Source organism: Scyliorhinus canicula, chromosome 1 (genome assembly GCF_902713615.1).
Source record: "Scyliorhinus canicula chromosome 1, sScyCan1.1, whole genome shotgun sequence".
Lineage (NCBI taxonomy): Eukaryota > Metazoa > Chordata > Chondrichthyes > Carcharhiniformes > Scyliorhinidae > Scyliorhinus > Scyliorhinus canicula.
This window is the reverse complement of record NC_052146.1, coordinates 224,038,606-224,110,201: the sequence shown is the minus strand read 5'-3', so window position 1 is coordinate 224,110,201 and position 71,596 is coordinate 224,038,606. Positions and strand designations below refer to the sequence as shown.

The window sequence follows — 71,596 nt, the reverse complement described above, 5'->3', positions numbered from 1 at the left end:
TTCTCGCGCCGGTCGGGGGCCGTTGGCAGTGGCCCATACCGGCGATCCTCTGCTCCGCGATGGGCCGAGTGGCCGCCTGTTTTCGGCCAGTCCCGCCGGCGTAAATCAAACAAGGCCCTTACCGGCGGGACCTGGCTCTGCGGGCAGCCTGCAGAGTCCTCGGGGGGGGGGGGGGGGGGGGGGGGGGGGGGGGGGGGGGGGGGGAGGGCCGGGGCCACGGTGGCCTTGCCCACGATCTGCGGGCAGGCTTGTGCCATGGGGGCACTCTTTCCCTCCACGCCGGCTGCTGTAATGGTCCGCTATGGCCAGTGCAGAGAAGAACCCCCCGCGCATGCACTGGGATCACGGCAGAACACGCTGGCACTCCCGCGCATGCGCCAACTCGTGCCGGCTGGCGGAGGCCCTTCAGCACCGGTTGGCACGGCGCCAACCCCACCGGCGCTCGAGGATTCCGCACCTTCCGGGCGGCCCGACACCGGAGTGGTTCACGCCACCTCTCGCCATCGATACGGCCTGCCCCGCCAGATAGCGGAGAATCCCGCCCGCAGTATAATATGGATAAATCTGAGGTTATACACTTTGGATGCAAAAACAGGAAGGCAGATTATTTATCTGAATGGCGAAAGATTGAGAGAGGAGAATGTGCAATGAGACTTGGGTGTCCTCGTACACCAGTCGCTGAAGGTAAGCATGAAGGTGCAGCAGGCGGTAAAGAAGGCAAATGGTATGTTGGCCTTCATTGCGAGAGGATTCGAGTACAGGAGCAGAGGTGACTTGCTGCAATTATGCAGGGTCTTGGTGAGGCTACACCTAGAATATTGGGTGCAGTTTTGGTCTCCTTATCTGAGGAAGGATGTTCTTGTTACAGAGTGAGTGCAGCAAAGGTTTAACAGACTGATTCCTGGGATGGTGGGACTGATTTATGTGGGGAGATTGAGTCGTCTAGGATTATATTTGCTGGAGTTTAGAAGAGTGAGGGGGGAATCTCATAGAAACCTCTAAAATTCTAACCGGACTAGACAGGGCAGATGCAGGAAGGATGTTCCTGATGGCGGGGAAGTCCAGAACCAGGGGTCACAGTCTAAGGATATGGGGTAAACCATTTAGGACGAGGAGAAATTCTTTCACCCAGAGAATAGTAATCCTGTGGAATTTGCTACCACAGAAAGCAGTAGAGGCTAAAGTATTATGGGGATCTCTGTGGGGGGATTCCTTCAGCCAGGGATCTCTGTGGAGGGTTTCTTAAATGAGGGGGTCTCTGTAGGGATAAAATGGATAAGGGCTACAGAATTGCTTCCCAATGTGCACTCCCAGAGGAATCGTAAATCAGTTGCAATTCTCCTCCGGCAGGAAAACATTGGACAGGATTCTCTGTTAGCAAATGGCGACCTCAGGAAATGGGATTTGGTGGAGAATAGCTTCAGACGGCAAAATCGTGGCAGGCAGAGATTTGAATCGCGATTCTCCGTTACCTCAAAAATGGCATTAAGGCATTTCACTCCGCACGTACAGGAAGCACTGTTTGCATATCATTAGCGGTCCCAACCCGGTACTCTCCGGAGCCTCCGTGATTCTCTGCCTCCGATGGGCCGAGTTCCTGACGGTGCAGTTCACTTGTGCTTTTAAAATCCAAACCACAAGACTCTCTTTTGCTCTGTAACCTAAGCTTTTCTCTAGCCAGTTCATGCTGTCTGATTTATTTCGCACATTGAAACTCTCTTCAGCTCTTTCCTCCCTTGCTAACCTCTCTCTCCATAGTTTAAGTCCAAGCTTTTGCCTTTCTTTCACTCTTTCCTCTTTTTCTAATTTAAGCTTCTTCATTTCCATTTCATTTTCAATTTCAAGCTGCTTCATTTGCAACTGAATTCTAGTTAATTCAACTGAATTGCTATCTGCAATAATTTTATCTTCCTCCAGTCCCAGATGCTGTGCTATTACCTCAAATTATTTCTGCTTTCAACTCTAGCTCACACTGTTCTGTGAATGCGACTAACCCGGCCTTGGTTAATTGTTGCAAATCAATCAGGGATAACTTTTCCCTTTCCAGAAAAGTCTTAGCAATTGAAAAAGCCATTCTGCATTCCAATCAGTATCGTAAAATTCACTCTGGGAATCTTATAAACTGTAACCTTAGCAAGTATCTTCCATTGCCCATGGACTTGAAATACCCAGGGCGGAATTCTCCGCGCTCACGAAAATCCGGAGAATAGCGGGCGGCGTAAATTTTTACGGACACGCTGGTCTGACGCACTCCCGCTATTCTCCCCCCCCCCCCCCCCCCCCCCCCCCCCACGCCCGCCTCCCGACACGAATCGCTGCCCGCCGTTTTTTTACGGCGAGCAGCTATTCTCCCCTGGCCGTTGGGCCGATTTCCAAGGCCTTTACGGCCGTTTTTATGAACGTAAAACACACCTGGTCTGACCGTTCGTAAAAACGGCCGTAAAGTCTCGATCTGGGGAACCATGGCACCGATTGGCACGGCAGTACCACGGCTGTGCCAAGGGTGCCATGGGCCCGCGATCGGTGCCCACCGATCGCGGGCAGCGGGTACTTACTCCGCGCACTCTTTCTCCCTCCGCCGCCCCGATGGATCCATCCGCGGGGCTCCTGCGGGGCATAACAGACCGCGCATGCGCGGGTTTCACGCACAAGTGCGATGACGTCATCCACGCATACGCGGGTTGGAGTCGTCCAATCTGCGCATGCGCGGCTGACGTCATCTGACGCGTCAGCCGTCGCTAACTTTGGCTAGCGGGCTTAACGAAATTCGTTAAGACCGCGATGCCGGAGTTCACGGCCGCGCGATACTAGCCCCGACCGGGGAGCTGAATCGGTTCCCGGTCCGGGGGGCGGAGGCTGGCGTCAAACGCGCCCGTTTTTGACGCCAGCTTCCCGAGTTTTCGTGACTCGGGAGAATCGCGCCCCATAAGTTGTGATGGTTGGAGGTCAATCATCGCAGCTCCAGGACATCACTGTCGGAGTTCCTCAGGCTAGTGTCCTAGGCCCAACTATCTTCAGCTGCTTCATCATTGACCTCCCTTCCGTCAGAAGTGGGGATATTTGCAGATGACTGCACAATGTTCAGCACCATTCGCAACTCCTCAGACACTGTCCAAATGCAGCAAGACCTGGAGAATATACAGACTTGGGCTGACAAGTGGCAAGTTACATTTACGCCACACAAGTGTCAGGCAATGACCATCATCTACAAGAGAGGATCTAACTGGAAATTAACAAGTAGGCACGGCGAGTACTCTTCAAATCAAACTTTATTGACTTGTGCACAAGGAGAACGCAGCGGGATTCACTATGATGCTCTGACTGAATCCAGTGAAGCAGTACTTCTGATAACATTTTCAACAAGTCTAATCCCTTAATTTGCATGTTAACACACCAATAATTCACAGTTAAACTTTTATTTTAAACCAATGAAAGGTCAGCATATTCTAGCCAATAGAAAACAGTGTATGTGGACCAATAGAGAATGAGTATTTTCATTCCTTCATTTGCATACCTTGGGCGGGATTCTCCCCTACCCGGCGTGATGGGGGGTCCCGGCGTAGGGGAGTGGCGCCAACCACTCCGGGGTCGGGCCTCCCCAAAGGTGGAGAATTCTCCACACCTTTGGGGGCTAGCCCCGCACCGAAGCGGTTGGCACCAGAAGACTGGCGCAAAAAAAAACGGGGCCAGCGGCCTTTCAGGCCCGCCGCCCGGCAGCGGGGCTGGCCGAAAGGCTTCCGCTGGTCGGCGCATGCGCCGGCGGTGACGTCAGCGGACAGCTTCCGTTGACGTCACCACCGGCGTATGCGCGATGTGGGTTTCTCTTCCGCTTCCGCCATGGCGGAGGCCGTGGCGGCGGCGGAGAAAGAGTGCACCCAGGGCACTGGCCTGGAGTCTGAGCGGGGGGCCCCGATCGCGGGCCTGGCCACCGTGGGGGCACCCCCCCGGGGTCCAATCGCCCCGCGCCCCTCCCAGGACCCCGGGGGCCCGCTCGCGTCGCTGATCCCGCCGTTCCAGAGGTGGTTCAAACCTCGGCGGCGGGAGAGGCCTCCCAGCGGCGGGACTTCGGCCCATCTGGGCCGGAGAATCGGCGCAGGTGCCTCGCCGATCGGAGTGGCGTGATTCCCGCCCCCGCCAATTCCCGGCTGGCGGAGAATCTCTGCCACAGCGGGGGCGGGATTTTTGGCGGCCCCAGGCGATTCTCCGACCCTGCTGGGAGTCGGAGAATTTCGCCCCTTATCTCCTCACCTGTCCTTGGGTGATTACTGCACTTTACAGAGAGTACATTTTGTTTTGGCTATATCCATCATTCTGTGTCTGCAGACACACACCCTTCGCTAAGGAATGTTTATTATGGATACCACATTATCACCGCCCCTTGCCAATCAATGGCATTACCATCGCTGCATCCCCCACAATTAACATCCTGGAGGTTGCCACTGATCAGAAACTGAACTGGATTAGCCACATTAATACTGTGGCTACTAGAGCAGGTCAAAGGCTAGGAATCCTACGGCGAGTAACTCACCTCCTGCCCCCCCCCCCTCCCCCCCCCAAGTCTCTCCACCATCTACAAGTCACGAGTGTAATGGATTACTCTCCACTTGCCTGGATGAGTGCAGCTCCAACAACACACAAGAGGCTCGACACTATCCAGGACAAAGCAGCTTAATTGATTGTTCCCCTTCCACAAACATTCAAACCCTCCACCACTGACCTACAGTGGCAGCCGTGTGTACCATCTACAGGAAGCACTGCAGTAACTCACCAAGGTTCCTCAGACAGCACCTTCCAAACCCACAACCACTACCATCTAGAAGGGCAAGAACAGCAGATTCCTGGGAACCCCACCACTTGGAGGTTCACCCCCAAGTCACTCACCACCCTGGCTAGGAAATATACCGCCGTTCCTTCGCTGTCGCTGGGGCAACAACCTGGAACTCCCTCCCTAACAGCACAGCGGGTGTACCTACACCTCAATAACTGTAGCAGTTCAACAAGGCAGCTCACCACCACTTTCAGAAGGACAACGAGGGATGGGCAATAAATGCTGACCCAACTAAGGACAGCCGCATCCTGTGAATTGATAAAAAGATAAGTGCCCCCTCCCCCCAATTTATGTTATGATCTTGATCAGACCTGCGATTGTGGACGAGCCCTGGTTCAGGACCAATAATATTTGTTTAAAGTAGACGAAGTTTGAGATTTAAGATGTTTATTAAGTGAGTAAAGTCACAAAATTCCACGGGTTTTGGACAAACAAAAATAAACTTTATTAGATAAGTTCAAAAACTAAAACAATTTACAATACCTATCTCATTGAATTGACAGGCAAACTGTGGTCAGATAAGCCACACTGCACAATAAATGACCAATGTGAGCAAAACATATTCCATGGATTTCTCAATAACCCATCTAAGTGAGTCAATCAATCTCATCGAAATTCCACCTCTCTCACGAGTTTTCAATCTTTACATTCGAAGATCTCGCTTTGGAATTTTGTCCACCAGTCGCTCTAACTCGGACAACTTTAATGATGGCCCATCTCACAGGGTTTCTATCTCACCTTCTGAGATTTTGTTCCCCTGGATTTTTAAGTACACCCAGACTAATCACAAGCACAATTTTAGCTCTTTGGCTGCACCAAGCAAAACACCACTTCTCCAAAGGGGTACTTCTGCCTCAATGGCCCACGGCATGGAGTCACCAATGTTCTGTTGTCTTCCCGGCTTCTCTTGAGCCCACATCACTGAAAGTCTGCTCCCCACAGCCATCTTGGAGCCAGTTTCTCTTCTCCTTTTAACTTATCTGGGACCTGTCTGAGGCTCAGAGGAAGTTGGGGGCTGCCTGGGGATGGACCGGTGGAGGCGGGAAGCACGGGCTGGAGGCAGGCCTAAAAAAGGGGATGTCTGATCGGTGGAGGGGGGTGCAATGAGCCCCCCAACTAGGCTGATCACCTGGAATGTTCGAGGGTTAAATGGGCCGGTCAAGAGGGCACGTGTGTTCGCGCATCTTAGGGGACTGAAGGAGGACGTGGTAATGTTGCAGGAGATGCACCTTAGAGTAACAGACCAGGTTAGACTGAGGAAAGGCTGGGTCAGCCAGGCCTTTCACTCGGGATTAGACTCAAAGACTAGAGGGGTCGCGATCCTGATCAATAAGCGAGTGGTGTTTGAGGCGGATAGAATAATCTCGTACATGGGAGGTTGGTACATTATGGTCAGTGGGAAGCGAGATGGGGTGCAGGTGGTATTAGTAAATGTGTATGCGCCAAATTGGGTTGATGTGGAGTTTATAAAGAGGATGCTGGGGAAGATACCGGACCTGGAATCTCACAGGTTGGTCATGGGAGGGGACTTCAACACTGTTATGGAGCCTGGCTTGGACCGGTCAAGCTCGGAAGCGGGCAGGGTGCCAGCAATGGCAAAGGAACTAAAAGGGTTCATGGAGCAGACGGGGGGTGGATCCATGGAGATTTGGGCAGCTGAGGGTGAAGGAGTTCCCCTTCTATTCACAAAAATACTCGCATAAATTAAAGTGTACTCCCGGATTGATTTATTTATCTTGAGCAGGGCCTTACTGGTTGGAGTGGCGGACACGGGGTACTCGGTGATCACAATCTCAGACCATGCCCCGCACTGGGTTGACCTGCAGGTCAGTAAAGACAGTAACCAGCGCCCGCTCCGGAGGGTAGATGTGGGACTTTTAGCGGATGAAGGGGTGTGCGAGCGGCTGAGGAAATGTATTCAGAACTACCTGCAGGTCAATGACACGGGGAAATTTCTGCAGCGGTGGTCTGGGAAGCACTGAAGGCAGTGGTCAGAGGGGAGCTGATCTCAATACGGGCCCACAGGGAGAAGGTGGACAGGGCAGAGACGGACCGACTGGCAATGGAGATACTATAGATTGATAGGGGGTATGCAGAGACCCCAGAGGCAGGGCTTTTAAGGAAACGGCAGAGGATACAGGCGGAGTTTAGCTTGTTAACCACAGGGAGGGCGGAGGAGCAGCTGAGAAAGGCGAGGGGGGCGATCTATGAACATGGAGAGAAGGCCAGCAGAATGCTTGCACAGCAGCTTAGGAAGATGGAAGCAGCTAGCGAGATAGGGAAAGGAAAGGACAGAGATGGGAACCTGATTGGTGATTCAGTAGGGGTGAATAAGCCGTTTAGGAATTTCTATAGCAGGCTGTATAGGTTGGAACCCCCTGCGGAGCAGGAGGAGATGAGGAACTTCTTGGAAGGGCTGAATTTCCCAAAGGTGGACGGGGAGCTGGTAGAAGGGCTGGGGGCTCCGATCGGGTTGGAAGAGGGTCTGAAGGCTATGCAGTCGGGTAAAGCCCCAGGGCCGGACGGGTACCCAGTGGAGTTCTATAAAAACCTCTCTGTGATATTGGGGCCGATGTTGATGGGGATGTTCAATGAGGCAAGAGAAAGGGGGGTGCTGTCCCCGACGATGTCACAGGCAATGATTTCGCTGATTCTTAAGCGGGACAAGAACCCGGAGCTGTGTGGGTCCAACAGGCTGATCTCCCTGTTAAATGTGGATGCCAAGTTGCTGGCCAAAATCTTGTCCTCCAGGATTGAGAATTGTGTTCCGGACGTTATTGGGGAGGACCAGACGGGGTGTGTTAAGGGCAGGCAGTTGGTGGCCAATGTAAGAAGGCTGTTAAATGTGATCATGATGCCCCCGGAAGGTAGGGAGGTGGAGGTAGTGGTCGCAATGGATGCAGAAAAGGCTTTTGATCGGGTAGAGTGGGACTATCTGTGGGACGTACTGGGACGGTTCGGATTTGGGTGGGGCTTAAATCGACTGGGTCAGGTTGCTGTATCAGGCTCCTGTGGCAAGTGGACGGACGACTAGGACTACAGCGGACTATTTTAGACTGCACTGGGGGATGAGACAGGGATGCCCCCTCTCCCCACTGTTGTTTGCGCTGGCTATAGAGCCATTGGCAATTGCTCTGAGAGCCTCAAGGGCTGGAGAAGACTGGTTCGGGGGGGTGGGGGGGAGGGAGCGGGTGGAACACAGGGTTTCGCTCTATGCGCATGACCTGCCTCTGTACGTTTTGGACCCAATAGAGGGGATGGAAGAAATCATGAGGGCTTTAGGGGAATTTGGCCGGTTTTCAGGGTCTCAGCTTAATATGGGAGAGAGTGAGATGTTTGTGGTCCAGGCGAGGGGACAGGAGAGGCGATTGGGAGAGCTGCCATTTAGGTTAGTAAAGGGAAGCTTTAGGTACCTAGGCATCCAAGTGGCGTGGGAATGGGATCGGCTGCATAAATTGAATCTGGCCCGGCTGGTGGACCAAATGAAGGACGATTTTCAGAGATGGGATGCGCTTCCGTTGTCTCTGGCTGGGAGGGTGTAAACGGTGAAGATGACGGTCCTCCCAAGATTCCTATTTGTATTTCAATATTTCCCCATCTTTATTCCGCAGTCCTTTTTTAAGCGGGCCAACAGAGTGATCGTGGGCTTCGTCTGGGTGGGCAAGACCCTGCGGGTAAGGAAGCTAATGCTTGAGCGGAGTCGGGGAGAGGACGGGCTGGCGCTACCAAATTTTAGCAACGATTACTGGGCGGCTAATATAGCCATGATCAGGAAGTGGGTGGTTGGGGAGGGGTCGGTATGGGTGCACATGGAGGCGACTTCCTGTAAGGGCACCAGTTTGGGGGCGTTGGTAACTGCGCCTCCGCCACCCCCACCGGCGCGGTACTCCACCAGTCAAATGGTGGTGGCGGCCCTGAGAGTTTGGGGCCAGTGGAGGTGGCATGTGGGAGCGGAGGAGCATCGGTCTGGTCCTCAATCTGTGATAATCACCGGTTTGCCCCGGGGAGTATGGACGGGGGTTCCGGTTATGGCGGAGAGCGGGGATTGAGAGGATGGGGGATGTGTTCATAGAGGGGAGCTTTCAGAGTGTGAGGGCATTGGAGGAAAGGTTTGGGTTGGCGAGGGGAAACAAATTCAGGTATCTGCACGTGTGGGACTTCCTTCGTAAGCAGATGTCAACCTTCCCGCTCCTACCGCTAAGGGGGTTTCAGGACAGGGTAGTTTCCGGAGGCTGGGTAGGAGCAGGGAGCGTCTCGGACATTTACAAGGAACTTATGGGGTCAGAGGAGATGCAGACGAGGAGCTGAAGCGCAAGTGGGAGGAGGAGCTGGGAGGTGAGATAGAGGATGGTCTCTGGGCGGATGCGTTGAGTAGAGTCAACGCGTCCGCAACATGTGCCAGGCTCAGCCTGATACAATTTAAGGTTGTTCACCGGGCTCACATGACGGTGGCCCGGATGAGCAGATTCTTTGGGGTGGAGGACAAGTACGCAAAATGTGGGGGAGGACTAGCGAACATGTCCACATGTTTTGGACATGTCCAAAGCTTCGGGGATTTTGGCAGGGGTTTGCCGATGTCATGTCCACGGTGTTAAAAACAAGGGTGGTGCTGAGTCCAGAGGTGCCGATTTTCGGGGTGTCGGAAGACCCTGGAAGCCAGGAGGAGAAAGAGGCAGACGTTCTGGGCTTTGCTTCCCTGGTAGCCCGGAGACGGATACTATTAGCTTGGAGGGACTCAAAGCCCCCGAAGCCGGAGACCTGGCTATCAGGCATGGCTAGCTTTCTCGGTTTGGAGAAAATTAAGTTCACCTTGAGAGGGTCACTGTTAGGGTTCACCCAGAGGTAGCAACCGTTCGTCAACTTCTTTGCGGGAAATTAATCATCAGCGACGGGGGGGGGGGGGGGGGGGGGGGGAGTGGGAGTAGTTTAGATTAGAGTGAGGGGGTCAATAAGGGTGGGACCGGTACGAGAGGTAAATGGCTTTTGCACTATGTTTATGGTTTCATGTATATTGTTTATTTTGTTGGTTACTATACCGAAAATACCTCAATAAAATGTTTATTAAAAAAAATACTATCACAGCACTCTTTTTAAAAATAAATTTAGAGTACCCAATTCTTTTTTCCAATTAAGGGTCAATTTAGTGTGGTCAATTAACCTACCCTGCACATTTTGTTGGGTTGTAGGTGTGAAACCCACGCAAACACGGGCAGCATGTGCAAACTCCACATAGACAGTGACCCAGGGCCGGGAACAAACCCGGGTCCTCGGTGCCATGAGGCAGCAGTGCTACCCACTGCGTCACTGTGCTGCCCCCATCATAACTCTCTAAGAGGGTCCCACCTTTGTTACTTGGCAGGAACAAAAGTAATCAGCATTGGAGCATCCTGCACCTTAAATGTTACAATCTCCACAGACTGCTTATGTAGTGCACAGCGACATACAAAAATGGATTTCATAACACTGTCTACACTGTCCTGCACCGTTGTTACTGTTAGGGGACCAATAAACTACTCCCACCAATGGCTTCTTCCATTTGATAGTTTCTAAACTGATTCCATAGTTGGGGATTTCGATGAAGGGTTTAATGATGGGTTGCTGGGAGGAAACAGAGCAGCGAGAGTGAAAAAATTAGTTTTGGCGTGAAATGACGGCGGGAACGTGTGCTCCTGCCCATCATGGCATTGTGAGAGTTGAGTGTGAAGCCATTTTGCATCCTGTTAATGGAATGCAGATGAAGGCCCAGCCGGAACTGTTCCCTCTGCATGTGGCACTGTTAGGCTGTGATGGTCTGTGCTGGGGGGAGAATAGATGGGAGGGAAATAAAGAGGCGCAGTGGGTGTGGAAACCTGTGTGGGGTGTGGGAGATTAGGGGTGTTGGAGGAAAAGAGAGGCTGCTGCGGGATTGTGAAATGGATCAGCTGGTATGGAGCGGGGCGGGTGGAAAGTGGAGGGTGGAGAGCAGGGCAGAGGGATGGAGTATGTAGGTGTGAGTGGGCACGGGTTGGTTATGCAGCTGTGACCGGACATGGGAGGTGTAAGAGGGGAAAGGGGTGCAGAGGGAGGGGATCATGGTGTTAATTGATAAGTCTTGGGCAGCATACTGAGGGAATTGTTGACAGGAATGAATGGTGAGCATTAATAGTGCATTGGGGCGGGTTACGGAGTAAGGGATAATTTGTACTGGAAGGTATTGGACTGCACATTGAAGATAACAGGAACCATGGCTGCTCACAATTATCCAGAAGGTTGTTGAGATCTTGAGATGCTGGATGGGAGCTGGATCATTGGGGGTGGGGAAAGATTCAGGTCATCTCAACTGGACAACTGAAGGGGATCCCCAGAATGTCATAGGTATAATACTAGGGCATTGGAACAGATGAGCATAAGAAAAGCAAAGACTCCACGTGCACAGTAGACTTTCACACATTGCACATAACCCGCAAGGGCCCTGCAAATACTCCATGGGGTTAAGGACTTCAAATCACAAACAAACCACATCAAACCTCCTTAAAGTACAAGTGTATTCCCTATTTACAGAAGCATCACAAGATTAACAATTGTAGTGCACCTACGCAACCACATGTGAAATCAAAACTTCTTAATTTTACATTCCCTCTCACTTCTCCTAGGCCATCTCCACCTTCAACGGTGGGTGCACGATAAAGAAGTTGGTGTCTGGGCACTTTTTAAATGTGGCAGCTAACCCCCTGCCCCACTGATCTCCACAGGCCCAGGCGGCAGTAGTGGTGGCGGCTAACCCCCTGCCCACTGATCTCCACAGGCCCAGGCGGCAGTAGTGGTGGTAGCTAACCCCCTGCCCCACTGATCTCCACAGGCCCACGGGGCAGTAATGATGGCGGCTAACCCCCTGCCCCACTGATCTCCACAGGCCCAGGCTGCAGTAGTGGTGGTAGCTAACCCCCTGCCCCACTGATCTCCACAGGCCCAAGGGGCAGTAGTGGTGGTAGCTAACCCCCTGCCCTACTGATCTCGACAGGCCCAAGAGGCAGTAATGGTGGTAACACCCTTCCCCACTGATCTCCACAGGCCCAAGGGGCAGTAATGATGGGGTCTAACCCCCTGCCCCACTGATCTCCACAGGCCCACGGGGCAGTAATGATGGCAACTAACCCCCTGCCCCACTGATCTCCACAGGCCCAAGGGGCAGTAGTGGTGGTAGCTAACCCCCTGCCCCACTGATCTCCACAGGCCCAAGGGGCAGTAATGATGGGGTCTAACCCCCTGCCCCACTGATCTCCACAGGCCCAGGCGGCAGTAATGGTGACGGCTAACCCCCTGCCCACTGATCTCCGTAGGCCCATGGGGCAGTAATGGTGGTGGCTAACCCCCTGCCCCACTGATCTCCACAGGCCCACGGGGCAGTAATGGTGACGGCTAACCCCCTGCCCCACTGATCTCCGTAGGCCCATGGGGCAGTAATGGTGGTGGCTAACCCCCTGCCCCACTGATCTCCGTAGGCCCATGGGGCAGTAATGGTGGTGGCTAACCCCCTCCCACTGAACTCTCGCTGCTTTTATGGCCCCTCTCACTGAACACGCGATGTTCTTATCATCTATAAATTTCAGCAACTTCGTTTCAGGGACTGATATCTGTGTGCATGTAGGAAGCTCTACCTACGAATTATCAAACTAAAATAATAATTTGGATTTAACTAAAGTTGATCAATGCATTAAAATCAAATGAAAACGCCATGTGATTGGATATGCAGTAATATGACATTACTACCGTGTGCTACTGTAATAATTTACCAGAGTTCACCACAAGAACTTTCCCACGCTGTTGTCTACCGTACCACACAACTAACCTCCTGGAAAGAACAAACAGTTGCAGTCGCCGTAAGGGCAGCACGGTGGCACAGTGGTTAGCACTGCTACCTCACAGCGCCAGGGATCCAGGTTCGACTCTGACCTTGGGTGACTGTGTGGAGTTTGCACATTCTTCCCATGTCTGCGTGGGTTTCCTCCGGGTGCTCCAGTTTCCTACAGATGTGCTGGTTAGATAGATTGGCAAAGATAAATTGCCCCTTGTGTCCAGGGCTTTGGTGGGGTTACGGGGACGGGGCGGGGGGAACGGACCTAGGTAGGGTGCTCTTTCAGAGGGTCAGTGCAGACTCGATGGGCCGAATGGCATCCTTCTGCATTGTAGGTATTCTACGTATTCAAAGTTTGCCAGTCTCTTCCATTTCAAACGCATGTTACTTTACCCAAGGCAAATGTAAAGAGTCCCAACTGAAGCATTGTATTGGTATGATGATAAATCAGGCTAGTCGTAAAGCTGATCTTAAATACACTTTTTAATGAAAGTCAATGCTAAAGTAGTTAGCGATGTAGCTTTAGCACCAAACAGAAATATCCAGTTCCTGGACTTCTCAACTTTCACTTAACTCGTATTCGTCAATGTGATTTCTTTATTTAAAAGCTTCTTTTGTCGCAATTCTTCTCTGAAGTTGTAAGTGAGAAGATTTTGGTTTTCATTGCACAGTTGGCTGTATGCATCGCAAAGGGCTCTGAATTGTGGGATAGAAAGTTCACCTGGGCGGAGTGTAGGGTCAACGTCAGCAGTACACAGCATTCGCTCTGTTAGTTGTAATCTCTGGGCTTCAGGAAATAAAATCCTAGAAAGGACAAAAACACTTGTATAAAATGCATCTGTTCACAATATATTATAGCATATTTTGAACTTTTAGACAACAAAAGCATTCGAAACGACAATTGACAAAATAGCTGTGAATCCATAGCAGATTGCAACAGCCAGCTGGCTGTTATGAAGTGGATTGTTATCTTCTGCAGTTCATATTTAGACTTGATGTGGACAATACATAGAACATAGAGTGCAGAAGGAGGCCATTCAGCCCATCGAATCTGCGCCGACCCACTTAAGCCCTCACTTCCATCCTATCCCCGTAATCCAATAACCCCTCCTGGCCTTTTTGGACACGAAGGGCAATTTAGCATGGCCAATCCACCTAACCTGCACGTCTCACTGACAGTGACCCAGTGGGGAATCGAACCTGGGACCCTGGCGCTGTGAAGCCACAGGGCTATCTCCTTGTGCTACCGAACTGTGATGCTGTAAGAAGTCTTACAACATCATATTTAGACTGGAAGAATGTTACGGAAGTGTTTATACAATTCAGGCAAGATACAAACTTGATTCTGTTAAAAATACTACATTCAAAACGCAATAGCGAAATACTGCAGATGTTTGAAATCTAAAATGAAAACAGAAATTGCTGGAAACGTTCAGCAGCATTTATGGAGAAACAGAATTAATATTTTAGGTTAGTGAGTTTTCACCCAAATTGCAATTGAGTTTCTGAGCTTTTTCGAACATTCTTTTTCTTTGTATTTTAAACAAAATATTTTTAAAAATACTTCACCAGAAAATAGATGACAGTGATCGAGTCTCACAGTCTCCCTTTTCTTTGTTCTTTGATGCATCTTCTTTGTTCTTTTTTAAAATAAATTTAGAGTACCCAATTAAGGGGCAATTTAGCGTGGCCAATTCACCTAACCTGCACATCTTTGGGTTGTGGGGGCGAAACCCACGCAGACACGGGGAGAATGTGCAAACTCCACACGGACAGTGACCCAGAGCCGGGATTCGAACCCGGGTCCTCAGCGCCGTAGGCAGCAATGCTAACCACTGTGCCACCGTGCTGCCCCCTTCTTTGTTCTTTGATGCATCTGGACAGATATATGAAAGGGTGGGGAACAGAGAGAAGTAGACCTTGGAAAATAGGCAACAGGTTTAGATAAAGGACCTGGATCGGCGCAGGCTGGGAGGGCCGAAGGGCCTGTTCCTGTGCTGTAATTTTCTTTGTTCTTTGTTCTTTAAGAACTGGGTTCAAATAGTTAGCTTATTTGCCCTGTCTCTCTTGGCAGTGTTAACTTCTTCCAGAGTACACTTGCAAGTGCACATTCTTCATATGTGAACCTTGAGAATGAATGAGGGCAGAGTATTCCAACTGTGAGGTGCATCACTACCCAAGGACATCGCTGCTCTCAGCTGAGGACCATGGTTCAACTTAAAGAGAAGTTGCTCCACTGTGCTTCACACTGGATGTACAATCTACACTTCACTCCCCGTGGATTACCACCTTGATATGATGGGGAGGCTGGTTTGCTCCGATGATCCTCGAGTGATGCCGTCGGGAACTTCTTGCTGCTGGTGGGGCCACGCACACCAGCAAAATCAGGGGAGGTGCCAAACAAAATGTAGTCCAACAAGCCCTCAATGACAAAATCAGGCGAAGGAAAACTGCGTCTCACTGGCCTGCAAAGGCAGAGGAAGGCTGCAATAGGAGGTGGTCCTATTGTCATGGTTCAACACATCACCAAAGTCTGAGCATAACCCTGTTAAGGTACCCATTTTAAACAAAGTCACGCTCAGGTTTATACCAAGGGTCCATTTGCCAGGTCCTATGGTGATGGAGAATTGGCAATAGGGACAGGACAGTGAACCCAGTCAAGAATCTGCACATGCAAAAAATGCATGAAAGTTGTTTGGCACCCCGAGTTGGGACAGAGGTGCCTGTGTTGGGACAGAGGTGCCTTTGGGCAGCAGCATTTGCAGCTGAGCTGTCCTCTTCAAGATATCCTCTGCTCACCCCAAATTAGGAGGAGGCTGGAAAAGATACCCGAAAAATAGGCTGTCCCACTTTCTCATGGATGGGGAATCATCCGACGCATGCAACCCAGGGGGTGGGTAGCTGGTGGTCTCGGTGGCCAGAGCACCGAACCATGATGGCCGGTATGGGTGCCAGCATGTGATGCAGGATGGGCGTTCGGACGCCCTCCGGGTGGGAGGTGGGGGCTCAGGTTACGGGTATGTTGGTCGGGGTTAATGCGAGGGACACAGTGCCTACTCACCCTGGCCGCCCTGAGGAGGTCGTGCAGTTTTTTACAGCACTGCTGGTTGGTCCGGATGGTATTCCGCGTGGCGCTGACTGCCTCTGCCACCTGCACCCAGGCATGGCGAACGGTGGCAGCTGGCAGCCTCCTTTCTGGGTCGTGATACAGGGTGGCCTGCCTCTCCTTCACCGCGACCAGGAGGGTCTCCAGCTCAGCGTCCGTGAAACAGGATGCCGCTCTCCTCGCTGCCATCTTGTTAGCTGGGATGGTGTGTGTGGGGAGTGAAGTGTGTATGGCTGCAGCTTGTCGGCCTCCCGAGTGTAATTCGCAAATCTGGCACCGTTTCTCATTGGAATCGATTGTGTTCCATGTAGTGCCTCAACTGTTGCTGAATTGGTCCAGGTGCAGCGCTAGTTTTGTTGTCGTGGAAGTCCACGAATCCTGCCCGGCGTCAATACTTAGTCTCAGGAATGGAGAATCCAGCCCATGATCTATGTGGGCAGCTTTCCTCCAGGCAGCAGCAAGTGCCATTGTTCACCGCTGACCGTAAAATCCACGTTTACAATTAACTGCGGCATGTTAAAGACTATTGATTCCTTTTTGGTTCCCCAAGTACATTAAAATACAAGTGGTATGCAGGTAACATAAACTGTGACTTTCCTTAATGTTACAGAAATTGAAAATTGACGGAGACAGGACTAAAACTTACTCAGCTCCTCTTCTGCAGTACTTTCTCCGAAAGCTGAACATGCATCTCACCACTTTTTCCACCAGTTTAAAGGGTTGGTTAATCTGTGGTCCCACCAAAGGCGTGAAGTGCACAACACCTACATCCACCTAGACAACAACAATTAGATTATTAATGTCATATCCAACTCGCAGGAAAAATATACACTTGGAATTTAATGTTTTAAAATTTACCTGTTGGAGAATAAAATTGATTTAATCTAGTAAATATTGCACAGATTCAACTATTCTATGTAACTAAACATGACTAAATATGTCCTTAACTCTTTGCCACGTAGCTGAACAATTTAAAACTGCTTTCCAACGGAGGAAAGCAAATGAAGGAACTAACAAAAACTTGTATTTATCTAGTGCCTCTGGCTTAATAAAATGCCTCAGGCCCCTCACAGGAAAGTTGGAAAATAATACGTGACAAATACCAAGCCGCATGAGGAAATACAAGGTAAAGTGGCCAAAGCTTAGTCAAAGAGGTAGGTTTTAAGATGCTTCTTCAAAGCGAGGTAGAGAGGCGGAGAGGTATAGAAGGAAAATGCCGGAAGTTAGGACCTAAGCAGCTGAAAGGTTGGCCACAATGATGGACCAATTGAAATCAGAAATTGTCATGAGGTTGGAATTAGAAGAGTGCAGATATATTGGAAGTCTGTGGGACTGGAGATGATAGAAAATGGGAGGCGATATGTTTGACCAGTGTAGGTCAGCAAGCACAGGAATGATGGGTAAATAGAACTTGATGCATTCGAGTTTTGGATGACCTCAAGTTTACAATTGATAGCAGCTTCTGGTGACGTGTTGTGCCAAGTAGTCACACATCAGGTTGCTCTCCTCCATAAGACAACAAAATAGGTACTTCTGGCCAAATTTAGCCCACAAAATTGGACTTCAACATCCCCTCACTAATAACACGGCTGACAAAAATGGCAGGAAGCAGCAAGTCGAGATGCCGCAGAGACACCAGGAATTGCGGCAAAGGGCAGAAGCAGCGAACAAGCAGGTCGGTGAACCTAAGAGGTGAGAGGTCCCTGGCAAGCTCCAACCCCCCCCCCCCCCCCCCCCCCCCCCCCCCCCCGCCCACCAAGCGATGGATGGAAGACGTTTCTAACCAGGGATGATATCAAGGCTGAGGTAAAGGCAGCAGTCGAGGTGGTGGTGGTGCTGGCCGCCAGGCAGACGCCGCTTGACGGCATGGGAAAGAGGCTGGAAGCCCAAGGGAGTACGATACAGGAGCTGGAAAAGATATTGACGGACCAAGGCGACCGAATCGTCGCCCTGTAGGTCGAGATCAAGAGGTTAGTGGCGACCCAGGGGAGCCTGAAAAGGAAGGTCCAAGAGAATCGGTCAAGGCAGCAGAATATTCGAACAGTGGGCCTGCTGGAGGGGATCGAGGGCAGGGACCCAACCGATCATGTGGCCCAAATGCTGGGCAAACTAGTTTCCGAGCTTCCCCAAACCGTCGGAGATCAACAGAGTTCACAAGTCGTTCTGACCGAAGCCCAGGGAGCAGCCGATAGAGATAATAGCCACGCTGCACAAATATCAGGACTGGGAGAGGATCTTTCGGTGGGCTCGACAGACTAAGGCTTGCAACTGAGAGCGACATAAAATTAGAGTGTATCAGGACATGGGGCTGACCTGGCAAAGCGCAGGGCCAAATTTAACCATGCAAAGTCAGCCCTATATAGGAACAAAGTCAGATTCGGGTTGTTATTCCCAGCCAGGCTCTGGGTAATGTACCAGGGAAAAGAACATTATTTTACTGCCCCTGCGGAGGTGAATAAGATCGTCCGTATGAACGGTCTGGACAGGCAACAAGAGAGGCAAAGGTGAGGGAGGCACAGAGGAGGCATAGGAAAGATATGGAAAATTTTGCGCGGAACTGCATTGCCTCCCTATGAAAAGGGGAACCAACTCACAGGAGGTGAGGGCAGCAGAGTGCAGGAGAGGGTGAGAAGGAGATAGAAGGGACAGTAGCAAAGCGGCCTGAGAGGGGGTTGGAACCACCCTGGGAGGGGGCCACCACACTAGCAGGAAAGCAAACGCCAGGAGGTATGAAAGAGAGAGGGGCCACGGATTATCTCCCACCGTCTGGGGGGGGGGGTCATTGGCAGGGTGCAGACAGAAAAGGGGGGATACGGAGGGGGCAGCGAGGTGGGTAGGGGGTAATCACAACCATAGGAGAACAAAAAGACGGGGGGGGGGGGGCTCTAGACTGACTTAACCAGATTAAGCTCGGAAACATGGAACAAGATGGCATCATAATCAGCCATTTGGAGGGTCCCGAAACAAAGGGAAACCCGGAGTGCAGGGCTCACCACATGGTGCACACACAGTTGGTGGCAATGTTGGGTGTCCCCTGGGCAAAGGGAAAACCCAAGGCACAGGGGCCTGGCCTCGTGAGAACGGTGACCGTGGCCATTTTGGATGGCCCCCAAACAAAGGAAACCCCGAGAGTGCAGGGTCGCGTTGTAACCTGAGCATGTGCACCGTGTTGGGACCTGAGCATGTGCAGCGTGTTGGGACCTGAGCATGTGCAGTGTGTTGGGACCTGAGCATGTGCAGTGTGTTGGGACCCGAGCATGTGCAGCGTGTTGGGACCTGAGCGTGTGCACCGTGTTGGGACCTGAGCATGTGCAGCGTGTTGGGACCTGAGCATGTGCAGTGTGTTGGGACCCGAGCATGTGCAGCGTGTTGGGACCTGAGCATGTGCAGCGTGTTGGGACCTGAGCATGTGCAGCGTGTTGGGACCTGAGCATGTGCAGCGTGTTGGGACCTGAGCATGTGCAGTGTGTTGGGACCTGAGCATGTGCAGCGTGTTGGGACCCGAGCATGTGCACCGTGTTGGGACCTGAGCATGTGCAGCGTGTTGGGACCTGAGCATGTGCAGTGTGTTGGGACCTGAGCATGTGCAGTGTGTTGGGACCCGAGCATGTGCAGCGTGTTGGGACCTGAGCGTGTGCACCGTGTTGGGACCTGAGCATGTGCAGCGTGTTGGGACCTGAGCATGTGCAGTGTGTTGGGACCCGAGCATGTGCAGCGTGTTGGGACCTGAGCATGTGCAGCGTGTTGGGACCTGAGCATGTGCAGCGTGTTGGGACCTGAGCATGTGCAGCGTGTTGGGACCTGAGCATGTGCAGTGTGTTGGGACCTGAGCATGTGCAGCGTGTTGGGACCCGAGCATGTGCAGTGTGTTGGGACCCGAGCATGTGCAGCGTGTTGGGACCTGAGCATGTGCAGTGTGTTGGGACCTGAGCATGTGCAGCGTGTTGGGACCTGAGCATGTGCAGTGTGTTGGGACCTGAGCATGTGCAGTGTGTTGGGACCTGAGCATGTGCAGCGTGTTGGGACCTGAGCATGTGCAGTGTGTTGGGACCTGAGCATGTGCAGCGTGTTGGGACCTGAGCATGTGCAGTGTGTTGGGACCTGAGCATGTGCAGCGTGTTGGGACCTGAGCATGTGCAGTGTGTTGGGACCTGAGCATGTGCAGTGTGTTGGGACCTGAGCATGTGCAGTGTGTTGGGACCCGAGCATGTGCAACGTGTTGGGACCCGAGCATGTGCAGCGTGTTGGGACCTGAGCATGTGCACCGTGTTGCGACCTGAGCATGTGCAGTGTGTTGGGACCCGAGCATGTGCGGTGTGTTGGGACCCAAGCATGTGCGGCGGGTTGGGACCCAAGCATGTGCGGCGGGTTGGGACCCAAGCATGTGCGGCGGGTTGGGACCCAAGCATGTGCAGTGTGTTGGGACCTGAGCATGTGCAGCGGGTTGGGACCCAAGCATGTGCGGCGGGTTGGGACCCAAGCATGTGCGGCGGGTTGGGACCCAAGCATGTGCAGTGTGTTGGGACCTGAGCATGTGCAGCGTGTTGGGACCTGAGCATGTGCGGCGTGTTGGGACCTGAGCATGTGCAGCGTGTTGGGACCTGAGCATGTGCGGCGTGTTGGGACCTGAGCATGTGCAGCGTGTTGGGACCTGAGCATGTGCGGCGTGTTGGGACCTGAGCATGTGCAGCGTGTTGGGACCCAAGCATGTGCGGCGGGTTGGGACCCAAGCATGTGCAGTGTGTTGGGACCTGAGCATGTGCAGCGGGTTGGGACCCAAGCATGTGCGGCGGGTTGGGACCCAAGCATGTGCGGCGGGTTGGGACCCAAGCATGTGCGGCGGGTTGGGACCCAAGCATGTGCAGTGTGTTGGGACCTGAGCATGTGCAGCGTGTTGGGACCTGAGCATGTGCAGCGTGTTGGGACCTGAGCATGTGCGGCGTGTTGGGACCCAAGCATGTGCGGCGGGTTGGGACCCGAGCGTGTGCACCGTGTTGGGACCTGAGCATGTGCACCGTGTTGGGACCTGAGCATGTGCAGCGTGTTGGGACCTGAGCATGTGCACCGTGTTGGGACCTGAGCATGTGCAGCGTGTTGGGACCTGAGCATGTGCGGCGTGTTGGGATCTGAGCATGTGCGGCGGGTTGGGACCCGAGCATGTGCGGCGTGTTGGGACCCGAGCATGTGCAGCGTGTTGGGACCTGAGCATGTGCAGCGTGTTGGGACCTGAGCATGTGCACCGTGTTGGGACCTGAGCATGTGCAGTGTGTTGGGACCTGAGCATGTGCGGCGGGTTGGGACCCGAACATGTGCGGCGGGTTGGGACCCGAACATGTGCGGCGGGTTGGGACCCGAACATGTGCAGTGTGTTGGGACCCGAGCATGTGCGGCGGGTTGGGACCCGAGCATGTGCACCGTGTTGGGACCTGAGCATGTGCAGCGTGTTGGGACCTGAGCATGTGCAGCGTGTTGGGACCTGAGCATGTGCAGTGTGTTGGGACCCAAGCATGTGCGGCGGGTTGGGACCCGAGCATGTGCAGTGTGTTGGGACCCAAGCATGTGCGGCGGGTTGGAACTTGAGCACGTGCGATGTGTTGGGGCCTGCGCATCACCGGGGTACCTTCCCAGGGCCTTGTGGGATTTCCCACTCATGATATCACATCGGTGCTCGAAAAAAAGTGCAGATTTCAGAATTTTGTGATTTCGGATAAGGGATGCTCAACCTGTAGTAAATCTCTTCTGTACAATTTCCAACGCCTCCACTCCTTCCCTAAAATGTAATGGCTAGAATTGGACACAATAGTCCAAGCTGAATCAAGTTGCCACGGTTGGTATGATTAAAGGAGCTTGAACAAATTGCTCATCTCCACTCATTTCCAGTCTGCATTCATTTCACAAAAACTGTGTGGGTATTGAAAGATGAAACTGGCTCCTTACTTAACATCCACCCGACTCAAATACAAGGATAAAGGCAGACACTTATGGTTCCCTTTGTATTCAGTCAGAATAACAAAAACTTATGTGGGCAAAAATGTAAAAATACTGCTTTTACATATTTGTTAGATCATACAAATAATCCCTCAATGCTACATTACAAATGTCCAGTCACAGGCAGCATCTCAAACGTGAAAAAATATTCAGCTTATTAACTGAAACGTTTGCAGCTCTGCATAAATTTGTATTTCCTAAAGCAGGCAGCACTGTTGCTAAGGAAGTACTGATGTCACATGAATTAATCTATTCACACTGATTTGTAGATTCTCTTTGTCCTGTAGGTAGCTGGGCTAAAAGTGAGCTTTATTAGTCCAGTATTATTGGATTTAGTTCTTAACCATTCATTGCAGTTCTGGATCCAATTTCTATTGGTAAGGGTTTTCTTTTTAATTGTATAAATTGTAATTACTTTGCTCATTTCACTGAAGTTTAAAACATGTTTTGTAACAAGTTTTATTCCCTTAAGCAGAGCTGAGAAAGAACCTGATTAATTCTATTCCATTACCACAGAATAGAACCGGAGAAAGGTGTCAAGAGATAATAATGGCTTCCGAAGGGCTGCAGATTTTTGCACTCTCTTTGTCTTTAACTGCTTTCCTCGGAGCAATTGCAACCACAATGCTGCCAAACTGGAAGGTAAATACCTTTGCGGAATCAAATATAATCTCTACAACGGAATACATGCAAGGTCTCTGGATGGAGTGCACTTGGTTTAGTACAGGGCTCTTCAGCTGCAAGTTTAACTTCTCCACCCTAGCTCAACCTGTGTACATTCAAGCCTCCCAAGGTATGATGGTTCTGTCATGTCTCACATCAATGCTGGGAATCGGCATGTCCCTGCCTGGTATGAAGTGTATAAAATGTGGAGGAGACCGGGGCACAAAGCGTCGTGCTGCCATCAAAGGAGGGGTCTGTTTCATTACTGCTGGCTTAATGTGTTTAGTTTCAATATCCTGGTTCACAATTGAGCTAGTGAACCACTACTTCAAACCATCTGTCTCAGAAGATAACAGATATGAAATAGGAGAGGCAATATATCTTGGATGTATTTCTGCAATGTTCTCTTTTATCGCAGGTGCAATTTTCTGCTCAACCTGTAAAACAAGGCCACACAGAGAAAATGTTCAACTCTCAAAAAGGCAGTACTACCCTAAACACCAGTCGTTGGGACAAAAGGCAGACTATTCCTTTCAAGATTATGTGTAAAGACCAATAGTACACTAATAGATATGCCAAGTGGTGCTTGTTTACTAGGTTTGCTGCTTGGAAATCTGACAAAATATTCTTAATTTCAGTCTTTTTGGACGCTTCTTCTGTTGTCAGAGAAAATGTTGTGCCGATACTGAGCAATCATTTGAAGGTCATCTGGGCTTTGTCAACTAGTCTAATAAAAGTTCAAACCTCTCCAAAAGAAAAACTCTTTCAACAAGTTTCAAAAATGGGAGATGTTCAGGCACCTCGTGGTGCACAGGCCGGACCTTCATTTGATTCTACAGCAAGTTTTACAGATCGCTAGCCTGTCACCAGAGGCTTATAGCTTGAGGGACTGTACCAAGCATAGCTGACCAGGCTTACCATCTGCCATTGGCATGTTGGAAAGATTCTGCAGGTTGATAATCAACCTGTTGGCCGTGTTATGAACGTACCTTCCTTGGTCATCAAGTCCTGGGGTGGGACTTGAACCCAGAACTTCTGGTTAAGAGGTAGGGATATTACCCATTGCACCTCCTCGTCAAAAATGGAAAGTACTACTTTTAAAAACATTGTTTTTTGTTGTTGTAAGCAAATTCATTTTAGACAGTGTTGCAAAAGACAAACATTACATAAGTGTGTTTTGCTAGCTATAGGCTGTATTTGGATCAGTATAGATAACAAGATAATCGTCTCCAATAATATGTAAAATACCAATTTGTGAAGATGATCATAAAATGTTACTTAATAAAAGAAAAATTGCAACACTTACTTAATTTTGTTAGAATGACTTCAAAATCATATGCCTACCTACCCATAGAATAAATTACAACACATGCAATACTTATTTTAAACCGAAGTGGAATCTAAGCAAATGTGATGCCACTGTTTAAAAAAAAAGGTAGACAAAAGGCAGGTACTATAGGCCGGTTAGTGGGGAAAATGCTTGAATTTCTACCATCAAGGAAGAAATAGCGAGACATCTGGATAGAAATTGCCCCATTGTGCAGATGCAGCATGGCTCATGAAAGTCAGGTCAAGTTTAACTAATTTACTGGAATTCTTTGAGGACATTATGAGCACGGTGGACAACAGAGAGCCGGTGGATGTGGTGTATCTGGATTTCCCGAAAGCATTCGACAAGGTGCTGCACAAAAGGCTGCTGCATAAGTTAAAGATGCACGGCGTTGCGGGTAATGTATTAGCAGGGATAGACAATTGGTTAACGAACTGAAAGCAAAGAGTTAGGATAAATAGATGTTTTTCTGGTTGGCTATCAGTGGCTAGTGGTGTGCCTCAGGGATCACTGTTGGGACCTTAATTTTTAACAATTTACACAGATGATTTGGAGTTGGGGACCAAGTGTAATGTGTTGAAGTTCGCAGATGACACGAAGATGAGTGGTGGAGCAAAGTGTTCAGAGGACACTGCAAGGCTGCAGAGGGATGTAGATAGTTTAAGTGAGTGGGTAAGGGTCTGGCAGATGGAGTACAAGGTTGGTAAATGTGAGGTCATCCATTTTGGTAGGAATAACAGCAAAATGGACTATTATTTAAATAGTGAGAAATTGCAGCACGCTGCTGTGCAGTGGGACCTGGGTGTATTTGTGCATGAATCGCAAAAAAGTTGACTTGCAGGTGCAGCAGCTAATTAAAAAGGCAAATTGAATTTTGTCCTTCATTGCTAGAGGGATGGAGTTTAAAAACAAGGATGTTATGTGCAGCTGTATAGGGCGTGGTGAGGCCACACCTAGAGTACTATGTGCAGTTTTAGTCTCCTTACTTGAGAAAGGATGCACTGGCACTGGAGGGTGTGCAGAGGAGATTCACTAGGTTGATTCTGCAGTTGAGAGGATTGGCTTATGAGGAGAGAATGAGTAGACTGGGACTATACTCATTGGAATTTAGAAGAATATGGGGGAATCTTATAGAAAAACACAAAATTATACAGGAATAGATAAGATAGAAGCAGGGAGGTTGTCTCCACTGGCGGGCAAAACTAGAACTAGGGGACATTGCCTCAAAATAAGGGGGAGAAGATTTAGAGCGGAGTTGAGGAGGAACCTCTTCACCAAAAGGGTGTGAATCTGTGGAATTCCCTGCCCAGTGAAACAGTTGAGGCTACCTCGTTGAATGTTTTTAAGGCAAAGATCGATAGATTTTTGAACAATAAAGGAATTAAGGGTTATGATGAGCGAGAGGGTAAGTGGAGCTGAGTCCACAAAAAGATCACTCACAATCTTATTGAATGGCGGAGCAGGCTCGAGGGGCCAGATGGCCTGCTCCTGCTCCTAGTTCTTAAGTTCTTATGGATGACCCCTTGCATTGAACTATGGTTCGACTATACTTGGAGAAAGGAACACCAGCGATTGAGTTCAAGGACCGAGCCCACCTCCCAGAAACACTGCAAAGTGTGCAGTTGGAGATGCGCTCTAGGATCGGGATCATCAGCCACACAAGGACCCACAGAACCCATGACCAGTGACACAGAGTTTCTTAGGTGGACAATCATACTCGTTAATGAGTGATCGCCGAAGAAGACCGTGTGCAGTGCTGGTTGACACATTTAAACAAGGGTATAGAAGCACTGCAAAAAGTCATTAAAGATTTATAAGGATGATGCCACAGCTTAGGAGCTACAACCTTCAGAAAAGGATGAACAAGCTTTCTCTTAGCCTCCCTATCTCTCCTGAAATGAGCAGGCTAAGAAGCGACCTCAAAGAGGTTGTGAAAAATATAGGATTTGAAACGATAGACACAGAGAGCATTCAGAGACTATCAGGGTAAGAGTCACTAACAAATCAAATAGAGACTTCAGAAGAAACTGAGAATGTGGGAATTCACAAAGAAACCAACTGGCTGAACAGAATGGATGTATTTGAGGGGAAGTTTAATAAAGGTATGAGAAAAAAGGCAATAGAGGGTTACACTAGTGGGAGGGAATTTGAGTGGAACACAACACTGGCATGGACTGGTTGGGCCAAATGGTCTGATTCTATGCTGTGCATTCTAAGTAATTCTATGTAAAAATGAAGCACACGCTAATAAATTGTGGAAGCTTCTCTCATGTATTTTAAAAAGAATCATCAATGTTTTTCTTGTCACCAAAGTAACTAGTGAATAGAACGTTCAAGGGTTAAATAACTGCAACAAGTCATTTTATTAAAATAAACTTACGAGCTGACCGTGAATCAGAAGACATAAATTACATTTTCTCCTGATTATGGTGGCAGAAAACCTACAACAGGAAATATGTCAAGATAAATGTGCATTTTAACACTTCATAATTCCCATTGACCACCGGCACAGCCAGAGGGAAAATGGAGATGGATATAATAAAAGGCGGAGCGACGGAGCAAAACAAGTACCAGGGCACAAATTAAACATCACAAGCCTGCCTTCAATTCAAATTAATTCTGCCCTCGCTGTTCAGTAACAAAGCAAGCTCCCCATCTGCCCACTATTTATTATTTATTTTCAACACAAACTGACTTTGATTTTAAGTCCCTGCTTTTAACTACCATGGTTACAGAATTTTGTTATCAGGATCCATATTTTCCCATCAAACTGAAGAGCTTTCATCTATTTACTGTCAGCGTTGCTCCTCCAATTTATGGCAGGCAGCTGCAATGTTCCATTCAAGAGCATTTAGGCTTATTTCAGACGGCAAACATCCATTATGAATTACAGAAAGCTGTATCTGGATAACCTCATTTCAGCGCTCTTCCCTGTTTCCTCACCCATCCCTACTGCCATCACCCCCCACCCCACCATATTTTATTAACAGCTCCAGCCTTACAGAAACTGTATCCACTGCGTAGGCTTACTTAAGAAATACAGACAAACAGATTTTGGTTACACCTAAGAATTTACATAGCTGGGATGTTATAAAGGAACTTCAGGCAATAATGCCGTCCTCAGTATTCAATTTTGAGAATTTATTCAAAATATCAGGCGTTAAAATATTAGCAAACAATGTAATTGGTTTAAATTGAGCTTTGCTCAGACATATCCGCTACAAAAGGTTCCTTTAAAATCACCAGATTTTGCTTGTGAACATTTGGGCAATGCTGAAGAGTCAGCTGTTTACCAAACTCAAAAGTACTGAAATATTTTCATGACTTCAAGAATAAACAATACATATGAACATGAGCAAGAGATCAAGAGGTCCAGTGAGCATACTCCATATAGCCACATTGTAACAGCATTGTAAACCCCATCCACCACCAGCCATGCACATCAGACAGACATAACATTCCTTGACTGTGGTGAAGGATGTTACAAAGTTAAATTGTAGAGTATCGCTGAATAATCACAAATTCTCGAAGGCGGCAGAGCAAGTTGTTAGCGCAGTTAAATAAGTGTATGGACACTTGACCTTGTAAGGGTAGTGAATGAAAAAGTAAAGAAAATAACCTAACATTGTATTGTGTACATTTATGACACCACACTTTAGAAAGAATGTCAAGGCCTTGGGAAGGATATTGAGGAGATATACCAAGATGATGCCAGGGATAATGAATTTCAGCATGTTCAGAGATTGGAGAAGCTGTGATTATTTTCCTCAGAGCAGAGAAGGTGAAGGGAAGACCTAAAAGAGGTATCCAAAATCTATGAGAGGTCCTGATAAAACAAGTACGCCAGCATCCTGAGGTCATAGATTTAAAGTGATTGGCAAAAGAATGAGATTAGAAATGAGGAGAAATTATTTGACACAAGTTTGGGGTGGCACAATGGTTAGCACGCTGCCTCACGGGGATAGGGTAGGTGAGTGGGTCTATTGTCGGTGCAGATTCGATGGGCTGAGTGGCCTCTTGCACCGGAGTGATTCCATGACTCTAAGTTTATGATCCAGAATGTATCATCTGAAAGGGTGGCAGAATCCACTTCCAAGGGGACGTTTGAAAAGACAACTGAACATGTAGTTGAAGAGAATTAGTTTACAGGGTTAATGTCATAAAACTGGGGTGTTGCGAGACTAAATGAACATCTCTTTCGCAGAGTCTGTAGAGGCACAATGGATGAATGACTCCTTTTCTGTGCTGTCCGATTCTATGAACTCTGCATCTAATATAGATACCGTAAAATAAAAGAAAGAGTGCAATCTGCTAACAATTTCACATTAGGGACTCCTCATGCATTAGTCAAAAGTATCTTACCTTGGGTTTTGGAACAAAGGCTCTGCCTGATATTGTAAAACAGTTTTTCACATTGCACAAGTATTGAGCCATTACAGACAATCTGCTTCTTTGCCTACTGCCAGTACTTGCTGTGAGACGCTGTAACAGAAACATGTAGGTTCAAAATATAATGTGCATATATTTAAGCACTGTCACTTTATACAGTTACATGAGCAGTAAACGAGTTTATGAATAGATAAAATAGTCACTGAATCATGTCCCATGAAGTCACACAAGTAAAAGTATGTTTCCAGCTGCTGACAGCAGTTATCCCATTCTTTCATAAGCTAAAAGCAAGTCAATAAGTGGAATTTTACCAGAATTTGACAAAGTGTCAGGCTCAGACTGAAAATTGGCTTGTCGATCTCCAATCGCACAGGCCAGTTTTCTCTCCAAATATAGAGCCTCGTAGAGAAACAAAATTGGGCGTGTTTACGCCATCACTGTGGCGGGGTGGGGCCTCAGAGTCGGCAACCAGCTCCACAAATATCGGGGTGCTATCTTTAAAAGGAGCCCTAATCAGCACTGCAGCCTAACAAAACCCCAGCCCCCTTCAGAGAGACAATCCTTCCGCTCCCTCAACATTTCCCCCCCCCCCCCCCCCCCCCCCCCAAGTGTCCACGCTCCTGCCATTCTCTTTCCCCCCCCCACACACATCAATGCAACTCCCTCCCCCTGGGGCTCCCACTAGGGTCTGCCCCTGGCACAGCCTACCGGCACAGGTTAGCACTGTCCCTGGGCATGACCTCAATCCCTCGAGGGGCTATACTTACCTCTGTGCCCCCGAAGGGATCCCCTTGACTGCTTTTTGTCTGCTCAAAACTATTGTGAACAATTTAGTGAGGGAGGAAATCAGGTGGTTGGGACCCGGCTAATAATATTTACATTGATGGAAATGTATTAAAATGAGGTTCACGCCATCTGTGGGCACGAATCTGATGATGTCGCTGGCGAGGAGCAGGGAAAATTGGAAAACATGATCCCTCCAGCGAGAATGGAGTTTCCTGATTCACGCAAAATTTTCCGCCCGTGCCACCAGTCTCATGGACGGTTAGTGCGGGCTCAAAATCATCCCCGATGAATGGAAACAGTATGACTGTTTGATGCAAGTGTAATTTATTTACCTCATCAAAGTGGAAAACTGGGCCAGATTTTTTTTTGGGGGGGTAGGGGTTGAGAAGTGGTGAGTCGCCATCCTTCTGTCAACATTCACCCCCTAAAACAGATCGCAATTTCAATAGGTTGGTATGTGCAGAATAGTATGAATCTAAATTAAAGACTATCTGCTTGGGACGCCAGCGGTACAACTGGACGGCCCCATCTGTGCAGGATCTTTAACCATTTTTCACATTCAGCTACTCATGTTAACTATTAAAGTTGTACAAAGACAAAAATGGAAAATGTTTGAATTCACTGAATTACTTAAGTTAAAATTTGAAAACTGTACAGTGAACCTTTGAAGTTTTTCTTTGGCTACACTTTGTTAGCTATTGAACCAGTTGTCTAATATGGATCATTGCATCTTGACCAGTGATAACGCTGCATGTCAGACTATTAGACATTGGTGGGATACTGAAGAATGAAGATCATGTTAATTTATCAACATTTATTTCTAGCAGCGTCATTTGAATAAGTTTCATTGACAATATATCCATTATGTTCTGAAATAGATTAACCAATGGTCTAAATGGTGACATTTTTAAATGATAAAAGAGATTTCATATTAGCTGATCACAACTAGCCGATTAGCTATTTTTTTTACATTTCTTTCTGTCTACAAACCTCACTTTGTTTTGTAACAATTTTACATTAAGCTTACCAAAGTAATTACTTTCCATTTCCTGTTGTAAACAGCTATCGTTGTATGTTACTCAATCAATTAAATCACTCAGTGTTCAGAAACAAATTCCATCTGACATTTTCTCCTTGAAGGAAATTTAGAACTGATCGATGTATGGTTATGGATATTTCAGAATGGCATGAATAAATCTACTCAGGCGATTGTGTTTTGTGATTTTTAATAAAGTTGTTTTAACTTGAATGATTCAGCCTTGCACAAAATCCTGGGCTTTCATAGAATCATAAAACTCAAAAGGAGGCCAAGCCCCCATCATGTATCATATAATTTTCAGTGCAGAAGGAGGCCATTCGGCCCATCGAGTCTGCACCAGCCCATGGAAAGAGCAACCCACTCAAGCACACACCTCCTCCATCCTATCCCCCTTAATCTATTAACCCCAATTAACCTTTTTGGACACTAAGGGCAATCTATCATAGCCAGTCCATCTAACCCGCACATCTTTGGACTGTGGGAGGAAACTGGAGCACCCAGAGGAAACCCACGCACACATGGGGAGAACATGCAGACTCCACACAGACAGTGACCCAAGCCAAGCCGGGAATCGAACCTGCGACCCTGGAGCTGTGAAGCAACAGTTTGGCTCACTGTGCTACCGTGCTGCCTTCAGGAATTGTACATCAGCGAGAGTCAGCACCTTCAGGAACTGTAACCCAGTGAGAATCAGCACCTTCATGCCACTTAGACCCACTCCCTGCATTCCCATAGTTTACAAAGTTTTCTTCTTTAACTGTATGCCCAACTTCCTCTGAAAGTTACTATTTTATCTGCTTCCATCATCCCTTTTTACTAGGGAGTATAACAACTGGCTAGGTTAAACTAAATTCTCATCGCACCCTTGGTTCTTTTACCAAGTATCTTATCTGATTATTGACCCTCCTGCCAAATGGCAGAAGTTTTTCTCTACGACTCTATCCAAATGTTCAATTATTTTGAACATGTCTATTGAATATCCCCATAGTACTTCCCTACGCTAAAGAAAACAATCCCCAGCTTCTCTGGTGGAAAAGGCTCAAGGGGCTAAATGGTTTACTCCCATTCCTGTTCCTAGTCTTTCCACAACACCAAGTCGTACACTCCTAGTATCAGTTCAGCAAATGGTCTCTCCACAGATACAATTCAGATATCACCAGAATGATACCTAAAATTATGGGGACAGGTTGAATAGATTAGGCTTGTATTCCATTGAGTATAGGAGATTACCAGAATAGCCAGATCTAATTGAAGTGCTTATCTTAATTGTTTCTCTGCCGATATAACTGGTTGATTTGTTTTTCCTGCTCCACTCTCTTTATTCCTTCTTTTCTATCTTTTCTGTAAAATTATTTTTGTTTATTTGCCTCATCTATTTCTATTCTATAGTTTTAGAATGCTTTTATTTTCCTTCCCTACCCACTACCCCCACTTTCCAGTTTAAATGACGTTTCACTTTCCTATAGATCCTTTTTGCCTGTTCATTAGATATAGATCGGTTTTGTGGAATAGTTCCAATCTTCCCTAGATTAATACCATCGCCCCATAAATTGAAATCCATCTGAAACTCTCTCAATGACTCTTTAGCAACGTGAACAAGCACCTGATTTTCAAGTCAGCATCAGAGAATCAGTCTGAACATTAAGTGGTGGCTGGAATTTTACACTCTCCTCAACAGCAGACTGGCAGGCGAGAGGAGCATAAAATCAGATGGACATGGCAGGGAGACCTCTTAAGGGTCTCTTAAGTTAAACATTGGAGGCCTGGCTGTGGGTTCGTTGGGGAGGGTCCCTCCTGTTCAGGCACCCTGAGCCCACTGGAGGGGTGCACCAACTGTGATCGCTGCCCCAGCTTGCCACCCACCCAACACCAGATTGTAGAACGGCACCCCCCGCTGCTTGACTGGCCTTGGTGAAGCCACCCCAATTCACCTTTGAACTTTGGCTCAACCCTGGTTGGTTCATCTGCAATCAGCACTGCACCCAGTGGGGCTGCTGGGACTGGAAAGCTGTTGCCCACCTGATTGGTCAGCAGCTCCAGATGTCAAGGCATCCTCCCTGCTAGGGATGGAAGCCACGTCATTGTGGACACCGCAGCCAAGGTAAACATCTTTCCTGCATCGACCAGTCAGAACTTTGCTAGAGCTGCTGATGATTCACATGGATATCCTCACAGTCCTCAACACAGTCTAGCACAAAGGTGCTTTCAATTCTTTCACCTGCAATGATTTTTTTAAAATAAATTTAGATTACCCAATTATTTTTTCCAATTAAGGGGCAACGTAGGTGGCCAATCCACCTACTCTGCACATTTTTGGGTTGTGGGGGCGAAACCCACGCAGACACGGGGAGAATGTGCAAACTCCACACAGACAGTGACCCAGGGCCGGGATTCGAACCTGGGACCTCAGCGCCGTGAGGCGGTTGTGCTAACCACTAGGCCACCGTGCTGCCCATCACCTGCAATGATGACCAATGCACTTAGGTTGCAAACCTTTTATACGTGCCTACTTCCACCCTTCATAAGGAGATGAGCAGGCCAGATATATCACCACATGAGATCTGACAAAGGCTTCAGTCAATCGCACACACAGCTTTTTAATCCCCTTAAATCCTTCTTGCAGTCAGGGTTAGCACAGTGATTAGCACTGTGGCTTCACAACGCCAGAGTCCCAGGTTCGATTCCCCACTGGGTCACTGTCAGTGCGGAGTCTGCACGTTCTCCCGTATCTGCGTGGGTTTCCTTCGGGTGCTCCGGTTTCCTCCCACAGTCCAAAAACATGCAGGTTAGGCGGATTGGACTTGTTAAAATTGCCCTTAGTGTCCAAAAAGGTTAGATGGGGTATAGGGCGGAAGTGAGGGCTTAAAGTAGGTCGGTACAGACCCACTGGGCAGAATGGCCTTCTTCTGCACTGTATGTCCTATGTTTTACGTTAACTTGCCTGTTACCTCCTTCATTGCAGTCATCACCTCCATGTTAGCACAAAATGAGAAGTTACGAAGGAGAGCCATTAATAGTTTGACATGCCCACCACAGCTTTCTTCAGATATGTAAGGAAGCCCCAGGTTTTCTACTGTTTAGAAGTCAGTGTAGAGCTTTGCTCTCTCAGCCCTGAAACTGAAACTCCAGTGTTTCTTGTGACTCACAGAGCAGGTTTAACTCGCCAGGAGTATGGGCCGCATGGTGGCATAGTGGTTAGCACTGTTGCCTCACAGCACCGAGGACCCGGGTTTGATCCATGTGGAATTTGCACATTCTCCCCATGTCTGCATGGGTCTCACCCCCACAGGTGAATTGACCACACTAAATTGCCCCTTAGTTGGAAAAATTGAAATTGGGTACTCTAAATTTATTTTTTTTAAACTTCCCAAGAGTACTCCCATTGCAGCAACAGCAGCAGGAGCTGCAATGACCTCAGTGAACACATTTTCAGAGGTCATAACATGGTGAGTTGCAAGCAATGGCTTGTAAGATGCATGCCCAGACAGCGCACTCACCAGTGTGATGGCCAGTTCTTAATTATGTACATGTGGGATTATTGAGTAATCACCAAGTTGACATTGTGAGAGTCCTGAATTTATAGTTTATCAGACTCAATGGGGGCCCAAATTTCAGATCCTTAAATGCCCGTGACCATTCTAATAACTAGCAGCAAGGTGGAATCCAGGAAACTAGCAAATAGTGCAAGTGAACATATATTTACAAGTGTCCAAACTACGCACAATGGTTGTACAAACCTGTGTACCTTCAAAACGTTGTCATCATTCTTTGCCTGCGACGACATCTAGGTGCAGTCTGACATTCACAGCTGAGGTGGAGGCAGGCTGCTGTGCCCTGCTGACTATGATGACTTGGCTGTCATCCTCTGGTTAAAGCCTAAAGGACCTCAGCCTGATTAGGGTCTCCTGCTCAAGTGCAGGTGCATCCGCCCCGGCCTAACCTGGAGGCGATGGGGTCACTGGTAGAGGGGAGGTTGAGCAGTAGAGCACACTTGGAGTCTTCTGGGATGAAGCGCCCAGGGTGCCTGCCTGGCACTCTTCCTCCCTGACTCATTGAAGAACAGCTGTCCCCCGCTTGCCTAGCCACTGTTGCACCGCACCCATTAGTAGAATGATGGCGTGTAAGTCCGACAGCACATCCAACAGCCACTGTGTGTTCTGCTGGACCTCGGTCTCCATTCAAGAGAACTTTTTTAGCCAGCACGTAACAAGTCCAATGAGATAGCGGTGCAATTTTAGATTTAGTCTTAGGAGATGAAGCTGGGCAAGTGGATGAAGCAGCACTAGGGGACCATTTTGGAGATAGTGATCATAACATAGTTGGATTTAACATTGTTATGAAGAAAGACAAAAATAGAACAGGAGCAAAAGTTTGAAATTGAGGGAATATAAAATTTACAAAGCTGAGAGGTGAATTGGTAAATGTAGACTGAATACAGCTATTGGAAGGAAAAACTGTGTCAAATCAGTGGGAGGCATTCATAGAGTCACGGGCTCATACAGTACAGAAGAGTCCCTTCGACCCATCAAGTCTGCACTGACAAAACCACACTAAATCTACACTACTCCCACTTTCCAACACTTGGCCCATAGCTTTAAATGTTATGACATTTCAAGTGCTCATCCACATACTTTTTAAAGGTTGTGAAGTTTCCCGCCTGTACTACCCTTCCAGGCAGGACATCCCAGGCTCCCAAAATTCCTCCAATCCTCTATAAACTTCTTGTCCCTCACCTTAAAATCATACCCCTCATTACTGATCTTTCAACTTAGGGGAACAGCTGCTTTCTACCCGTCCTGTCAATACCCCTCATAATCTTATACACCTCAACCAGGTCCCGCCTTCAGCCTTCTCTGCTCGAAGGAAAACAACCTGACCTAATCCAGCTCTGTCCCGAGTCAAAGGTTTGTATAACTCCAACATAACCACTCTGCTCTTATAATCTATGGCATGACTGATAAAGGCAAGTGAAGGCGGCATGGTGGCGCAGTGGTTAGCACTGCTGCCTCACAGCAACAAGGACCCGGATTTGATCCTGGCCCCGGGTCACTGTCCGATTCTCCCCGTGTTTGCGTGGGTCTCATCCCCACAACCCAAAGATGTGCAAGGTAGGTGGATTGGCCACACTAAATAATAAAAAAAAAGATAAAGGCAAGTATCCCGCAGGGCGTAGGCCTCAACTGCCCCACAAAACAATCCTGCTGCCTTTAGAGATCTGTGGACAAGCATCCCAAGATCCCTCTGTTCCTCTGAGCTTCCTAGTGTCTGACCATTCATTGAGTATTCCCTGTTTTGTTACTCCTTCCAAAGTGCATCACCTCGCACTTTTCAAGATTAAATTCCACCTGCTGCTAATTTGCCCATCTGAGCAACCCATCTGTATCTTCTTGCAATCCCAGACCTTCTTCCTCACTATTAACCACCCTGTCAAACTTGGTGCCATCCGCAAACTTACTCATCATCCCCCCACATTCTCATCTATATTGTTTATTTGTATCACAATATATCATAAAAGTGAAATTCAACTGGCAAAGTGTAGATATGTCCCCACAAAGAAAAAGGGTAGTACTAATAAGTCTAGAAACCCCTGGAGCCACCTAAGCAGGTGGATACAGTGGTTTAGAAGGCATATGATATACTTGCCTTTATTAGCCGAGGCATAGAGTTTAAGAGCAGAGAGGTCTTGCAGGAACTGTATAAAACGTTGGTTAGGCCACAGCGAGAGTATTGCGTGCAGTTCTGGATCCACATTACAGGAGAGATGTGATAAGATTGGAAAGGGTGCAGTGGAGATTCACCAGGATGTTGCCTGGGCTGGAGAATTTTAGTTATGAAGAGAGTTTGGATAGACTTGGATTGTTTTCCTTGGAGCAGAGGAGACTAAGGGGGACATGATTGAGATGTGTAAAATTATCAGGGGCATAGATAGAGTAGACAGGAAGAAACATTTCCCTTTAGTGGAGGGATCAATGACCAGGGGCTTAGATTTAAGGTAAGGGGCAGGAGTTTAGGGGAGATGGGAGGAAAAAAATGTTTACCCAGAGGGTGCTGGGACTTTGGAACTCGCTGCCTGAAAAGGTGGTGAAGGCAGAGAACCTCATAACATTTAAGAAGTATTTAGATGTGCACTTGTAATCCCAAAGCACACCAGGCTACTGGCCAAGTGATTTACAAGCAGGATGTCCTGCAACTGATAGAATATTGGGAGCATGAAGAAGTTTCCGCATTCAGTGCACATGTCCCAACTGCTGGGCAGTACTGTAACTCAAACCCCTGCCTGACATCCCTATGCACTCTCAAACTTACACTGCCTGATGCTCTTATTTGCAGTGAAAAAATAGAGCCACTTACGCTGGCAGAGTGCAGCAAGTCTTCATACTCTTCCAGCACTTCTGAATGTTTCTCCTGTGGGCCCCACAGGCACCAGCCTCTGTTGTAACCTTCGTTCAAGCTGTTGTGGTCAGACAGGAGGGTCTTCTGCTGCCATCCCAGGGAAACACCTCCTGCTGTTCCTGGATGGCCTGGATGAGAAGCTGCATGGAGACTTCACTGAATCGTGGGACTGCACATTGTCGTCTCTGGGACGTCCTGGTTGACGCAGAGTTTTGAACAACAGCCAGGCTGAAGCTCCTGGACTGCAGTGAATGAATGGCTGTCCAGATGCCTTTAAGTAAGGTACTTGGACTTTGACCACAAGAGGCAATGATGGGGATGGCAGCTTCCTGCCTGCCCCCATCCTGAGATCTGCCAAACTCTTCATGGATGAATAGGTGATGAGTTGACCAGTGCTAAATCAGCCTACCACTTAGATTCCAGAATGGAAGATCCTGGCCAATGTCAGGCAGTTTATTCATACAGAAAATGGATCCCCTCTTCAAGGTCTGGTAATCAATGTTAATTATTTAACTTAGAAGTATTGTAAATGGGACAGCTGTGTGAACAAATTATTTACCTTGTCGGACGTATAATTTATTGGAATTTATGTCTGGGCATTGACAAATTAATGTTGGTTTCACAAAGGCCACATCATCCCTGTAATACTTGAATTCTTCCAACAATTCACTGACACAGCAAACAAGACCCATAGAAATTACAGAATACGGTCACCAGTGCTTTCATTTTTAAAGTCTTGGTGCTTTGGATTTTCTATGAGCTCATGTAAAAATACAACATAAAAATGCTTATAATTTGAAAGAATCTGGATCCTCTTCTACAGGAACACCTGGAACTCCCTTCCTAACATCAGGGGGCTACCTACACAACATGGATTGCAGCGGTTCAAGAAGGCAGCTCATTACACCCTTCTCAAGGACAATTACAGATGGGGCAATAAATGCCTAGCCAGTGACTTTCATATCTTACTGGGCCTATTCACTGAGCTCCCCTCAGTCACTGACAATGCAAGGTACAGTGACTGAGGGGAGCTCAGTGAATAGGCCCTGTAATACTAAAAGGAATAAAACGGGAAGTAAAAACATAAATGGTAAGCGACGCGGCAGGTTGTTACATGAAGATATGGGTTCAATGACAAGGAAAATTAGGAGAAAAGTTAAGAGAAAATATAATCTAGGAGAAGCTACTGATCGAGGTGTTAAGATTCAAAGTATAGTATAAAAGTAAGTATAAAAGCCAACATAAGTGTACTTTACCTGAATGCTTGTAGTATTCAGAATAAGGTAAATGAGTTGATGGCGCAAATCATCGTGAATGACTATGATTTAGTGGCCATTACTGAAACATGGTTAAAGGATGGAGTTAAATATCCAAGGGTATCAAACTATTCGGAAGGACAGAGTGGATGGTAAGGGAGGTGGTGTAGCTCTGTTATTTAAGAATGACATCCGGGCAATAGTAAGGGATGACATCGGTGCTATGGAGGATAAGGTTTAATCCATTTGGGTGGAAATCAGGAATAGTAAGGCGAAAAATTCACTGATAGGAGGTAGTCTATAGGCCACCAAATAGTAACATTATGGTGGTGCAGGCAATAAACAAAGAAATAACTAATGCATGTAGAAATGGTCCAGCAGTTATCATGGGGATTTTAATCTACATGTCGATTGGTTTAACCAGGTCGCGGATACATTCTATAAACTTAAAGCAACCTTGAGGAGGAGTTTATAGAATGTATCCGCGATAGTTTCCAAGAACAGTATGTAATGGAACCTACAAGGGAACAAGCAATCCTAGATCTGGTCCTGTGTAATGAGACAGGATTGATTAATGATCTCATAGTTAGGGATCCTCTCGGAAGCAGCGATCACAAAATGGTGGAATTTTAAATACAGATGGAGGGCGAGAAGGTAAAATCAAACACTAATGTTTTGTGCTTAAACAAAGGAGATTAAAATAGGATGAGAGAAGAGCTAGCTAAGGTAGACTGAAAGCAAAGACTTTATGGTGAAACTGTTGAGGAACAGTGGAGAACCTTTCAAGTGATTTTTCACAGTGCTCAGCAAAGGTTTATACCAACAAAAAGGAAGGACGGTAGAAAGAGGGAAAATCGACCGTGGATATCTAAGGAAATAAGGGAGAGTATCAAATTGAAGGAAAAAGCATACAAAGTGGCAAAGATTAGTGGGAGACTAGAGGACTGGGAAATCTTTAGGGGGCAACAGAAAGCAACAAAAAAGCTATAAAGAAGAGAGATGAGAGTAAACTTGCACAGAATATAAAAACAGATAGTAAAAGTTTCTACAAATATATAAAATAAAAACGAGTGGCTAAGGTAAATATTGGTCCTTTAGAGGATGAGAAGGGAGATTTAATAATGGGAGATGAGGAAATGGCTGAGGAACTGAACAAGTTTTTTTGGTCGGTCTTCACAGTGGAAGACACAAATAACATGCCAGTGACTGATAGAAATGAGGCTATGACAGGTGAGGACCTTGAGATGATTGTTATCACTAAGGAGGTAGTGATGGGCAAGCTAATGGGGCTAAAGGTAGACAAGTCTCCTGGCCCTGATACAATGCATCCCAGAGTGCTAAAAGAGATGGCTAGGGAAATTGCAAATGCACTAGTGATAACTTACCAAAATTCACTAGACTCTGGGGTGGTCCCGATGGATTGAAAATTAGCAAAGGTGACACCAATGTTTAAAAAAGGAGGTAGGCAGAAAGCGGGTAATTATAGGCCAGTGAGCTTAACTTCGGAAGTAGGGAAGATGCTGGAATCTATCATCAAGGAAGAAATAGCGAGGTATCTGGGTGGAAATTGTCCCATTGGGCAGACGCAGCATGAGTTCATAAAGGGCAGGTCGTGCCTAACTAATTTAGTGGAATTATTTGAGGACATTACCAGTGCAGTAGATAACGGGGAGCCAATGGATGTGGTATATCTGGATTTCCAGAAATCCTTTGACAAGCTGCCCTTAGGGGCAGCAGGGTAGCATGGTGGTTAGCATAAATGCTTCACAGCTCCAGGGTCCCAGGTTCGATTCCCGGCTGGGTCACTGTCTGTGTGGAGTCTGCACGTCCTCCCCCTGTGTGCGTGGGTTTCCTCCGGGTGCTCCGGTTTCCTCCCACAGTCCAAAGATGTGCGGGTTAGGTGGATTGGCCATCATAAATTGCCCGTAGTGTCCTAATAAAAGTAAGGTTAAGGGGGGGGTTGTTGGGTTATGGGTATAGGGTGGATACGTGGGTTTGAGTAGGGTGATCATGGCTCGGCACAACATTGAGGGCCGAAGGGCCTGTTCTGTGCTGTACTGTTCTATGTTCTATGTTCTAAGGTGCCACACAAAAGGTTGCTGCATAAGAGAAAGATGCAGGCATTAAGGGTAAAGTAGTAGCATGGATAGAGGATTGGTTAATTAATAGAAAGCAAAGAGTGGGGATTAATGGGTGTTTCTCTGGTTGGCAATCAGTAGCTAGTGGTGTCCCTCAGGGATCAATGTTGGGCCAACAATTGTTCACAATTTACATAGATGATTTGGAGTTGGGGACCAAGGGCAATGTGTCCAAGTTTGAGACGACACTAAGATGAGTGGTAAAGCAAAAAGTGCAGAGGATACTGGAAGTCTGCAGAGGGATTTGGATAGGTTAAGTGAATGGGCTAGGGTTTGGCAGATAGAATACAATGTTGACAAATGTGAGGTTATCCATTTTGGTAGGAACAACAGCAAAAGGGATTATTATTTAAATGATAAAATATTAAAACATGCTGCTGTGCAGAGAGACCTGGGTGTGCTAGTGCATGAATCGCAAAAAGTTGGTTCACAGATGCAACAGGTGATTAAGAAGGCAAATGGAATTTTGTCCTTCATTGCTAGAGGGATGGAATTTAAGACTAGGGAGGTTATGCTGCAATTGTATAAGGTGTTAGTGAGGCCACACCTGGAGAATTTTGTTCAGTTTTGGTCTCCTTACCTGAGAAAGGACGTACTGGCGCTGGAGGGTATGCGGAGGAGATTCACTAGGTTAATCCCAGAGCTGAAGGGGTTGGATTACGAGGAGAGGTTGAGTAGACTGGGACTGTACTCGTTGGAATTTTGAAGGATGAGGGGGGATCTTATAGAAACATTTAAAATTATGAAGGGAATGGATAGGATAGATACGGGCAGGTTGTTTCCACTGGCGAGTGAAAGCAGAACTAGGGGGCATAGCCTCAAAATAAGGGGAAGTAGATTTAGGACTGAGTTTAGGAGGAACTTCTTCACCCAAAGGGTTGCGAATCTATGGAATTCCTTGCCCAGTGAAGTAGTTGAGGCTCCTTCATTAAATGTTTTTAAGATAAAGATAGATAGTTTTTTGAAGAATAAAGGGATTAAGGGTTATGGTGTTCGGTCCGGAAAGTGGAGCTGAGTCCACAAAAGATCAGCCATGATTTCAATGAATGGTGGAGCAGGCTCGAGGGGCCAGATGGCCTACTCCTGCTCATAGTTCTTATGTTCTTATATCCTTTGAATTAATTTTTTAAAAATCAGAATTATCAACACCTACCTCTGCAACCTCTTTTTGAAATGTTAGTGTCATCTGTGTTCTCCCAAAGATGAAAGGCCCGTTGCGATTTGCAATGTTCTCCAACCACTTGATAATGAGAGGTGTTGAAACATTAAAAGGAAGGTTGCCAATGATGTGCACATTTGGAGGGCCTGTTCACAACATTTAAAAACCATAAATATGTGGTCAGTGATTGAATAGGTCAGTTTCACGAACCACATTTAGAAACTAACGTCAGTCAGAAATGGGAATCAACGTAAAGTACAGTCCAATAATAAAAATGCACATTTATTCTCTTGCCACAGGAAGATAGAGTAGTTTTTACCTATTATTGACAAGGTTAATGTGAAACCCTAATTTTGGATCTTCCCAGCAAGTAAATAGCTTTTCAAGCAGGTTTATAAATTGGAATCCTCCCCAATCTTACTAATTGCAAAATCCCAAAATGATTTCTTAAAATAGAGCAGTTGGGCTGTGTAGTCACCACTCTCACAATGGCAGCTACTTGTGTTTTTTTTAAATATAATTTTTATTGGAATTTTTTACAGAAAATATAAAACATAACGACAAACAATGAAATGCAACAAAATAACCCATAATAACTGTAACACCCCCAGACCGTATCGACGCATGTATCACATCCCCCCACCCCCACAACCCCAATAAACAACAAAAGAACTTAAAAATATATTAAAATTAAATAAACAAACATAGTCATTTTTCCCTTTTTCCCTCCCCCCCTCCCTTTTTCCCTCCCCCTTCCCCCCGGGTTGCTGCTGCTACTGTCCCAGTACCCTATCGTTGAGCCAGAAAGTCGAGAAAAGGTTGCCACCGCCTAAAGAACCCTTGTACCGACCCTCTCAGGGCGAATTTGACCTTCTCTAGCTTAATAAAACCCGCCATGTCATTGATCCAGGTCTCCACGCTTGGGGGCCTCGCATCCTTCCATTGTAGCAAGATCCTTCGCCGGGCTACTAGGGACGCAAAGGCCAGCACACCGGCCTCTTTCGCCTCCTGCACTGCCGGCTCCACCCCAACCCCAAAAATCGCGAGTCCCCATCCTGGCTTGACCCTGGATCCCACCACCCTCGACACCGTCCTCGCCACCCCCTTCCAGAACTCCTCCAGTGCCGGGCATGCCCAGAACATATGGGCATGGTTCGCTGGACTCCCCGAGCACCTGACACACCTGTCTTCACCCCCAAAGAACCTACTCATCCTCGTCCCAGTCATGTGGGCCCTATGCAGCACCTTGAATTGGATGAGGCTAAGCCGCGCACACGAGGAGGAAGAATTAACCCTCTCCAGAGCATCAGCCCATTTCCCGTCTTCGATCTGTTCCCCCAGTTCCCCCTCCCACTTAGCTTTCAGCTCCTCTACTGACGCCTCCTCCACCTCCTGCATAACCTTGTAGATATCAAATATCTTCCCCTCTCCGACCCAGACCCCCGAAAGCACCCTGTCGCTCACCCCCCTCGCGGGAAGTGAAGGGAATCCCTCCACCTGCCGCCTAGCAAATGCCTTTACCTGCAGATACCTGAACATGTTCCCCGGGGGGAGCCCAAATTTCTCCTCCAACTCCCCCAGGCTCGCAAACCTCCCATCAATAAACAGGTCCCTCAGCTGTCTGATGCCCGCTCTGTGCCAACCCTTAAATCCCCCATCAATGTTCCCCGGGACGAACCTATGGTTCCCCCTTAACGGAGCCTCCATCGAGCCCCCCACTTCTCCCCTATGTCGCCTCCGCTGCCCCCAAATCTTGAGGGTAGCCACCACCACCGGATTCGTGGTATACCTCGTAGGAGGGAGCGGCCACGGCGCCGTTACCAGGGCCCCCAGGCTTGTATCTCCACAGGACGCCCTCTCCATCCATTTCCATGCTGCCCCCTCCCCCTCCATTACCCACTTGCGCACCATCGACACATTGGCCGCCCAATAATACCCCGAGAAATTGGGTAACGCCAGCCCCCCCCATCTTTACCCCGCTCCAAGAAGACCCTCTTCACCCTCGGGGTCCCATGCGCCCAAATAAAGCTCATGATGCTGCTAGTCACCCTTCTAAAAAAGGCCCTAGGGATAAAGATGGGCAAACACTGAAAAAGGAACAAGAACCTCGGGAGAACCGTCATTTTGACGGACTGCACTCTACCCGCCAACGATAGTGGCACCATGTCCCACCTTTTAAATTCCTCCTCCATCTGCTCCACCAGCCTGGTAAAATTAAGCTCATGGAGAGTCCCCCAACTCCTGGCCACCTGCACCCCCAGGTATCTGAAACTCTTCACTGCCCTCTTAAATGGGAGTCTCCCAATTCCCTCCTCCTGATCACCCGGGTGTACTACAAATACCTCACTCTTGCCTAAATTTAACTTATAGCCCGAGAAGGCCCCAAATTCCGCTAACAGCTCCATCACCCCCGGCATTCCCCCCTCTGGATCCGCCACATACAACAGTAGGTCGTCCACATACAGCGATACACGATGTTCCTCCCCACCCCGCACCAGACCCCTCCACCTCCCTGACTCCCTCAACGCCATAGCCAAAGGTTCAATTGCCAGTGCAAAGAGCAAGGGGGACAGGGGGCACCCCTGCCTGGTCCCACGGTAGAGCCTAATGTACTCCGATCTCCTTCCATTGGTAACTACACTTGCCATCGGAGCCGCGTAGAGCAGCCTCACCCATTTGATGAATCCCTCCCCGAATCCGAACCGCTCCAGCACCTCCCACAGGTACCCCCACTCAACTCTATCAAACGCTTTCTCCGCATCCAGCGCCACCACTATCTCCGCCTCCCCCTCCACTGCCGGCATCATAATAACATTTAGCAGTCTCCGCACATTCGTGTTGAGCTGCCGTCCCTTGACAAATCCTGTCTGATCCTCGTGTATCACCCCTGGCACACAGTCCTCTATCCTGGTGGTCAGGATCTTCGCCAGCAACTTAGCGTCAACATTGAGGAGCGAGATAGGCCTGTATGATCCACACTGCAAGGGGTCCTTATCCCGCTTTAGGATCAGAGAGATCAGTGCCCGCGACATCGTCGGGGGCAAAGCCCCCCCCTCCCATGCCTCATTGAAGGCTCGCACCAACAGGGGGCCCACCAGATCCACATACTTTTTATAAAATTCCACCGGGAACCCGTCCGGCCCCGGCGCCTTACCTGACTGCATTTGTCCGATCCCCCTGACTAGCTCCTCCAACTCTATCGGCATCCCCAGCCCCTCTACCAGCTCCTCTTGGACCCTTGGGAAACATAGCCTGTTCATGAAGCTCTCCATCCCCCCTCTCCCCATGACAGCTACTTGTTGATGGACTTACCAACCTCATCAACGAATTGTTAGGTAGAACAAAGAACAAAGAAAATTACAGCACAGGAACAGGCCCTTCGGCCTGCGCCGATCCAGATCCTTTATCTAAACCTTTTGCCTATTTTCCAAGGTCTACTTCTCTCTGTTCCCCACCCGTTCATATGTCTGTCCAGATGCATCTTAAATAATGCTATCGTGCCCGCCTCTACCACCTCAGCTGGCAAAGCATTCCAGGCACCCACCACCCTCTGCGTAAAAAACTTTCCACGCACATCTCCCTTAAACTTTTCCCCTCTCACCTTGAAATCGTGACCCCTTGTAATTGACACCTCCACTCTTGGAAAAAGCTTGTTGCTATCCACCCTGTCCATACCTCTCATAATTTTGTAGACCTCAATCAGGTCTCCCCTCAACCTCCGTCTTTCCAATGAAAACAATCCTAATCTACTCAACCTTTCTTCATAGCTAGCACCCTCCATACCAGGCAACATCCTGGTGAACCTCCTCTGCACCCTCTCTAAAGCATCCACATCCTTCTGGTAATGTGGGGACCAGAAGACAGAAGACAGACTAGAAGACAGTCATGTCTGAAATTGAGGGCATCCAGCAACCTCCCAATGATGAACTAAACCTTTAGCTTGACTGATAGGTGACTATGGAACTCCTGTTGAGTTCACATTCTGACGCGGTGAACCTCTATCCACAAACGTGCTGTGGTACCTACTCAAATACAATTAATTTCACCCAAAATATTTGGCCAGTCGCAAGTTAAGTCAAAGAAATATTCTTCCCAGGATATAGGTTTGAGGATTTCTGGAGTGTTTTTCAATAAGGAAAAACTGACCAGGGTAGGGCCATGGATATTTTTCTGAAATAAAACCATAAGACATAGGGGCAGAATTAGGCCACTCAGCCCATCGGCTCTGCCATTCAAACGTGGCTGATATTTTTCTCATCCCCATTCTCCTGCCTTCTCCCCATTACCCTTGATCCCCTTATTAATCAAGAATCTATCAATCTCGGTCTTCTAATTTGTTATTGCGATGGCCGGGAATCAAACCCGGGTCAACTGCTTGGAAGGCAGCTATGCTCACCACTATACCACCATCGCCCGCTATCGATCTCGGTCTTAAAGACACCCAGTGATTGGGTCTCCACAGCCTTCTGCGGCAAAGAGTTCCACAGATTCAGCACTGTCTGGCTGAAGAAATTCCTCCTCATCTCTGTTTTAAACAATCATCCCTTTAGTCTGAGATTCTGTTAATACTTGAGTGCATTGAATGAACTAACATCAACATAAACTGGATAGCCCTATCTTCCCAAACAAATATCGCAGAGATGTAAGAATGGAGGTTGGAGGTGATGGGAACATTAAACGCGCTCAGAACACCTAAAAGTGTATAAACTAAAACTGCACACTTCTTTCAAAACTAACCTTTCAAGTAAGCTGAATATTATGGAATTTTTTTTTAAAACACTCACTAAATGTCTTCAGTGCATTTAAATATAGATTTTAATAATGGACTTCTCCACTTGCTCAGTTTTTAAATATTTACTCCCAATTTTATAATTGACGTCTGGATCTCATCACTTTTCGACAGTCCAAGCAGACTCCATTATGAATTTAAATAAAGTCAATCTATGTGTATTCACTTCGTGCATGCCTATCACTACTATTTGTATCTGACATCGGCAAATAACTTTTCATCTTCTAATATTATTATAATGAACAACATACTCTCTGGGTCCTTTAAATTTGTTCTATAATTTATTATAATTTTACAGAAAATTGCAGAAGCTGTACAGTAGAAACCCCTTTACACAAAATAATGTGATGCTCTGTGTGAAAGGTGTTTTTCAACTGCAACTTCTGTAAACAAGCCCAATACAATTACCATCAGGTAATATAATGTAAAATGTTGAAATCAAACATATTGCCAGTTAATGCTGGAAGTTTTTTGTATATTTTCTACATTACTATCATTCTTGAAAATGTAATAATACATTATCATTAGTAGCCCAATACAGCCCTATCTTTGTCACTTTACACAGCTTGATTTAATCTTTTCATTAATTTTCAAAGTTCCCTCAATAACTCATCTCGGCCACAAGATGGCACTAAATCTCACAATGAATCCACATTGCCACCACCTCGAGGAGACATGGATTTACAGCCAAATTACCAATTCACTGTGATGCCAAGTAGAAGTAATTTCTCTGCTGTGAAACAAGTAATTTCGAAGGAGGACAGAAGAGCACAAGGTAAAATGCTGCTAAATCACTCACTCTCAGTGTACTGTACTGTCAGTTTTGGCTCAATGATGGTACTCTCACCTCAGCATCAGGAGCTGGTTGATTTAAATCACAGTCCAGAGACCAGAGTACAAACTCTGGGCGGCTACTTTAGCGTAATGCTGGACTGTTGGATGAAATGCTCTCTCAGGTATACCAAATGCACTATGTAACTCTATTTCAAAGAAGAGGACTCCCTGATGCCCTGGATAACATTCATCCCTTAACTAACATTACCATAATGTTGGACTTTGAAAAGCCATTTGGCAAAATGCCATGTAACAGACCTTTAGCAAAATTGAAGCCCATGTGATTAAAGGACAGCAACAGCGTGAAGCCCAAATTGGTTGTGAAATAGAGATCAGTGAATAAAAACTTCTCTGGCTGGGGAATAGTAAACAGCAGTGTCCTCTAGGGGGCAGTATTTGGACCACTGCACTTGTTGATCAATTGCAACAGTGACACTTCATTATCTAACAAGGTTGTGAAAGATACTACCAAAGTACAAGTTGGTCTTTCTTTCTTACTAAAGGCTAGATCAACAGCAGCATTACAGATTGCCTGGAAGCTGTTCACCTGCTCACCATCAAAGCTGCAATTGATGTGTGGCTATGTGAGAATAGATTAACCAGAAGGATTTTCATTAGAGACAATGCCATAAAACTGACCTATAGGCAAGAAGTCATATTTCTGACCTTAATCGTGACCCTCCTATGTAATCTCAAAGACTCAGTTTACAAATTTTTTTTTCCTTTGCTTTCCAAATAAATATCTGATCACCAAATGCAAACAGTTATACATTTCTCTCTCCTCCATAACAATGAAACCGGTTAAGCAACCTAGTAATGAAATCATATTTTAGTTTGGCTGGCTACTTTGAGGGTCAAAGGTCAGTGGGACTCAGATTCCATATTAGCCTGGGTAATTTTTAAGTGTTTTCCTTTTGCAATATTTTTCAATTCCAAAAGCAACACGGCTCATTATTCATCTTTTCTTCTATTAGGTCTGTTATTAGTTATGCAAACTGTTAGCTTCAGTTTGACAAATAGCGTGTAACATGCTCTTTTATAGGTTAGAAAAACTATTCTGATCAAGACAGTAGCTATTTTTATGAGGTGAAACCATTCACTGGCTTAAATCAATTAAGAAATTAAATGTATTTCTGTAATGTCTGGCACACAGTGTCATCTGTTATATGTCAACAGAAATCATGCATTCTATAAGAGTTAATTTTCCTTACACATTCTAAAACGCCTTGGCAGATGTTGCAGAAACCTTTTTCAATATAATCTTGTAAATATGTAAACACTTTTGAATTATGGTGTGAATGCTATACTTAAAATAATGAACACCAAGTCGACAATTGGTCTTAAGAAAACTGAATAATTCAATAGCTTATAGCTATAGTAAGGCATCAATTAGATAAAGTGGGACCAGCTAGCATTCAGGATTCATAGTTTACTTATTGGGCTGGTTTAGCGCAGTGGACTAAACCGCTGGCTTGCAATGCAGAACAAGGCCACTAGGGGCTTTTCACAGTAACTTCATTGAAGCCTACTTGTGACAATAAGTGATTATGATTATTATTCCATTACGCAATAAAGTTTATTCTTCCATTACGCAATAAAGTTTAAGCACAAACTTTGGGGATAACAAAATTCTCAAATGAATTAATGTCTGATAATCCATTACTGAAGAAAAGTTACCATCTTCCCACTTATTTCGAAATTGCTTTGGAAAAGCCCTTTCCAGTTTGTAGGTCAGAATATCTCCATGAACGATCCGCATTTTCCCAGGTGCTGCTTCAGCCAACAACTAGAAGGGCACAAAATTACTATTCTATTACAAAACTTTCGTCTTTTATCCACATTTTCCAATGTTACTGCTGTTAAGTACGAATAAAGACGACAGCTTAATGACTTTGAGGTTTAGGGATATATTACCCTGGGAGGGAGAGATGGAAGCAATTCTTTGGAATGCTCCACTCTTGAACAAAATAGAACAGAAGTAGGAGAGGGCAAGATTCTGCATAAATATTAGAAGAACGTGGGCACTGCTCAGATATTTTGCAGACCCAGCATTTGCCCCAGTGATTAATTTCAAATATTGATTTAGGTACAAAACACTTCTGTCCATTTTAGGAACCTGCTCCTAGACCTCGGACAACTTGGATTTTGTGTAACTGTATAAACTAAGTCAACATCAGGTTAACGATTTGAAACCCAAACCAGATGGACTTAAAAATGCTTTGAATACATTTGTACTGACAGTTGTACCCATTATCCATCATATATATTATTGCAGCAGCTGCTTTTGAGCTGGTATAATCTGTGTGCAACAAGGCACACACCACACTACAGCTAGGGGCGGCACGGTGGCACAGTGGTTAGCACTGCTGCCTGCTGCCTAGGGCGCTGAAGACCCGGGTTTGATCCCGGCTCCGGGTCCCTGTCCGTGTGGAGTTTGCACATTCTTCCAGTGTCTGTGTGGGTTTCACTCCACAACCCAAAGATGTGCAGGGTAGGTGCATTGGCCACGTTAAATTGCCCCTTAATTGGAAAAAAATAATTGGGTATTCTAAATTTATAAACAAAACATACAATGCAGCTTCTTTACATTAATTTTCATACCTGCAAGCCAGGAATAAATCTGGTATCCTTTTCAACCACAAGCAATTCTGCAATGCCAGCGTTGAGAATTGATCGAGTGATGCCACCGGGTCCTGGGCCCACTTCACAGACATAGCAGTTTCTCAAATTCCCAGCATGTCGAACTACTTTATCTGAAATGAATGGTTTAATGGTAAAATAATTATTATTTACTACACTGGATCATCAAATTCGATCACATGGGTTGAAATGAAAAACAGAAAAAAGGGGTAATCACACTCCTGGGAGTACACTATAAACCTGTACAGTATACTACAATCAGAGGGAGAAGAGCAAATATGTCAGCATATTGTTGAGTTGTGCAGAAAGAAATAGGGAAATGATAGTAATGGACTTCAACTACATTAATATTATCTGAGATAAGATCAGTGTAAAAGGTATAGAGAATGCAGGATACTTAAATTGCACTGAGAATCTTTTTAGCCATTATGCAGCAAATAAAAACAGGAGAAGGGAACTTTATGAAATAAAGATGGGTAGGTAGAAGGGGTATCAGTAGGTGAGCATTTTGGTGGTCATAATCAAATTGGATTTTGTTTAGTTGTGGAACAAGGTAAAGAGAGTATAAGTGTAAAAGTTGGGAAATGGTCAATTTTTGGAAGAGTATATGTGTTTCAGCCAGGCCTATCCAATGTATGGCCTGTTAGGGCTCAAGGCTAATCAGCAGCAAATGTGGGAAAATACCAATTTGTAATTGGAGGAGCAGCAAATAGCAGCAGCAGTGAGTTTGGGGCCGGGTGCTGAGGAGCGTGGCCCAGAGGGTGGAGGTGCTGAGGAGTATGGCCCAGAGGGTGGAGGTGCTGAGGGGGGATGGCCCTGGGGCTGGAAGGGCTGAGGAGCGTGGCCCAGGGGGTGGAGGTGCTGAGGAGCGTGGCCCAGGGTGTGGTGGTGCTGAGGAGCGTGGCCCAGGGGGTGGAGGTGTTGAGGAGCACGTCCCAGGGGGTGGTGGTGTTGAGGAGCGTGGCCAAGTCGCTTTGGGCAGGTTCTCGGTGGGATTGAGCAGGCATAAGGCAGCCGGTTCCCAACATGACGTTACAAGGAGCCGGGCCTACTGGCATCTGAGAGAGATAGATAGTGAAAGGGAGGGGTAAAGAGTGTAAGCGGGATGGAGTGACAACATGGGGGGTAGAGAGTGTGAGGTGGGGAGAGGGTGTGAGGTGGGGAGAGGGTGTGAGGTGGGGAGAGGGTGTGAGGTGGGGAGAGGGTGTGAGGTGGGGAGAGGGTGTGAGGTGGGGAGAGGGTGTGAGGTGGGGAGAGGGTGTGAGGTGGGGAGAGGGTGAGAGGTGGGGAGAGTGAGGGGGAGAACGCTGGAGGAGAAAAGGTGTGAGGGTAGAGAGTGCAATGTGCTGAGATCTTGAGGGAAGTGCAAGTGTCTGAATGTGGGGCAGGTGAAACAGTTTGAAAGGAGGAAAGAGTGTAAGAGAATGAAAGGTGGTGACAGAGAGAGAGGGGAGCGAGAGAGAGAGAGAGGGGAGCGAGAGAGAGAGAGGGGGAGCGAGAGAGAGAGAGAGGGAGCGAGCGAGAGAGAGAGGGGAGCGAGAGAGAGGAGCGAGAGAGAGAGGGGAGCGAGAGAGAGGAGCGAGAGAGAGAGAGAGGGACGCGAGAGAGAGAGAGAGGGGCGCGAGAGAGAGAGAGAGGGGCGCGAGAGAGAGAGAGAGGGGCGCGAGAGAGAGAGAGAGGGGCGCGAGAGAGAGAGAGAGGGGCGCGAGAGAGAGAGAGAGGGGCGCGAGAGAGAGAGAGAGGGGCGCGAGAGAGAGAGAGAGGGGCGCGAGAGTGAGAGAGAGAGGGGCGCGAGAGAGAGAGGGGGCGCGAGAGAGAGAGAGAGGGGCGCGAGAGAGAGAGAGGGGCGCGAGAGAGAGAGAGGGGCGCGAGAGAGAGAGAGAGGGGCGCGAGAGAGAGAGAGAGGGGCGCGAGAGAGAGAGAAGGGGTGAGAGAGAGAGAGAGGGGAGAAGGGAGGAGAGAGAGAGGGGAAGCTAAGAGGAGGGAGAGAGAGAGGGGGAGCGAGAGAGAGAGAGGGGGGAGCGAGAGAGAGAGAGGGGGGGAGCGAGAGAGAGAGAGAGAGGGGAGCGAGAGAGAGAGAGAGGGGAGCGAGAGAGTAGGAGGGGAGCGAGAGAGTAGGAGGGGAGCGAGAGAGTAGGAGGGGAGCGAGAGAGTAGGAGGGGAGCGAGAGAGTAGGAGGGGAGCGAGAGAGTCTGAGGGGAGCGAGAGAGTAGGAGGGGAGCGAGAGAGTAGGAGGGGAGCGAGAGAGAGTAGGAGGGGAGCGAGAGAGTAGGAGGGGAGCGAGGAGAGTAGGAGGGGAGCGAGGAGAGAGTAGGAGGGGGAGCGAGAGAGTAGGAGGGGAGCGAGAGAGTAGGAGGGGAGCGAGAGAGTAGGAGGGGAGCGAGAGAGTAGGAGGGGAGCGAGAGAGTAGGAGGGGAGCGAGAGAGAGAGAGAGGGGCGCGAGAGAGAGAGAGAGAGGGGCGCGAGAGAGAGAGAGAGGGGCGCGAGAGAGAGAGAGAGGGGCGCGAGAGAGAGAGAGAGGGGCGCGAGAGAGAGAGAGGGGAGCGAGAGAGAGAGAGAGGGGAGCGAGAGAGAGAGAGAGGGGAGCGAGAGAGAGAGAGGGGGGGAGCGAGAGAGAGAGAGGGGGGAGCGAGAGAGAGAGGGGAAGCGAGAGAGAGAGAGAGGGGGAGCGAGAGAGTAGGAGGGGAGCGAGAGAGTAGGAGGGGAGCAAGAGAGTAGGAGGGGAGCGAGAGAGTATGAGGGGAGCGAGAGAGTCTGAGGGGAGCGAGAGAGTAGGAGGGGAGCGAGAGAGTCTGAGGGGAGCGAGAGAGTATGAGGGGAGCGAGAGTATGAGGGGAGCGAGAGAGTCTGAGGGGAGCGAGAGAGTATGAGGGGAGCGAGAGTATGAGGGGAGCGAGAGAGTATGAGGGGAGCGAGAGTATGAGGGGACTAAGAGAGTATGGGGGCGTGAGAGTGAGGGGAGTGAGAGAGTATGAGAGGGTAGTGATTGTGAGAACATAGAACATAGAACGATACAGCGCAGTACAGGCCCTTCGGCCCTCGATGTTGCACCGACATGGGAAAAAAAAAACTAAAGGCCATCTAACCTACACTATGCCCTTATCATCCATATGCTTATCCAATAAATTTTTAAATGCCCTCAATGTTGGCGAGTTCACTACTGTTGCAGGTAGGGCATTCCACGGCCTCACCACTCTTTGCGTAAAAAACCCACCTCTGACCTCTGTCCTATATCTATTACCCCTCAATTTAAGGCTATGTCCCCTCGTGCTAGCCACCTCCATCCGCGGGAGAAGGCTCTCGCTGTCCACCCTATCTAACCCTCTGATCATTTTGTATGCCTCTATTAAGTGATAGATATTGTGCGAGTCAGTAGGGAGGAGAGATAGAGAGTGATGTGTGAGGTGGAGAGGGAGAGAGTGAGAGTGGGGCAGCGATGTCCACAGGTCTGGCTCATGCACCCTCAACCACCATCATGCACTCTCGTGGTTGAGTGTGGATGAGTGAGCACACTGAGACTGTGAGTGAGCTGAACTCACACACTCTCAACCTAATACTCATATGTATTTATTACTCTTTTTTTGGCTGATCAAGTTGCTTCTTTTTACACATCAGTTTTGAAAAGAAATTCACATTTAATGTTGTGCCAAACTTTATCGTTCCAAAATTTGCTCAACAGCCCCAAAACAGCGTCTACAGTAAAACAAGGCATTCAAGAAACCGAGAGAGGGGCTGGGATTTTCCATTCCAGAGTCTAAGTGCTCCCGCACTAGGAGCGGTGACCGGATGCTTGTCACAGTCCTTTGGCATGAAAGTATATGCACAGTGGCAGGTGCATCGGATTCCCATCACTCTCCGGCTCGGTCTGCCATTCAGAACGGATGCCACAATCCCAACGTCCAGCGGCAGGCCCCCTCCCCCCCCCAAAACCCCCCACACCATGCACGAGGGTACCGCCCCCCCCTGACCCCCCAATCTAAATGTCAACTCCCCCGCTGACAAGGGGTGCACCCCCAAACCCTCAAGGAGAGGGATCCGCCCCCCCAACCACAGGAACAACGGATAAGCAACCCCCCACACCATGCACGAGGGTACCGCCCCCCCCCCCCTCCCCCCCCGACCCCCCCCAGCACCCTCTTCAGCTCACCCCCCCTTCAGCCACCACCCCCTGGCATTGCCAATGGTGCACTGCACCCTGCACAACACCCTGGTAATGACACCCTAGCATAGCATGATGAACTCTGAGGGAGGTCAAGGTTATCCCACTGCCAATGTGCCCCTCTACTGCTGCCAGGCTGCAGAGGAGGGTTCCACAAGGGTCTGGGGGTTGGCTAGGCTCGACTGTGGATGAGAGCTTGACCCTAGTGTAGAAGCCAGGTATTTCTAATACACCTAATATAGGTAAAAAAAATTGCTGTTTAAGCGTAAATATTAATTCCCAGTTTTAAAATTAAAGAAAACACATATTTTGCAAACTCATTGTCATAGTTTTAAAGTAACACAGAAGTCTGATCAGACAAAGACTTTTCATTACATTTCTCCAAGGACAAGGGAGGTCCTCTCCCTCTCCATGGCAACGAGGTGGCAGGAGTGAAGGTTCTACTGTTCTCACGCCATTCGAGATTAGGGTGAATTACATCCCATGACTTACAGAAGCTGAAACATTTTAGACTATGTTGCCTTGTTTTTAATAAATGGACAGTTAGAACATCGAATCAAATATATATTTGATTCCAACATTCTCAAAACAACAATTTTATAAAAGCAGCATAATTTACTTTACTAGATTGAAATAGAAAGTTTGAATTATATTTTCGGAGTCATGTCCAGCATGGCATGACGAGATAGCATGAGGTCTCCATTATTGCAGTAGTCAGGTCAGCATTAGACCAGTTTTTGCTGGCTTTGATAAAGCACAATATTGCATTCTTTAACATGCACCAGTAGGCAGACAGGCAACAATTAGAAGTAATGTTACATATTGAAGATGGACAGCTTGCCATCAAATCAAATGTGTTTGAGTCTAACCCAAACCAATTAGGATTATATTGGAGTGTGATCAGATCGCTTAAGACAGATATGAAATAGTATAACAATAGACAATTTTGCCGCCATTTTAGAGAGTTCGGGTAGGGTTAGGTTAGGTTTGAGAGAGAGGGTTAGAAAGAGAAAGAGTTTTAGGCATCTATACTTTGATCTGAACTATTCACGGTCTCTCTGTATTCATATTTCATTTCAGACTTTGACTTCAGACTTTGACTTTTAAAAGTTATGTTTCGAGCTGTTTGTCTAAGAAGATAAGTCCTGTGATTCTTTGAAAGCTTTAAATTGTCTACAAATTGCCTTTTAAATGACTTTTAAGTTGTAATCAATAGAAGACAAATAAAACAATTCTTATTTGCACCTGACAAGTTTTAACTTGAATTTCTACTGAGTTCCAGTAATCCCAAGTGCAGTTAGTAACCTTGAATTGATGGTTTCAAAATCCCTCAACTGACACAGTCCAAAATCCTTCACCTAGGATGGGGGTCCAGTGTCTGGAATGCCCCTTCCCGTCCTGGGCAAACTAAAGATCACCTTTGGCATGGTGATCTCAGGCAGCCCTCTGCTCAACAGCATCATCGTAGTCAGACTTTTAAAAACTCTGAAGTGGCCTCCTCACCCTGAACTTCTCTATCTGACAGCGGATGAGCACTCCAGCCCATTGGGGCAGCACGGTAGCAGTGGTTAGCACTGTTGCTTCACAGCTTCAAGGTCCCAGGTTCAATGCCCGACTTGGGTCACTGTCTGTGTAGAGTATGCATGTTCCCCCCATGTCTGCATGGGTTTCCTCTGGGAGCTCTGGTTTCCTGCCACAAGCCAAAGACGTGCAGGTTACATGGATTGGCCATGATAAATTGTCCAAAAAGGATAGGTGGGGTTACTGGGTTAAGGGGATGGGGTGGAGGTGTAGGCTTAAGTAGGGTGTGCTTTCCAGGGCTGGTGCGGATTCGCTGGGCAGATTGGCCTCCTTCAGCACTGTAAATGCTGTGATTCAGTGACGAATCAATGCAGTCACACTTTCCCTTTCCGAACATCTGCCCTCTCAGCCCTATGCCTTTGAAAATACAGCTTTTTGAAGTGTTAGAGTCTTCCTAGAAAGCCCTCAACACTGGAAAAGGCCTCAAATCCCCTCAGATCGATTGCAATTCGATTCAATTTCACAGAGCACTGCCTTTCAATAGCATGTGATTGACAGCTCAATCGTTCACACAGTTGCTCGGGGGTTTGTTTGTTTATTTATCTTTCCCTTCATGCTTGGATGTATCTCAAGTACCCGCCATTGATCCAAATCATAAGGTTTTTTAAAAAAATGTATTTATTCAAAGTTTTTCAAAAAGTTTTCCAGAACACTCCAAAAAGTACTCAACCAGTTCGTCGATACACTCGCCACTGGGGCCTGGTATAACAATTTAACCCACCTTATAAACCCCTCTCCAAACCCAAACCCACCCAGCACCTCCCACAGGTACTCCCACTCCACCCGGTCAAAGCCTTCTCCGCGTCCATAACCGCCACCACCTCTGCATCCCCCCCTCAGAGGGCATCAGGATCACATTCAGAAGCCTCCACACATTTGCATTCAACTGCCTGCCCTTCACAAATCCCGTCTGATCCTCATGTATCACTCCCGGGACATAATCCTCAATCCTAGTGGCCAGGACCTTCGCCAACAACTTGGCATCCACATTAAGGAGTGAAATCGGCCTATACGAGCCACACTGCAGCGGGTCTTTGTCCCGCTTGAGAATAAGCGAGATCAGAGCTCTCGACATCGTTGGGGGAAGACTTTGTCTTTCCCTCGTCTCGTTAAAAGTTCTCAACAGCAACGGAGCCAACAGTTCCGAAAACTTCCTATAAAATTCAATCGGGAACCCATCCGGTCCCGGGGCCTTGCCCGCCTGCATACTCCCCAACCCCTTAACCAGCTCCCCCATCCTAATCGGGGCCCCCAAGCCCTCTACCTGCTCCTCCTCCACCCTTCAAAGCAGCTAAGTCATTGTTTCTCTTACTCTTTTGTAAGTCAGATACCAAGAGTTCAACATGGCAGAAAGTCTAGAGAAGTAGTGAAAGGGTGAAATGAAAAAATAAATTAGGAAAAAAAATATAGGGATGAAGATAAATTGCAAGTAAAATCTGGGAAAACACAAAGATGTTTTATAAATACATTGAGAGCAAGGGGATAACTGAAGAAAAATTGGAGATTTTAAAAGGTAACCTTATGTTTGGAGACAGAAAATGTGAGCATGGTTCTTACTGAACAGTTTGTGGCCCACTTCTCAAAAGAAGGAGATGATAGACATTATAGTTAATCACGAGAAGAGTGAAATATTGGACAAGATAAACAGAGTGACAGAAGAGACTAAGGTGTTGCAAGTGTGAAAACCAATAAATCACCAAACACAGATGAAATGTATCTCTGGCAGCATCTGTGGAGAAACAAGTCTAATATTTTGAGTCCATTGACTGTTTTACAGTTCTGTAGAAAGGTCAATGAACTCAAAACCTTAACTCTGTTTCTCTTTCCACAGATGTTGCCAGACCCGATGAGTTATCCACCATTTTTTGTTGTTATTTCAGTTTTCCAACATCTGCAGTATTTTGCTTTTATTATATGAAATGTATCTCTGGCTGCTCAGAAAAACAAGGGAGGAAATATAAGGTAATGCCCAAAAAAATAAACACACCGGTTGGCATGATTTGGCAAATTCAGTTGATGGCTCAGTAACACAGCAGGAAGCAAACCAGGAGACCATCAAACCACTGGCTAGACTACATGGGGTAGTCATGAAAACTGTCTAACTGGCTCATACTTGCTGCTTTGAGAAAGTTTTAAATCTGGATTCATTCAAAAATTAAATATTAATTTTGGTTGTTAAACCTAAATTGACAATAACCAAAAACTGCTCCAATTTAATCTGCTCGTCTCCCCCACTGGATAGTTCCGAGTAATAAGCCAATTTCTCGGGATTGTGTGAAGGACTGTGAGGAAATTCTCTTTCAAGGTACAGTTACATTGAAATTTAACGTGAAATGTCATGTTTATTACAATGTATACAAGTGAAAATTTTGATCTGAAATGTTTTCTCAATTTTATTTTTGAAGGTTTATCTACAGGTTTACCTTAACTCAAATAATTATTTGATGCGCAGGACAGGAGTCGCACATTTATATAACTGAATTTATTGATCTGAGCATGACAATTCGGTTGAATAACAACTTCCTAGTCCTGGATATCGAAGAATGGGGAGATGCAGTGATGAGATGTTGATCCCAAAAACGTACAAGAGTCTGATATTTAAAATTTATAGTTACCTGTTAATCTTAAATCCAGCAAAAAGTTCTGAGAGAGCTGCTTTTCAGCTCTTAGCTTATATAACTTGATAATTTCTCCAATGGTGGGAAGAGGAGGCAAGCGAGTGAAAACTATTTTTCCTGGTGCTGCCATGGTCAAACTCTTGATACACCTAGAAGAATATATATAAGACGTTACCAAATAATACGCAATTACAGGAGGAAAAAAATCTCAAATTCATAATGCCAATGAATTGGGAATTGCATTAGCATTTGCTTTGCAGTGTATAGCATCCACTGAGGGCCAGAGGTTACTAGCTTTGATTTATGGAGCCTGGAAAACTCAAATCAATTTTACATGGCATACCGGTGCCAGACATAGAAAACAGTCCAACATATGGAGGTAATGATTATAATATACAAATGTGTCATTCTACTGGGACCATCCAATATGGTTATTTATTACTCTTCACATTGGAGTGTAGTTGCTGTACCTCAACCCGAGCAGAATGCCGTACTGGGCATTTTTACAAAAGACTTACTTTACAAAGGTTTAAATTAATATAAATTTTCCACTGTCTGTTTCATTTATAGAGTTGCCAAACTTTCACATTTGTTAATAGCTTCCAGCAACAGTGAATGTGTTCATTCAAACCAGATTTATTGGCTGTTTATTGCACACAACTGAACTAAAATATTTGATAACAGAAACAATATTTGATAGAAACATATGGGGCTGGATTCACCGTTTCTGGGTCTGCAATGGTCGTGCGATAAAACATGGCGCCGGCTGTGCGCAGACCCGATCTGCCAGATGGTCCCCCCCCCACCAGTTCCCACAGCCCTCGTGGAAGCCCCCCGGCCAGCAGCACAGCTCCAGCCCAACTGTGGTGGCACTGGACACAGTCCACAGCCGCCACGCCGGGTTCCCATCTGCTGAGACCACACGTCAACAGCGCGGTCGGGAACTCGGCCCATCAGGGGAGGGTCTTCAGGTGCCGCGCTAACGCCGTCCCAACGGCGTGATGATACCATTTCGTAGGGGAGCGGAGGATACAAAACCTGCGTTAAACAGGCACTGCCCCCGATTTCGGAGTCAAAAGGGATTCACCGTCCGATCACCGATTACAAAATCGGCGTCAGGGAACAGTGAATCCCGCCCAAGAGATTTTAAAATACTTAATTATTTGCATGTCCAACAAGAATTCATTGTTGTAGGAGAGAGGCTCCACATTGCAATAGTTCACTTTCAGTGCCAGAGAGGCAGTAATTACAACTTACTATGCCGATGAAAGAATATTTTAGACTGGACAAACTTAACTTTTTGTGGTAAGTCTAGTCCGTATCGATGAGATCAGTGCAAGAATTCACATCATTGAACATATCTGAATGGGAGCCAAATGCCGAGATACTGTTTACAAGCTACTTAGGGAACAGCAGCACATTTTCGGGCACCACTCTCTGGATTTTCACTTTGAAACGTGCAACTTTGCTCACCAGATGTTGCTGTCCGATTTGTGTATATCGTGTATAATGAATAATGGTGAGTGCTGTTAAGTGCACCATAATTTTCTAGCTAAATCTAGCGCACAATATCAGGATTATGTTGTGCCGAGGAGCTGAGAGGTACTGGAATAACCTGAGCTGAACATTAGCAGCAGGTTATCTATGAATAGGTGGTCACTTGATTCCTTTCATTGCTGTGCTGATGATGGAGAGGAAGCTGATAGGGCATTTGACCTATGTGTGGAATAGGACATACCTGAATAATCTTACACAGTCAAAGGTAAATTCCAGCATTCTGAACTAACTTGGCTTGAAGTACAGGGCTTCAGCACCACAGCCAGGATGCTGTCAGGGTCCATAACCTTCCTCTTATTTGGTGCTTCTTAAATGTCACCTGGATTGAATCAAATTTGCTGGACAGTGAATGAAATCATCTACTTGTCATTTTGGCCACTTGCACTCACGTACTGAGATTTGCCATAGGCGAGAATGAAAATATTCATTGAACCTCATCCTCCTGTTAGTTGTCATGTGCAAAGGCCAAAAAGCTTTTCCCTAATTTGTTGGCTGCAAGACTGTTTTCTACCTATAGCCAATGCCAAGTGGGAGTGGGGGGAGGGGGGGGATGTGATGTGGCAGTGTTGGAGCAGGAGCCGGGTCATGGATGGGGAAGGGGGTCATCTTCAAGGGGCCCGGTTTAGGGTGAAATTAAAGGAGACAGAATCGTAAGGGGAGGAAGGGGTGCAAGGGAGGCGCAAGCTCCTGTAAGGTTCGGAACATGGAACCTACAGGGGCTGAACAGGCTGGTGAAGAGGTCTAGGGTCTTTGCTTACTTCAGGAGTTTGAAGGTGGGGGTGGTCTTTCTGCAGGAGACACATCTCCGTTTGAAGGATCAGGTTAGATTGAGAAAGGGATGTGTGGGTTAGGTATTTCAATCAGGGTTCGATTGAAAGTCGCGGAGGTGGCCGTCTTGTTAAGTAAAAGGTTGTGGTTTGTAGGTGGCAAGGAAGTGTGGGATCCAGGGGGGAGATATGTGATAGTGAGTGAGAGTTGGAGGGGACGCCAGTGGTGCTTGTGAATGTTTATACGCCGAATTGGGACGACGTGGTGTTTGTGAAGAGGTTGCTGGGGGCGATTCCAGACCTGGACACGCATCAGTTGATTAAGGGGGGGGGGGGATAATTTTAACCGTGTATAGGAGTCGAGGATGGATAGGTCGACACCCAAGTCAATGGGAAGGTCGAGGATGGCGAAGGAGCAGGCAGGGTTTATGGAAAGGATGGGAATGGTGGATCCATGGAGGTTTAGGAACCGAGGGGAGAGAGATTATTCCTTCTTCTTGCACGTGTACCAGGTATACTCCAGAATTGATTTCTTTGTGGTGAATTGATCGGTGTTGGTGGATGTGGCGGGGGCGGAGTTTGCAGGAATCGTGTTCTCAGACCATGCGCCGGACTGGTTGGAGGTTAGACTTAGCTCAAGGTAGGAGCAGAGGCCAGGATGGAGGTTAGACTCAGGGGTTCTGTGAGACAGTGCGGTCAGTGATCAAAGACTATGTGAAGTTGAATCAGAATGGGGAGGTATCGGTGGCCACATTTTGGGAGGCGTTGAAGGCGGTGGTTCAGGGGGTAGATTATTTCATTCAAGACACACAGAGATAGGAGAAGGAAGGAAGAGTATGGATGGTTGTTGGATGAGATAGTCGAGATACACAAGAAATATTGGAGGGCCCACACAAAGGAGGGGTTGGCGGAGAGAAAGAAGTTATAGGGGCAGTTTGATAGGCTGACGATGGAGAAGGTAGTGGGGCAGCTACGGAGGGCGAGGGGGGTGCAGTATGAATATGGAAAGAAGGCGAGCCGTATGTTAGCCCATCAGCTACGGAGGCAGGCCGCATCCAGGGAAATTCTGAAGGTACAGAGCTGGCATCACATCTATTGGCGACGTTTAGCGAGGTGCTGGAGAAGGGGGAGCTGCCGGAGACATTGGCCCAGGCGTTGATCACGCCAATCCAGAAAAATGGGAAGGACCCGCTAGAGTGTGGGTCGTATAGGCCCATATGATTGTTAAAAAAGGATGTGAGGCAGCACGGTGGCCTAGTGGTTAGCACAAACGCCTCACGGCGCTGAGGTCCCAGGTTCGATCCCGGCTCTGGGTCACTGTCCGTGTGGAGTTTGCATATTCTCCCCGTGTCTGTGTGGGTTTCGCCCCCACAACCCAAAAATGTCCAGAGTAGGTGGATTGGCCACGCTAAATTGCCCCTTAATTGGAAAAATAATTGGGTAATCTAATTTTTTTTTAAAAAGGATGTGAAAGTGTTGGCCAAGTTAGGGGCGGAGAGAATGGAAGGATGCGTTCCAGAGGTGGTTGCAGAGGACAAAACAGGTTTTGTGAAGGGCAGGCAAATCTCCATTAACATCAGGTGGTTATTAAATGTGATCATGGCCCCGTCAAAGGGACGGGTACTGGAGGTAGTGGTCTCGACGGACACGGAGAAGGATTTCAACCGGGTTGGAGTGGTGGTACCTGTTCGAGGTTTTGGGAATGTTTGGGTCGAAGTTCGTGGCGTGGGTGCGTCTGCTGTATGTGACCCCGGTGGCAAGTGTACGGACAAACGAGTTGAGTTCATGGAGCTTCGGGTTGTACAGGGGAACGAAGTAGCGGTGTTTGCTGTCCACGCTGCTGTTTGCACTGGCGATAAGAGTCCTTGGGGATAGCCCTTGGGGGGCCAGTCGAGTGGCAGGGGTTTGTGAGGAGGTGTCGCGGTATGCAGATGATCTGCTGCTGTTCATTTCAGACCCACTGGAGCGCATGAGGAGAATTATGAACATACTAGAGAGGTTCGGAGCCTTAGAACATAGAACGATACAGCGCAGTACAGGCCCTTCGGCCCTCGATGTTGCACCGACATGGAAAAAAAAACTAAAGGCCATCTAACCTACACTATGCCCTTATCATCCATATGCTTATCCAACAAATTTTTAAATGCCCTCAATGTTGGCGAGTTCACTACTGTTGCAGGTAGGGCATTCCACGACCTCACCACTCTTTGCGTAAAAAACCCACCTCTGACCTCTGTCCTATATCTATTACCCCTCAATTTAAGGCTATGTCCCCTCGTGCTAGCCACCTCCATCCGCGGGAGAAGGCTCTCGCTGTCCACCCTATCTAACCCTCTGATCATTTTGTATGCCTCTATTAAGTCACCTCTTAACCTTCTTCTCTCTAACGAAAACAACCTCAAGTCCATCAGCCTTTCCTCATAAGATTTTCCCTCCATACCAGGCAACATCCTGGTAAATCTCCTCTGCACCCGTTCCAAAGCTTCCACGTCCTTCCTATAATGAGGCGACCAGAACTGTACGCAATACTCCAAATGCGGCCGTACCAGAGTTTGGTACAGCTGCATCATGACCTCATGGCTCCGGAACTCAATCCCTCTACCAATAAAGGCCAACACACCATAGGCCTTCTTCACAACCCTATCAACCTGGGTGGCAACTTTCAGGGATCTATGTACATGGACACCGAGATCCCTCTGCTCATCCACACTACCAAGAATTTTACCATTAGCCAAATATTCCGCATTCCTGTTATTCTTTCCAAAGTGAATCACCTCACACTTCTCCACATTAAACTCCATTTGCCACCTCTCAGCCCAGCTCTGCAGCTTATCTATGTCCTTCTGTAACCTGCAACATCCTTCCACACTGTCTGCAACTCCACCGACTTTAGTGTCGTCTGCAAATTTACTCACCCATTCTTCTGCGCCCTCCTCTAGGTCATTTATAAAAATGACAAACAGCAACGGCCCCAGAACAGATCCTTGTGGTACGCCACTCGTAACTGAACTCCATTCTGAACATTTCCCATCAACTACCACTCTCTGTCTTCTTTCAACTAGCCAATTTCTGATCCACATCTCTAAATCACCCTCAATCCCCAGCCTCCGTATTTTCTGCAATAGCCGACCGTGGGGAACCTTATCAAACGCTTTACTGAAATCCATATACACCACATCAACTGCTCTACCCTCGTCTACCTGTTCAGTCACCTTCTCAAAGAACTCGATAAGGTTTGTGAGGCATGACCTACCCTTCACAAAACCATGCTGACTATCCCTAATCATATTATTCCTATCTAGATGATTATAAATCGTATCTTTTATAATCCTCTCCAAGACTTTACCCACCACAGACGTTAGGCTCACCGGCCTATAGTTACCGGGGTTATCTCTACTCCCCTTCTTGAACAAAGGGACCACATTTGCTATCCTCCAGTCCTCTGGCACTATTCCTGTAGCCAATGATGACCTAAAAATCAAAGCCAAAGGCTCAGCAATCTCTTCCCTGGCTTCCCAGAGAATCCTAGGATAAATCCCATCCGGCCCCGGGGACTAATCTATTTTCACCTTGTCCAGAATTGCCAACACTTCTTCCCTACGCACCTCAATGCCATCTATTCTAATAGCCTGGGTCTCAGCATTCTCCTCCACAATATTATCTTTTTCTTGAGTGAATACTGACGAAAAGTATTCATTTAGTATCTCGCTTATCTCCTCAGCCTCCACACACAACTTCCCACCACTGTCCTTGACTGGCCCTACTCTTACCCTAGTCATTCTTTTATTCCTGACATACCTATAGAAAGCTTTTGGGTTTTCCTTGATCCTACCTGCCAAAGACTTCTCATGTCCCCTCCTTGCTCGTCTCAGCTCTCTCTTTAGATCCTTCCTCGCTTCCTTGTAACTATCAAGCGCCCCAACTGAAACTTCACGCCTCATCTTCACATAGGCCTCCTTCTTCCTCTTAACAAGAGATTCCACTTCTTTGGTAAACCACGGTTCCCTCGCTCGACCCCTTCCTCCCTGCCTGACTGGTACGTACTTATCAAGAACATGCAATAGCTGTTCCTTGAACAAGCTCCACATATCCAGTGTGCCCAACCCTTGCAGCCTACTTCTCCAACCAACACATCCTAAGTCATGTCTAATGGCATCATAATTGCCCTTCCCCCAGCTATAACTCTTGCTCTGCGGGGTATACTTATCCCTTTCCATCACTAACGTAAAGGTCACCGAATTGTGGTCACTGTCTCCAAAGTGTTCACCTACCTCCAGATCTAACACCTGGCCTGGTTCATTACCCAAAACCAAATCCAAAGTGGCCTCACCTCTTGTTGGCCTGTCAACATATTGTGTCAGAAAACCCTCCTGCACACATTGTACAAAGAACGACCCATCCAATGTACTCGAACTATATCTTTTCCAGTCAATATTAGGAAAGTTAAAGTCTCCCATAACAACTACCCTGTTACTTTCGCTCTTTTCCAGAATCATCTTCGCCATCCTTTCCTCTACATCTCTAGAACTATTAGGTGGCCTATAGAAAACTCCCAACAGGGTGACCTCTCCTTTCCTGTTTCTAACCTCAGCCCATACTACCTCGGAAGAAGAGTCCCCATCTTGCATCCTTTCTACCACCGTAATACTGTCCTTGACTAGCAGCGCCACACCTCCCCCTCTTTTGCCCCCTTCTCTGACCTTACTAAAGCACCTAAACCCCGGAACCTGCAACAACCATTCCTGTCCCTGCTCTATCCATGTCTCTGAAATGGCCACAACATCGAAGTCCCAGGTACCAACCCATGCTGCCAGTTCCCCTACCTTATTTCGTATACTCCTGGCATTGAAATAGACACACTTCAAACCACAGACCTGAACACTGCCGCCCTCCTGCGAAGTCAAAACTGTGCTCCTGACCTCTCTACTCTCAATCTCTCGCACCCCAAAACTACAACCCAGGTTCCCATGCCCCTGCTGAATTAGTTTAAACCCCCCCAAAGAGTACTAACAAATCTCCCCCCCAGGATATTGGTGCCCCTCAGGTTCAGATGTAGACCATCCTGTCTATAGAGGTCCCACCTTCCCCAGAAAGAGCCCCAGTTATCCAGAAATCTGAATCCCTCCCGCCTGCACCATCCCTGTGGCCACGTGTTTAATTGCTCGGGCTATAAGCTGAATGTCGAGGGTCGAAAGCGCGAGGTATTTCCGGTGAATGAGACAGGTTGGGGAGCCAATTTGTGAGTGTTGTCATTTAAGGTTGCCAGGGACGGGTTTAGGTATTTGGGGGTTCAGTTGGCGGGGGAGTGGGCGACGGTGCACAAATGGAACCTGACAAAGTTGGTGGAGGTGGTAAGGGAAAACTTTAGGAGATGGGATACGTTACACCTGACACTGGCGGGGAGGGTCCATGTGATAAAAATTAACGTTCTGCCAAGGTTCCTGTTTTTATTCCAGATCCTCCCAATCTTCATTCCAAAGGCCTTTTTCGGAAACTGGATGCAGTGATTTTAGAGTTTATATGGGTGGGGAAGGTACCTCGGGTGAAGAGGGCCCTGCCACAGAGGCAGAAAGGGGGGGTTGGCGTTGTCGAATCTGCTGCACTATTATTCGGCGGCAAATGCAGAGGCAAGGTGTGGTGGGAAGGAGAGGGGTTAGAATCGGTTAGATTGAAGGAAGAGTCCTGTAGGGGGTTCAGCCTGAGGGCCATGGTGATGACGGCGTTTCTGCTGGCACCGAGGAGGGACAAAGAGAGCCCAGTGGTACAGACCACAATTAGGGTGTGGAACTGGTTGAGGAGACACTTTAGGATGGAGGGGATGTCGGTGCCAACACCGGAGTGTGGGAACCACGGGTATAAGCCAGGGGAGATGGATGGCATGTAGAGAAGGTGGAGAGAGTTGGGGCGAATGAGGGCCAGGGATTTCTATCTGGACGAAAAGTTTGCAAGCCTGGAAGAGCTGTGGGAGAGGGTAGAGCTTCCGCAGGGAAGCAAATTCAGGTATCTGCAGGTGAGGGACTTTGCGCGGAAGGAATGGAGAGGGTTTCCCAAGCTGCAGGAGTACACCCTACTGGAACGGTTGCTGTCCGCAGAGGTGGAAGGGTAGTGTAAGATCGGGAATATATATGGGCAGCTGGGAAAAGAGGGGGGGGGGGGGGGGGGAAAAGAGTGCAGGCGGTGAGGATTAAGGAGAAATGGGAGGACCTGAGCGGAAAGATAGGATGGGGACTGAGGTGATGCATAGGGTGAATTTGACCTATTCATGTGCAAGGCCGACGAGTGTGAGAAATGCGAGGGCCAGCAAATCATGCGCATTATGTTCCAGGGCAATGGGAAGTTGAGATACTTGGGGGGGGGGGGGGGGGGGGGTGTTTGGGGCGCTGTCAAATATAGTGGTGGTAGAGGGCAGCACGGTGGCACAGTGGTTAGCACAGCTAACTCACGGAGCTGAGGTCCCAGGTTCGATCCCGGCTATGGGTCACTGTCCATGAAGAATCTGCACATTCTCCCAGTGTTTGCGTGGGTTTTCGCCCCTACAACCCAAAATGATATGCAGGCTAGGTGAATTGGCCATGCTAAATTGCCCCTTAATTGGAAAAAATGAATTGGGTACTCTAAATGTATTTTTTAAAAAAGATAGTGGGAGTAGAGGCCGGACCGGATCCTACGGTGGTGATTTTCTGGGGTATCGGAAATGCCGGAGCTGATGAAGGGGAGGAAGGCCCATGTGGTGTCTTCGCCTCTCTAATTCCCGGTGAAGGATTCTGCTGGAATGGCGGATGGCAACGGCGCCGGGTGTGGCGGCCTGGCTGGGGGTCCTGTACGACTTTCTCTGACTGGAGAAGATTAAGTTCAAACTGAGGGGATCAGCGGAGGGCTTTGAGACATGGCGGGGCTATTCATGACCATGTTTGAGGAATTGTTCGGCATTGCAGGGGGAGGGGTGAAAAGGGGGAAATCTTGCACCAACTGTGCACCGTGAAATGTGAAGAATGTTCTTCCATTTATTTATGCTTTTCTACTTTTGATTATGTTTGGATTAAATTATTTTTGAAAAAATCATAAATAAAAAAGCATGGTGCACTGAGCTCTCCTGCTAAATCTACGGTGGACAAATATGTCTGCAGAAGGTAGACTGGCAAAGAGAAGATCAAGTAGGTTACACCATGTGTCAGTTTCCTGATCATCTGACCCTGGCTCAGCCTGGCAGCTCTGTCCTGCAGGACAGTACATTCTGTGCTTTATTCTCTCAGTTATTACTCTGCAAGTGCTGTTCAATGTGAAAGAGCAATTATTCATCAGTTGGAATGGCCAATTTCTTCGGCATGTAGCTGTCCAACTTCATGGGGTTCAAAATCAATGTTCAGAACCCCCATCCATATATGAGACCCCTTTCTCTCTGCCGCAGCACCCTCTAAACAAGGGTGGTCTGCCACTAGTATTAGAGAAAAAAATTCTGGGTTACTCAATAATAGGTATGATTCTTTGAGTGCAAATTATTGCTTTCCAATTTGAGAGTCACAACCTCCCCCAAAATTGAGAAATGGGATTTTGAGGTTGTGAGCCCTGAGGCAACTTTGGCTGCCATAGAGTTCCGACTAAATGAGAACAGCTAATGGTCCCTTTAAATCCTCACTGTTTTTCAACAGTTGGGGTGACCTAACTGAATGATTTTAGAGGTCTGATGCCTCCTGCAAACAAAGCCAGTAAAAAGGTAGGTGCTTTTTAAAAAGAAGCTTCAGCAGTTTAAACTCCATCCCTTCGCTCTCACAATGCCACCTGACCCTCCCAAAGCTTTATCCCCATTACCCAGGTCTCACTCTGGGGTCATGGCAATTTTCAAACTTCAAAACAGTGTCACAACATGAAAAGGTTTGGGAAGCACTGCCCTAATCTGTGGGACAACTCTCCCAATTTGCATCAGATGTTAGTGAGAATTTTGAAATTATCTGTGATGAAACGGTGATCATTGATGATAGGTTCACCTGATATTTTCTTTATGATTCTGTTCTGTAATGACAGCTTACAACAAAGGGCAGGAAGAAAAGAGAACAATGTCTCCTTCAAAGGTCACCTTTGAAGTAGAGGATATAAAAGTCAATTTGGATAAATCAAAATGCTTAGAACATTGTAGGGCTGAAGGAAATTACTGAGATAGAAAGGTTCAGAACCATGAAGGGATCAGAACATGCATTTTAAAAGAGAAGTGGTGGACTAATTGTCAGTATCAACATAGGGCAGATGCAGGATATGGGCAGCAGAGCTTTTGTTGAGCTTAAGGTAATGGAAGCTGGACGATTGGAGGTAGGCTAGGAAAGCAGAGGAAGTAACAAAGACAAAATAAAAAGGTCACATTAGGAGATTGAGAAAAGCAGGGGCCTAAATTTGCAATGCTACAGAGGTGATCATTGTAGTGCAACAATTAGGTTTAGAATTTCAACTGAGAGTCAAATGTTTGGCCTCAGTCTGGTTCAGCCTAAGACAATTTCCAGGAAAAAGGAAATGAAATCATTAAAAAAACAGTTAATGGTGGGGCTAAAAGGAGAATGGCTTCCTAAAGTTTAATTGTCAAAACTTTCAGCTCTCCAGGACTGGATGCCAGACATCAAGTCTTAGGATACAGAAGCAGTGGAGGGGCCAGGTGCAGCAATAGTAAGGTAAAGCTGAATATTATCAGCATGTATGCAGAATCTGACATTGTTTCCTCAGATACTGTCAGCGAAAGACAGCATGAAGATGAGAAACAGTAGGGAAGCACGAATAGAAATAATGATGCTGGAACAGGAAAAGATGGTGCATGAGCAGTTTATCATCCTGTTCAATGACGCAAACCTTTCAAATGTGCAGCAGTAAAATCAATGATTACAGTGAAGGTCTGAGTATTAAATTCAGTAGACCAACTGCAGATTTTATTAATAGGGGCAAGAGAGTACAAAAGCAACTGGTTATGTTGAATTGTATAAGACACTAGTTTGGCCTTAGCAAAAGTATTTTGTCCAGGCCTGGGTGGTCCATTTTGGAAAAGGTGAGAAAGTTTGAAAAGAGCAGATTAGAAATTTGGAGGTATAGCGGCAGGGATGAGGAACATGGGTTGTGACGGTGAATTAGAGAAATTGGGACTATTTTCCTTGCAGTAGAGGGCTGAACATAGTTAAGAGATATATAAAATCGGGGGCGGGGGGGGGGGGGGGGGCTGGGTTGAGTAGATAGGCCAACAATTATTCATTCATGAAAGGATCAGGGTAAGAAATTTAAATTGTCAAAAGAGCAATAGTAAGAAGGGGAAAATATTTTCATCCAGCGAGAGGTTCAGGTCTGGAATGGGCTCAGTGTGGGATGGAGTCAAGTTCAATGGAGACATTCAAAAGGGAATTAGACTTGTTATCTGTGCAGGGAGGAGGAATGGCTCATTCGGAGGGCTGGTACAGAGAAAACGGGCCGAATGGCCTCCTGTGCCATAATAGTTCTGTGATTCTGGAATGGTAAGTTAAATCCAGGATGTACATTCACTAACACCATGTTCTCATCGTAAATCCATCCGATCCTCCACCTTTTCAGGGGCATTGCTCACATCAGGCTGCCCACTCAGTTCCATGGACACAGGAAGCAGCTCGGCCTGTTCCAAACTAAATCCCACAACAGCAACCAGGTGGCAGCTTCAGCGAGAGGCCCGAGGCGCTCCCGCAGACTGAACCCAACCGGAGGCTCACCGAGCGCCGGTCACTCACCAAACTGTCCGGTCCCAGCCGCACCGCCGCCGCCGCTCCACTGATTGACAAGATTACTGACCAATCACAACAGACAGCCTCCGAGAACAAGCCAATCACAGTGAGGAGGCGGTTCCAGAATAGACCAATCACAGTGAAGAGGCGGTGCCAGAACAGACCAATCACGGTGGGCACTCGCGCTGATAGGCAATCTTGCGGCTGCGCAGTAGGCTGTGGGTATTTCAAGTTTGGAAAATTACTGCTATTTAATGTTTCTTTTTCTGCTGACTTCTTACTCGCAGCACATTGCATTGCATTTTTTCTCACTTCCCTGTTTGTGGCCTTTGTTCATGCTTCTGATTAAACTGTGGAATATTAATTAAATCTAATGATGGTTAACATTTCCAACTGAGGATAGTGAGCAAACCAAATAACATTTATTCCCCAGGTGGAGAAAAATGCAGCAGTGATAGGCTTAGGCCATAACTACCATTCCCTGGGTGGGGTAGCACCAAGATGGTCTGGGTCAACCCAGAAGATGCCCCTTCACCCCTGTTCCCACTCAAAGACTGTACAGGAATTGGGGCAGCACGGTAGCATACTGCTTAGCACTATGGTTACACAGCACCAGGGCCCCAGGTTTGATTCCCGGCTTGGGTCAGTGTCTATGCGGAATCTGCACGTTTTCCCCGTGACTGCGTGGGTTTCCTCCGGGTGCTCCGGTTTCCTCCCACAAATCCCGGAAGACGTGCTGTTAGATAATTTGGACATTCTGAATTCTCCCTCCGTGTACCAGAACAGGCGTCAGGGGCTTCCGGTTGCGGCTATGCGGAGCTAAGTCGCACATTTGGCAGCTCCCGCTAGAATTGGACTTTTGGGCTCTTTTTAGGGCCCCGCAGCGGCATTTTTTCGATGATCCCCAGTGTGGGAAGGGGATAACATCACTCCCCCGGAATTGTATGGATTGGACAAGGAGTGGAGCGGTGAATAAAGTGGAGTTGGAGCAGAGACAGGTGCGAGAAAGGAAGGCTAAGATGGCAGTGGGCGGAGACAAGGCAGCGTGGGAGCAGTGGTCACAGCATTGATAAGCTGCTTGAGACCCAGACGGCCCAAGGGGCGGCGATCCGGGTGGTCCGATAAAAGGTCTCGGAAAACGAGGACGAGGTGTTGGGCTTGGCGGTGAAGGTGGAGATGCACGAGGCGCTCCATAAGAAATGGCAGGCGAAGCTCGAGGACCTGGAGAACTGGTCGAGGAGAAAGAACCTGCGCATTCTGGGTCTCCCGGAGGGGCTGGAAGGTTCAGATATGGGTGCCTATGTGGTCACCATGCTGAATACGCTGATGGGCGCCGGGACCTTCCAGGGGCCCCTGGAGCTGGAGGGGGCCCATCGAGTGCTGGTGAGGAGGCCCAAGCCCAGTGGGCCGCCGCGGGCGGTGCTGGTGCGGTTCCATCGGTTTGCGGACAGAGAATGTGTGCTAAGGTGGGCCAAGAAGGAGCGGAGCAACAGGTGGGAGAACGTAGAGGTCCAGATCTACCAGGACTGGAGTGCGGAGGTGGCTAAGAAGAGGGCCGGGTACAACCGGGCTAAGGCGGTGCTGCACCAGAGAGGGGTGAAGTTTGGCATATTGCAGCCGGCTCGACTGTGGGTTACCTACAGAGATTGGCATTATTACTTTGAGACGCCAGAAGAGGCGTGGACCTTTATTCAGACTGAAAAGCTGGACTCGGACTGAGGGCTGTGGACGAGGGGACACTGGGGGGAGGGGGGAGGGGGTGGTCGGGGCTGTTGTGCTGTGTTTTGGGGGGGCATTTTGTGGTTGGGTTGATTCCTATGTCTCCTTTGTCTGTCGAGCAGGCTTGTAGGGGGTTGGACAGGTAAAAGCCTTTGGGCATCGGTGGCTGGAATTGGGGATGGGGCCCACAGGGGGGGAGGCCCGAGCCGGAGAAATTGGGACTGGGCCTGGAAGGGAAACTATGCCAGAGCGGCGGGGTTGGACGGGTAGAAAGCGTGGGCTATTTTCCCACGCTAAGGAT

The 71,596-nt window shown here is 47.7% G+C and overlaps 2 protein-coding genes and 1 non-coding gene across 4 annotated transcripts; 1 reads left to right on the top strand and 2 right to left on the bottom strand.

The window, feature by feature from the left end:
• Positions 1-13,126: 13,126 nt before the first annotated feature.
• tfb1m (transcription factor B1, mitochondrial) lies at positions 13,127-69,622 on the bottom strand. Of its 2 annotated transcripts, none has more exons than XM_038808423.1 (8): positions 69,583-69,622; positions 57,528-57,679; positions 49,134-49,285; positions 48,210-48,318; positions 40,904-41,055; positions 28,112-28,231; positions 16,415-16,542; positions 13,127-13,466 (listed from the first exon to the last, which is right to left on the bottom strand). In XM_038808423.1, exons 2-8 carry the CDS (start codon positions 57,658-57,660, stop codon positions 13,232-13,234), a joined length of 1,029 nt encoding a protein of 342 aa, XP_038664351.1. In that variant the 5' UTR covers positions 57,661-57,679; positions 69,583-69,622; the 3' UTR covers positions 13,127-13,231. The 2 variants fall into 2 exon arrangements, with proteins under 2 accessions (XP_038664351.1, XP_038664344.1); XM_038808416.1 differs by lacking the exon at positions 69,583-69,622 and adding an exon at positions 69,405-69,423.
• Positions 22,054-23,230, top strand: LOC119972002 (claudin-20). The gene is made up of 2 exons (XM_038808428.1): positions 22,054-22,133; positions 22,273-23,230. The coding sequence occupies exon 2, from the start codon at positions 22,306-22,308 to the stop codon at positions 22,966-22,968; it is 663 nt and encodes a 220-aa protein (XP_038664356.1). The 5' UTR covers positions 22,054-22,133; positions 22,273-22,305; the 3' UTR covers positions 22,969-23,230.
• On the bottom strand, positions 45,251-45,322 carry trnag-ucc. The gene has a single exon. It is a non-coding gene; the product is annotated as a tRNA-Gly (tRNA).
• Positions 69,623-71,596: the final 1,974 nt, after the last annotated feature.

What these genes read in the sequence shown, in the direction of transcription:
- LOC119972002 (XM_038808428.1), top strand. Translation starts at nt 22,306, where the DNA reads ATGGCTTCCGAAGGGCTGCAGATTTTTGCACTCTCTTTGTCTTTAACT.
- tfb1m (XM_038808416.1), bottom strand. An exon ending in GCTGGATTTAAGATTAACAG is followed by an intron (nt 49,286 to 57,527) that starts GTAACTATAAAT and finishes CATTCATTTCAG; the next exon opens with ATAAAGTAGTTCGACATGCT. An exon ending in GATTTATTCCTGGCTTGCAG is followed by an intron (nt 48,319 to 49,133) that starts GTATGAAAATTA and finishes GTGCCCTTCTAG; the next exon opens with TTGTTGGCTGAAGCAGCACC.